At 42.1% G+C, this 65,665-nt stretch overlaps 1 protein-coding gene across 1 annotated transcript; it reads left to right on the top strand.

Moving 5' to 3' along the window:
• The first annotated feature begins 28,935 nt into the window (after positions 1 to 28,935).
• barhl1b (BarH-like homeobox 1b) lies at positions 28,936 to 37,585 on the top strand. Its single transcript, XM_004538430.3, has 4 exons — positions 28,936 to 30,332; positions 32,763 to 32,985; positions 33,979 to 34,278; positions 36,978 to 37,585. Exons 1-4 carry the CDS (start codon positions 29,882 to 29,884, stop codon positions 37,291 to 37,293), a joined length of 1,290 nt encoding a protein of 429 aa, XP_004538487.1. The 5' UTR covers positions 28,936 to 29,881; the 3' UTR covers positions 37,294 to 37,585.
• The last annotated feature ends 28,080 nt before the right edge of the window (positions 37,586 to 65,665 follow it).

The following is a 65,665-nucleotide window of genomic DNA, read 5'->3' as shown; positions in this document are numbered from 1 at the left end:
ATAATCCATACATCCACATATATTTTAGTTTTCCAACAAAAACAATCAGCACCTAATAACAATCAAATTGCCAAACAATATTAGATGGAGGTAATTAAATGCTTCAGCAACTGCTAAGCCACATTTTTCCTTATACTGTCTAAACTCATGACTGCTTCCTAAAGGTCACCTTGTTTCTTTTATCCAAAAGAAAGCAAAGACTGATGAAATGATGTGAAGCAACCTTGCAACATTCCCATTATAAGATTAAACCATGATGGAGTCATATATTCTTGTCATGACTTGGCAGGCCGCTTCATGTGTGATGAACATTTTTGACAATGAGTTAATACATCCGTTAAGAAAACTAACAAAGTATGATGTTTAATTTAGAAGCTTTTTAAATGCACTCTACATAAGCATCACACAGTCAGTGTTGGTGGGCTAAATGGGAACATAAAAGCAGAGATGGCTCAAGCCGAAGCAACGAGTAGCACACTGGACAAACTTCAGTGGACTTCAGCTCTTCCTGCCTTAGACCCGATAACACTGGGTGGCAGTGTGTACCTCTAAACAGGAAAGATTTCACCTCCTGCCTCCAGCAGAGGAGCTCAGTCTGTGAGAGGCACTGAGGTTTGACCACTCTGAAGCTTAACTGAGGCAAAAATATTCCACAAAAGACCTTACCACAGGGTCCGAGTCTCTATTAATTAGTTTTCCTCACCTTCAAAATACTGTTAAAAAAATAGAGATTTTTGTGACATATTATAATCGATATGCCGTACTCAGGGCTGGGCAACACATAATCGATATACAAATATACTCCACTGTACTGTTTAATCAATCTTTTAATCTAAATAATATTAGAAACCTCAAAACTTCTGCATTTCAGACTTATTTACATACAATGTTTGTCTCATTTTATTTTTTCTTTTGTTTACTGGGAGCAGATTGGCATTAGCGGCAAACAAAAATGTTAACATTTTGTACAGACAGCACAGAAACTAATTTCCAATGCAGCTTAATCTCTCAAAGACTTGTAGTGAGCTCTTCCATATAAGCAGTGCATTATTCTCTGAGCCGGAGGGGATTTATCAAGTCTGCATGGAAGAGCAAGTAGGGTCAATTATAAAATCACACTACCGTATATGTTTTTTCCTCTTCTTTTTTGGGGGGACGGGGGGAAGGGGTCTGTATATAGTTTCAAAGAATCAAATGCAATATGATAAAAAAGAAAAATCTATTTACTTTTGTATATGTAATACCAGATTATCCTGGAAAAGTCTGCAAATAAGCCTCGAACACACGAGTTTACTCCAAAAGTTGACAGCGAAGATGGAGGTCACAGAGGTCACGGTGAAGATAAGCTGAGAACTTGTAAATCCTGTCAATCTGTTTTCAAATTACTGCAGTAACAGCATGCGAGGTGTTGTTTCCGTGTATTATGGTAATGTAATAGTTGAGGCAGGCCTTGGTCTGCAGCTCCTGTTTGTTCGCAGGTACTGCGCTTGCTGCGTTTGGCATTCTGCTCCACTTCTCCCACTGAAATGAGTTCTCTCTCTCTCCCTCTAAACTTACAGAGGATGTGGCGCCCACACAGCTGTTCTCCCCTGAGCTGGCGTACATAAAACATAAAAGGCGAGCCTATATGAAAAATGCACAGAGCGCTGGAATATAATGTGCTTGATACCCTGCTGCTGTCGGGCAGGAGAGAGATAAAGAGAGAGGCCTGCCCTGGATAGATTCCTTTTCTGCAAAATTCGTTTGACTGCAGGCTTGGATGGATGCCTGTGCAAACATTTACTCACCACGCTCAATCCATGGATCACATTACAAAGATTGATTGTTCACTTGCCTCTCACCCTCCACTGTTTCATTGGACAATGTGAAATCAAATGGGATTTTTTTATTATTTTTTTGAAAGAGGAGTATCTGAGGGGTAGAGTTGTTATGCACAGAATAAGTGCTTCTCGGGGAGATGTGAAACGGGTGCGTGTGTTTTCGAGCAAATTCCTCCCATTGTTCTTGTGTATTCCAGATGAATTGAAATGCTGAGTGCCAGACAGTGAAAACAAATCAAAATGATTGTTCGAGTTGAAAGAGTTGCACGTGGCACCGTGTTTCTCTTCCTCATGTCATCTTGTAAATTAGCTGAGCTGCCGTGTGAACTTGTATGGCAATTAATTTGTGACACGCAGGTGATTCGCTACCTACCGCTGCATGATTGCAAAGTTCACTAAAAGTGAAATTATAGACGGGGAACACTGGAATTGCACGCACACTCTTTGGAGAATTTGTAGTCCAATTAAAGCTCAGCGCACAAACACTGCATCGGTGTGGTCGTGCCAAACCATAATCATCATTTCAAGCTATTGCCAAATATTGACTCAGTTGTTTTTAGGGGCCTCTGGGTACTGTATCAAGAAGCCTAACTAAGAAAACAATTGTCCAGGAGGCAGGGAGCAAGGAGTGGAAACTCATAACGACATAATCTGAAAATGACTCTGGTCCCTCGGTGCGCTACAGAGAACCAGATCGAAACAGACATTACTCAGTTCAAGGTGACCCGCAGCTTTTACCCCAGTGTTTTCCAACCAACTACACCAGCCAAAGCGAATCAGACACATATAAGATGTGATTCAGTGCGGCACGCACACGTGCTCCCCCGGTGTTTTAATCAATAGAAAAGTGAAAGCAGGTAAAAATGAGCACAGACACGGCGGGAGATTCTTAGTGTTGCTGTGTCAAAACTGCTCGAGTGAAAGTAAACAGCCGAGAACAGGTGGTTTGACCCCAGAGATGAAAGGTCAGGACACAGGACACTGGTCTCTCTCCTCAGCTAACCTGCTTTCAAAATAACCAAACTGATCCTGGAGACCCAGTACTACAGCAGATTAGCCCCCCTCTGCTGCGTCTTGTCCTCTCCTGCCAACACGTCCGCACTCTCGTTTCCATTTCCCCTCGGTGTCTTCCTCCTATCATCATTTTCCTACACTCCCTCCCTCCTCTCTCTCGCCCCCTCACATCGTTAGCATTTAGATAGTTGAGAGCAGAGGAGCTTGGGTAATAGGCTTTTCCCTTCCCTCCATCCCTCTTTCTCCTCTTGCTCAAATCAGCTGAAGTAAGAGGGATTAAATCAAAAGAACAACAATGATGATGAGAGCAACTGCGAGGGAGAGAAAGGGAGAATCAGGGGATGGTGGGGGCGGTGGTGCATAACGCTTGATCGGGTATGAGCTCATTAACCCGGGCCTTGACAGAACTGATGTTAGAGGTGATTGGAGATTATCACATTTAGGAGATACTTCATCCCCTTATCTCTCTCTGCTCCGCCCCGCTCGACTCCCCCCACCCCTCCTGCTCCTCCTCGCCCTTCTTTTTCCTTCCACCGCGGCTCTCTTTCTCTCAATTTCATCCAGGTCAGTTGTCCGTGGCTCGATTCTCCTGGGTGCAGGGAAGGCAGGTGGAGCTCGCAGATACCATCGACACTGGTTCCTGTGTCTGCTTGATCTCCTAATTCTGCTTCATTTAAACTTCATCAACTGTTCCACTGGACCGGAAGCAGAGAAGAATGAAAACAGGTTGTGTGGAAACAGCTTTCTCTCCCTAGCTCCTCTTTTGTTGTTCGATCTGATATGATATCCCCAAAGCTGCTGCAGCAGCCCCTACCACCACCCCCACCCCTACACACAAAAACACACACTTCACCTCTACTCCTGAAAGGCACGCTTTGCACTGCAAAAGATGTCAGTGAGTCTTAAAAGTTAAAAAGATACTTGATTTTCATTATTTCAGATTCGTATTATGTGTCATGAAGGCTCTTTCTAGCCTTAGATGTATTCTTTTTCTTTGGAATTAAAGACTAGATACTTAAAAATCTGACTGACATTTTTCAAAGACAAGATGCCGTTAGTTCTATTATCTCATTCGCATTAAGTTATCTGGTGAATTGAATTTGACCACAGGTGCAGATGATTTTTCCCTCTGGGTTAGGACTGTCAGCGGGGGTTAGCTCTAAACCCAAACCCACACAACCATAGTTGGAAACTGATTGATGGATTGATAATTAATGGTGTATGCAACTTTATCTGAGACGGCATCATATGAGGTGCTCAAAGTTAAAACAATGCACCTGTTTAGATGTTTAATTCTGAATTGATTAAATGACCCTTTAATTGGGGGGGAAAAGAAGCAAATTTTCTTATAGTGTAAATTAAATATTTTTGGACTTTTAAATTTTAGTCAGGGATCTAATCATAAATCTTTGCACTTTATTAGACTAGGAATTAATCAAACAAATTGCTAGTTTAGTTTTTTTTTTAATTCTTGAAACAAAAACATGTTTTAAAAGATAATTTGGACAAACTGAATCTCATTCTCATTAGTTTGTCCGCCACTAATAGAAGAAAATCCGACTTCATGTGTTTCTTGACCTGTGTAACATCTTTTTTGATTAAGTCATTCAATACAGTCTCATTTTTGTGGTGTCAAATAGTGCAATTTTTTTTTCAGTCAACTCACTGGCATCACACAGAACTTGGATCCATTGGCATTACTGGACAGACAGTCTTTATTAATGGTATACTGGGTCTTCGTGCAGTCTTCAAGTTCATCTGTTGGGAACTGGGGAACTCTTTTCTTATTTTTTATACTTCCACTTATACTTTTTTTATACTTACACATTTTTATACCAAATTCTGTGTTTTGCTTTCCCCCTGCAAACAGATGGGTGGGGCTTCTGTGTTCGTTAGAGATGTCCACTCTCTTTGAGATCACAGGGAGCCCAGATTAAAGAAACCTGTTAAAACAGAGTATTTCAAGTAGTTGAAGCCTGACTTTTTGACTCAACCACAAAACGGTGGTCTAAGTTCAAATACAGGAGAATCAGAGTTTAAGGGTTAGAAAACACTGTGTTTTTTTTGTTTTTTTGCAGTGTGTTTCTGCTACAAGCTCATAAACTCACACACACACACACACACACAAATTGGGAAAAGTCACTAATCCTGCTGGCCCTGAACACTGTGCATTCCCCTCCCTCCTCCTTTCACACTGGGAAATTTAGCATGCCCTCTCGGCTGAGGCAGAAAATGAGATTACTGTATTTAAATGACTATGGTAATGGTGAGCATGCTGCCAGGCCCCTGTAGGATAAGGGATTTCTACCACGCTCATTGTTAGCAGTTTTGCAAAGTGCCATCGTCCTGCTCCAGCTCACAATGGTAATGTCATTTAAAAGACATTTCTCTTTCTTTCTCGCACCCCCCCCACCCACACACACACCTTTGCTTCTTTTCATGCCCCGCTGTTCCACCATCAGTCCCATGTAGCAGTCCCCAGGAGGGCCGGTCTCTGAGCATGTGTGTGCGTGTCAGCGTTCCCGATCCACCAGTCCAGACATAAGGTGAATATTCTTCTTTCAAAGACGCAGTAGAGTGATTGGACACGGTCAGTCTGTTTTGGAAGACATAATCCAATCCATGTTTGTAATAAAGTGTGCTCTCTAAGGACCAACACCATGCGTCTGCTGTGGACGCAGACACCAGGTGGCCAGTAGGTCAAGTGTTTCATGTACCTGCGTGACTTTTAAAAGTGAGGATTTCTTCTGCTTCCTGAGGATGAAGGAGTTTGGTTTACACCTTTGAAAAAACACTAATGGATGTAAACCACAAAACTTTGTAACTAGATAAACGGATAGTAAACAATAAATTTGATGTATTTTACTTTTTACTTGGGATAATCAAAAACTCATAAAACTCACTGATCAAGAAAAATAATGATTATAGTCATATATTTAACTTTTATACCAGCTGTAATCACTGAAAAAATTAGCTTTTGTTAATGCTCTCGCTTTAGTTTGATAAAAAAAAAAATTGGATTTTTGATCAAATAAAATTGAAACAATTTAAGAGTCTGTGATGAGCACTACTTTACATAAATTTTACACCAACGATGTCAAACATACAACCATACATTTTCACATTTTTCATCAGTTATAATATATTTTTCACTTTGGTGAAATGAGAAGGATTTACAGCTAATAAAAATGTGATCAAATATCACAAAGATTGTGCATCCATCCATTCTCTTCCACTAGGACCATTTCCACGCTGCTATCTAAATTTTGAATAAATATTCTAGATTCATTTTATCTAGAACATTCTAGATAAAATTCATTTCTGTTACTACACAAGTAAAATGACATATGGCCTACCGAAAACAAGTGCATGACAGGATTAGGAAAGGATGAACACATAGACGTCTTGTAGATCTTTGGTGAGCTTGTGTCATATTCAGCGGTCACACACCACAATTGTGTGGTTTCATGTTAAACGGCTGCCATTGTGAACACTGAGGTCATGTCTTTTCTGATAACTTCAGGGGGTTTTCTTTGGCTATTTCACAGGCGGGCTGGGCTCGGGGAGAACATTTGCACTACAGTCTTGGCCATGGCCCTATTCCATATCAGTGATCACTGAGCACAGGCCGCTGATCCAAGCTAATTGTGGAAATTATCCATGTGCTCCTTATGGAGTAACAGCGAGGGCTCTAACAAGGAAGGGGGGCTATCCATAAAGAAAAAAAATGAGAATAACACCGACACAGAGGAGGACAGTGGAGAGAGGGCTGCACAGAGATGGAGTGAAGGAAAGAAAGAGAAATGTGCTCATAGGAACCAAAGGACGGCAACTGTGAGCTGTGATGTTCCTCGGCGTCACAGAGCACTTCATCTTAGGTGGGTTTTTCTCCAGGTCCCCTCCACTTCCATCCGGCCCCCCTGCCACCAACCATCCCCATCCCTTGTCCCTCTCTGCCTCCAGGGCTCCCTGCTGCAAGCCTGATCTATTGGTTCTCAGCAGCGTGCCGAGCGATAAATCATGGGAATGGGGGCCGGCGATGATTAGGTTGTGGAGTGCGGAGATGGAGGGAGAAGCGAAAAGAGAGGACGGATGGATTGGAGGAGGAGGAGGAAGAGGGGTGTAGGTGGGCCCAGCAGCCTTGTGTACAGCAGACAGGTTACTGATGGTGTTTGTTTCTCACAGGCCTGTACCTGTGCAGGGGGCAGATTCTCCTGGGTGTTACATAAAGGAACTATGGGTCTGCCGGGGCTCCGTCGCAGCTTCAAGAACACATAAACTGAGCTGGAATTACCCAGGCGATGAGATATATATGGGCACAGTAGCATTGCTTATTCTGGCCAAGCCCATTATATCAGCCCCGCTGGTGAGACGAAGAGGAGGTGGAGGAGGTAGACGCGGCAAGGGATTGAGATGAGCCCTTGGGAGCAGAAAATGTAGATTAATACTGTTGCATATTTTAGCACAATTAAAACTTCATTTGTCTAAATGTGTGGACTTTAGCCTCATTTAAGCTTTGGTGGCTTAGTAGTTTTTTAAAGGGAGAAATTAAGACATTGACCAGGAGGCATTTGCAGCTCATCAGAAATAAAAACAACACTTTCTTTTTTTTTGTTCTGTGACATTTTAAAAATGGATGGTTACACCTTATTTTGCCCAACTGCAGGAAACTGAGCTCCCTGTCAATTATTGATACCCCCGCCTGCAAATCTGATTATATAAACACTGAGAGGAATGTCGATGAGATTTGTCTGGAACTTGAGCAAAACTTGAGTTTATTGCCTCATTGACAGAGATTTGCCAGTCAAGCACCCTTTAGCCTGTCACCTTTTCCCAGGTATCAAATCCCCCTCATGCCGCCTTGTCTCAGGCAGAAGAGGAGTCGGAAAACACAAACACGAGCAGGGATAATAATGAACAAGATTGTGTGTGCATGTGTGTGCGAGTGACTGGGAGCGGGATGTGCCACAACAAGCCCCCCTCAAATTGTACAACCCGATTTTACTGCTCGCCCATTTAATGGCTGTTCTCTGTTACTGTATGTTTCATCAGCGGCGCAGGGTGGCAGGTGGGAGGGATCCTGCCTTTGGAGGAGCGGAGAGGGGCTTTGTTTGCTTTAGTTTACATGCTCACTCGTTGTTTGTTGCATGTTGGTGCGCCAGCTCTGTGCCGTCAGCCTCGCTATCATCACGTCTGACAGCTTCGCGGCCATGTTTTGAAGGGAGAGGAGGAATTAGAAAATAGGGATGGGTGGGAAAAAAAGGAAGAAAGGATCCAGGTGTTGTGGTTTAACCTTACCTGCCAAGATCTTACAAACTGTTTTTTCTTTTTGGATCGCTGGTTTGAGGTTCAGAATGAGGGTACAGAAGGCAGTTTCAGAGCCGATGTGGGTGATTCTCTTCTTTTTCCTGGGTGCATGAGGAGAGGAGGAGGAGTGGGGGGGTGGCCAGGATTACAGAGATGATCCTGCCATTCATCCTAGCTCTAAACAGAGCCCCGTCTTCCCTCCCCAAACCCTGCTAATTCCCTTTTGATGAGGCGTGCTAAATAAATCCTATTTCCACGCCTTTATTCCCCACCGACTCCTGGAGCGTAGATCAGGGACGCAGATTTTAGGGGCTTCTGCCGCCGTTTGGGACCCACAATGGAGCCCGTCTGCATGGCAGCCCACTTCGTCCAGTGAGCCTCATTATGATTTCACCCCAACACATGCCCAGTTGCCCACAAACACACACAAACACAGACACAAGCAGACTGACACATTTACACATATAGCTCCACAGAAATACGTCGTGATGGCTTTGTGCAATTGCTAGGACAAATGCCGGACATCATGTCATGTACTTCAAATTTGTTGTTGGAGTGTAAAAAGATACTCCAGGTGACTCTGTGTGTGTGTTTGTGTGTATATGTGTGTACTGTACATCTCCCTCCTGTCCTGTCGGCCCTTCCACTCTCACATGCTGAGCCTCTGCGCTCGGTTATGACGCTAACAAGCTCCTCCGTCTCTCCGGCTCTGTCTACACCGGGGCCCTGTTATTAATGGGGACCAGCTGGGAGTGGTGAAGGTACATGCACAGCCAGACAAAGCCCCATATATAATCATAAAGTCATAACAAACGACCTGATGTAAATGAGGATGGGGGTGTTCCGAGGGAGGCTCGGTTTGGAGAGAATAGGGCCACGGAAGCTGGGGTGCAGCAAATGAAGAGTGGAGGGTGTCATCTGACATCAAAATTGCCAGTACCCTCTTGGCTGGCTGGCAAAGACTGACCTACCTGACCTTTGACCTCAACCTGGACTTGGCAGACTGTGGGTCAAGCCTTAAGAGAAGCGTTGAGTACCTCTCCGACGGCTCATTTCTCTGTTGATGGGGCAGTTAGCCTGAGAAGAACACTGCCTCCGTTCATGTCCAGGCAAACAAAAGACAGCTTCCCGGACTGTCTAGCAATAGCTTGGCCTCCTTGACATATGGCACCACTAAGTGTGCACTTCACTGGCTTGTAGAGTCATGGAGAATTTCTTTATTTTGAGGTGTAGCAATCATTACTATTTTATGTTTCAGGCGATGAGAATCCTAGCCTGCTCATCTGCAGTGTGCCTCTTCAGTGGTGAGGCTTACGCAGACACATGCTTCCAATTAGCTGGGCTTCTTCATGTAAATGCTTCATAAATTATCCTCCCTGTCCCGGGATTACGTGCTCATAAAGAGAGTTAGCATCTCAATAAAAAGCAAAGATTGTGTATGGAGAGCAAATTAGTGGGATGGAGGAAGGAAAAGAAAGTCATATGAACTGGCACCAGGTGGGGTTAAACTATGATCTACCGAACTGTACCAAATTGCATGTGACTGTGGTCTATCAAGGCAATTTAAAGGGTGACATGGTAGCTCCTGACATGCAACCTCTTCATTCTGTCTTTTAGGGGTTGCACAGTGACCTGCTGGTCAAAGATACTGACTTAGAAAAATGACAGACTCCAGTATAGTCTCTATGCATTCCTAGTGTGGATCAAGACAACTGTTTTATTGATGTTACATTATAGGAGTAGATCTGTCCCCAAATATGCACACCATGCAGCACTAAATGTGTGTATCTATGGTGATAATACACCTAAAGATAAATGACATAATTCTTAATGTTTACATTTTGACAAGTTCATGTTTAATCACACAAATTATTAAAATAATACTTATATATTAGTGAAGCCAATGAAGGCTTAAAGCTGCAATCTTTCTAATAAACAGCAGGGGCACATGCTATGACATCATCATCTTGCCTAGCAACCACCTACCAACAGGTTAAAATGACTCATTTGTAATGTTTATACACCTGTAACACTTTATAAGACAATCATTTCATTTTAACGACAGCAATGCAATTTATGTCCCAAAAATTGTAATATTATGTTATTATCTTTATTTGATATTATGATCTCATCCTATTGATTAGCAACCACCTACCAACAGAATAAAGTGATATTCATATAGCAGAGCAGGGACTGAGTATGGGCCTGTACTACTATAATAAATTTCTTGGAGAAAATGACCCAAGACTGGACTTCAATCAGTGGGTGTCATTGCCGTGGCTATGTCTCTCTTTTATGCAGAGTCTATGTATATTAGGCAGAACGCAAAAAACAGATGTGTTTTTGCTTTCTGCCAGAAATCTGCCAGAGCTTGCAACTTTTGGGGGGAGTGTATTTTGTATAGATGATGAAAGCCAAGTGGTTAGAGTGCATACCAACTGGTTCCAGGTTCAGTTCCCAGGACCTTTACTTAATTTAAACATCATGGTCTCTCCGTTCAGATATTGTTTGTCTGATAGAGGACGAGGGCAATAAACAAATAATATAAGAAAAGCAGCTGTAAGGGGAACCGCCGGCTGCAAGAGTGAGTTATGCAACCATTTAATCATTGCCACTGGATACTGGTAAGAACATTCAACCAAGAGCTAATTCCTAAAATAATAATTTATTTTTCTTATGTATTGTGAAATATTAAATGGACTGTACCCAATTTATTTAGTGTGATTCAATTCAATTTTCTTTATATAGCGCCTAATCAGATGGACACTTGCCTGTTTTATTCTAACATGAAGACTTTACAGTAATGCAGAGAAAACCCCAACAATCAGATTACTCCCTATGATCAAGCACTTGGAGACAGAGAGAAGGAAAACCTCTCTTATAACAGGAAATAACCTCGGGCAAAAAACGTGATGTAGCCATTAAATTAATGTACTTTTCAAATAAAATAATATGAGCACAAAATCAAGTGTACATTTCTAGACTGCAAATACTCCATACAGTGTGAGAAAATTACATAAAATGCTGATTTTATTTTGCCAACTGTCTTTAAATTTACAGTGATGTCACACTGGGAGAAGCAAAAGCCACTTCTCACAGGCAGAAATGAGTGAGTGTTTGGCATTTTTTTTCAAATAATAATAAAAAATGACTGCTCTCAGGTGAGTAACACAATGAGACACTTTTAGGACTTTCCCTCCCTTAAAGTGCAAAACCAGAACTTCTCCTAAATGGCACCGGCTGGCTTGGACGTACGTGATAGGATGATTTGATAAAGCAACGTGCCTCTGCTCAGGCTAACAGATAATAGCAGGGGTATTATGGGAATTAGACCGTTTGGTTTGTGTAAAGGTGCGGGGTGTGCGAGGGGCTTTTGAATTCTGCCGGGCACATAAAGCGTCTGTAAACAGAAAGCACAAAGACGCCTTAACGTGCTAAATCTCAGGCCACACTGGCCATACATTGGACTGTCATATTGAATTGGCCCAGAGCTGTGGGAGAGAGGCTGGTTAAGAAGACGCAGGGTGGGAGTTAAGCTGAGAAAGAGAGCCCAGTGTGACAGACACTTGTCCATGTAACAGCACTGCAGAAACTCACACCGGGCTCTCAACAACACTCTGCTTTACTGTCGATCACCAAGACACTCAGCAACACCGCCTGTCACCTATGCATGTAATATAAATGCAACCTCACTTTTTCTCTGTGATATATATCAACCAGCTCAGAGGAGCAGACAGAGACTGGCACACATGCGCACACATGCGCACACACTCTCACACACGCTCACTTTTGAATACAGCACCACACAGACAGTCAATAACAGAATGGGGTGTGAGATTAAGCCTAAGCCCACCTTCTTTTCATGTGGCAGAGCAGCCGCTGCCCCGAGATCTGGCACCAGATGGCGCTGTGCCGGTTGGTGCCAGGAGATAATCGGGACAGATCGGGCTGCATTACTACCCATTATCTTCTAATTATTCTTGTGTGGAGCGCTGATCCTGCCGTTTGTGTAAGTGGATGGCACAGAGAGCCTGTCGCCCCCGGCAGCACGAAAATCCTCCCTACTTCCCTCACTCCCTCTGGGGAGGGAAGGCAAGATCAGCCAGGGGATGGGAAGGAAGTAGGAGCTGCTGGGTAAGGAAGCCAACTTGAGATAGGAGAGATGCGCCTTTATGAGATAAAACGCAGGCACCGGTTTTCATAAGGTCACACCAGTGATGTCAGAGTGAGGAGATCCTAGTGACCTTTGACCTTTGTGCCGGTCTTACATAAAGCATCATTGTATTCCTAGATGAGCATCTTTCGTCTGTGATGACTCTATAAAAGCACGATAAGGATACAGTTCATGTCTCCCATGCGCCGTTTGTACTGTGCCTTTGTGGAAACAGGCCCCAACCCCCTCTACCCCAAAGGATAGCGCTAACTGCGCAGAGGCATATGGCTTACCATGTGCTGGGTCCCACATGCACACTCTTAAGCGCGATTCTACCCAGAACATCTTCGCTTAATTATCAGCATTTTGTTCAGCATCCTCCTATTTTGCATATTAATATCTGTCAGCTCAGTATGCAATATGAGGAGATGAAAGCTTAGGCTACGCTAAAGTACAGCCGTAAACACAGGCTTCACCGAGCAAGAATATACATGTTCAGTTGCATCAACTCCCACAGGGTCCAAGATGATGTGTGTGTTTTCAATACCTTTTAACCAGGTCTCAAGTGTGCCTCGTGTGCGTATGCATACGTTTGTCACAATCTTGAAGTGACATACGAGCTATGTGCGTGTTTTTATTTGCAAGCATCACGACCGACACAACATGCTTACCCACCAAGATGCACGTTTGCATGCTCTCACGCGACGCACGGTACCCATCTTTCCGACTGACGTGTAATAAAACACGGTGTGGCATTGTTGATCAATCTCGCCAGCCCATGGGCCGCACAGCGAGGGCATGTACATGCAAATGAGAATAGCTAAATGCCACTGAGGGGGTGGAAGAGGGAGGCAATCACTTCAGCTGACAAACAGCACAGGAAGGGGGGAGATGCTAGAGAGACGGGGAGGAGGGAGGGGACGGGGGGGGGGGGACGGGGGACTTGATATCCAGGGGGAAATTTTTTATGCAAGGTGATCCAAGAGAAATAAAGACAGCAAGCTTAATTACAGGAGGTACTGCGAGAGATTAGTTCATCATCACCACAGTTTAAAAGTACAGGTTAAAGAGAAGGAGCACAGCAACTATCATGCTGATAATTTAACTGAGTAAAAAAAAAGAAAAAAAAAGTTCTCTATGTTTCTGCGTGTGTGGCAGTGGAAAAACCAGAGGGCTCTGATTAAAATGTAAGAGAGGCTTCGGCTAAGACCTGAACCATTCTCTGCCAAGCAGGGGTCAGGTCAACTGATCTGGGGGCCACTTGGGCAAATCCCAAACACAAACACAGCAGAAGAAAAGCACAGAAACCACGCAGAGGCTAGCGGTAAAAAGAATGATAGAATTCGTCCATGGGAAGATGAACAGCCAGGGAGATCATGAAGGGGGGAGCTGATTAACCAGCTTTTAGATCTCTGGGAAATAGCCGAAGGATTGTGCCTCCAACTCCACAAATCCTGACCCTTAACGTTGAATCTATCAACCCTGGGAGCCCCTGTGCAACAATGAGAAGTCTATAAGCTGGTCCAAGCTGCTCCATTGACGGTTCATTAAGTGACAATGAGGACAGATAACTACTTCATTGCTGCATTGATTCTCTTTACTCTTAGTGAGAGCTTTTATCTTACGTCAGCCCAGCTTTGAAGGAGAGGGCATTCCTCCTTAACGCTAAGCCTCATTCGAAAAAGCAAGCAGCAGAGACTGAAGCAGATGTTATTCTCCTCACACATGTGGATGCTTTAGCTGTCAAACATACATGAGCAATCTGTCTTTCATCTACCTATGACGATGAAATGACTGGGACTATACAAAGAGGAGAGAAATGGAGGGAAGTTCGATATTAAACCTCGAGCCCAGGGCATCATCCCACTTCAGAAGGCCTGTCCCTGATCAAAGATGGAGCAGTAGGTCATAGATCAGAGAGCAGCTGGGTGGAAGAGAAATAGACAGTCCTGTAAATGAAGCCTGCAGGTTTGATCCCCGTAGTAGCCAGCATGCCAGCACCTGTTAATGAATGCTTTTGGAGTGTCTCTGACATGCTGAGCCAACAGTCGCTTGCCTACTGTTGTCGAGCATCTGTAGTTTTTGTGGCTGACTCTGGTCATCAGCCTCACTGACTGATTACCATTTGTAGCTAAACTGCACAACAGTAAATATATATTTAGAGATCACTGAATATGAGAGTCATACTTATTTCAGCCTACCATTAAAGAAGTGTAATTGGCTAATTTCTGAACCACAAAAAAAGAGAAAAGCACAAGGTAGCTATATTTTTTTATAGCTCTAACAACAGTAAAATCCTCTGTCTTTCTCATGGTGAAAATTACTCTCACTTCCAGTGGGTGGCTAGTGATGACAAGTGATTTGTCTTGAAATACTGCAGCACAGGATGCCAGTGTCTAGACATTCAGTGCGAGAGTGTTCGTATTAGCGGTTCAGCTTATCAATTAAGCGATTTCCTCCTTGCTGTTCAGTTTTTCCCCTTTTCTGCCTCTGCTGAAAACCACAGTTTTCCATCACCAAGTAAAGTTGAGAAAAACCTGTGCCAGTGGCAACTTTTTTTCCCCCAAATGCAGATGTTCTGCAATTTGTAATTCAAATTTATGACAAGATTTTTTAATCAGAGAAAAGCTCAGTGTTTTTTTTCTTCTCTTTCCAATCTTTAGACCAGGGGTGGGCAATTCCAGGCCTCGAGGGCCAGTGTCCTGCAGGTTTTAGATCTCACCTTGGGTCAACACACCTGAATCACATGATTAGTTTGTTACCAGGCCTCTGGAGAACTTCAGGACATGTTGAGGAGCTAATTTAGCCATTTAAATCAGCTGGGGTGGTTCAAGGACACATCTAAAACCTGCAGGGACACCGGCCCTTGAGGCCTGGAGTTGCCCACCCCTGGTTTAGATGTTTGATGTATCCAGCAGCTTTAAGTGCAGAAGAGAAGAGCAAATTCATCAATTTGTCTTTTTTGGGAATAGCTGTTTAAGGGTATATCCACACTCACATGTTTTCATGCTTGGGCCAACCATGAGGTCGAATTATTACTGAAACTAACTGACCAGTGCCCATGGTCATGGCACTGGAAATCGTGTGAGTCATTGCAAAGCAAATATAGCAACATATTACAGCAGAGACAGAAGCATTATCCATCACCAGAGGAAGCTGTGGTAATTAGAAGAGTAACAATGCAAAAGGTGTGTAAGTCTACCTGAAATGTTTCAACTGAACTTTAGTAAATCAGTGATTCTATATCACTGTTTCCAGCAGATTGCATTTTTGGCCGTCCAGACTCAAACAAACCTGCAGCTTTTTTTTAAACAAAACGTGGTCAATAACATTTCCAGCAATCACAGTTTCTGGGCTTCTAAAAGTGGCAGAGTAGTGAGGTGTAAAAATAGTAAAAGTTACATGATTAAAAACCAAATGTGTCAGTTTGGCTGTACCCCATGGACAACTTGGTTTTCAATGGCTTAAGTGCTGCCCAAAAATATCTTCTAGCTATTCAATAACCTGGTTTGGGTACCTTTTTTTTGTTTGTTTTTTTAAAGATCATTTATCAGAACCAACATATGAATAGTTGCTTCTCCTGTTCCCTCTACCTATAATTGTTATATAATCATGTTTGAGTCAATGGTGCCTGCTAGTGAGCTGGTAATAAACCACATGTGTTGCAGCACCCAGTAAATGTACCAATAAAATATGCATATTAGTCTTCAAACTAAGTGATTATTATGGTTGTTCATTATCATCTAAACAGAGAGCTTTCCTAAATTTGCACGGAAGGGTTTCCATGAAAAATCCATGTTGTGGTGGTGGCAGTGGTGAGATTGGAGTTTGGGTCTCAAATTTTATTTTACTCAGTGTTTACTTCTGTTTTCACTCATAGTTTGGTTAGGTAGCAAAGCTACTTGGATAGAATTTGAGAAAGATGATGGTTTAGATTAAAATACATCAATTTAGAGCATAACCGGAACCGGCTGACGTTACTGTAGCGAGAGGTGCAGATCGGTGCGGATCCGTGGAAACTTCTTTCCAGTCACCATCAGACTGTTGAACAGCACAGAAACAGATCCTATTCTGTAGGTTATTACACATCACAAATCAGTCAACAAAAATTTCAGTGCAATCAGCATTTCTTATGTGCAACAATTAAATCTTTTTTTATTTGTGTTTTTAAATTTGTACCATTGCGTCTGTATTTATTTATATATTCCACATGCCTCTTTTTAATCTTTGTACTGAGATTTCTTTTATATGTTTTTATGCTCATGCTTGTGCAACATCATTTCATTCTGCATTGCATCCTTGAGGTAGTGCTGAATGACAATAAAATTAATCTTGAATCTTAACCACATGTCGAAAAGTTCATTTTCTAGGTCACTCAAAGATTCAAATGCTTTTTTGAATATTCTTAAAGGAATAAAGTTTCTGCATATCATTTTATTATAAAACTAAAGCATCACATTTTTTAAATATTTAAATATTTTTTTCATCCAAACTTCATATTCACAAGTCTCTCTAAATACCATTGGAGCCATTATCACATTGTTCTCAACCCCAGCTCGGCACCACACAAGGGTGTATTTGCTTTTAGTGGAGGTGGAAACTTCCTGCAAGGTTTTGTGTTCTCTCTCAAGATTGAGGTTCAAGAGAACAGTAGGGTCATTTTCACAACAAGAAGTCTCCCTTTTTTTTTTTCTTCTTCTTCTTTTTGTCTTTTTTAGGCTGTGAGTGTCACTCAGCAGTGAGTTATGACCCGTGTGACGGTAATCAAAGTGAATGGAAGAGTGAGCCAGGTGGTAATTGTGTATTATTCAACTTACCAGGAGAGCATGCCACGCCGCTTTAGCCTGTTGATCGCTTATGTATAATTTAACGCAATCTGTGCATGCATTATGAATGAACGGGGTTTGTGAAGTGGCAAACAGAGTGCAATTAATGCCTCGGAGCTCGGAGTGTGCACATTGACTGTCTTTAGCCTATTTTTGCTTTGCTCATTTCACTTCTTTGTTGCTTTTAACCCCACTCCTTCTCTTTTACTTCCTTCTCTCTTTCTCCTCTGTTCCCCAACCTCGGCTGTCTCCCTCTTTCTCTGGGAGTCAACTTTATAAAGGAGTGTGACTGAGAGTGAGTGAGTGAGTGAGCACTCTGGAGGCAGTCAATACCTTATCAACTCCTGCCGAACGCTGACACCTTGACGTCCTTGACAGCAAATTATTACTTTTTCATGACGCAACCAGGTGCAATTACAGCAACATCTTTGCGCTGTATCCTGCTGCTCCTGCAACTGTCAAAAGGCGTTCCTGGTGGGATCCTGGAGGAGCTGAGACATCAGTCTCTCAGTCCCTTCCAGATCTTGCAAAGACAGACTGACAGACAGCAATTGGGGGGACCAAGTGCAAAGTGAAAAGAGAGGGAGCCATTCAAGCATTCCCAAAGATTCAGTAAATAGTTGCATTCTACTCGAATTCCTTTTCTGGGAACACTCAGCGGTTTGTTTAGAGGGATGTTGACTGACAGTGAGAGTGTGGCAGAGTTTTGTTGTTGTTGTAGGTGCAGGTGAGCGAGCTAGCTGCAGCAGCTGCTAGCAGCCCAGTAAACAACTGTGTTTGTAATGTCATCACACGCTCCTCGCTTTCAGCGCTTCACACCGTAAACCCTGTAGGCTTGATTATAAAGTTTAACCACACTTTAACGCACAACAACACTGAGGAAAAAAACAGCAGGTAAACCTCAATTAAGACTTCAGAGTGTCACTTTCTCCCCGTAGCGCTGCAGCAGAAGAAGAGAACACAAAGAGCCCACAAGCCTGTGATGCCACCCCTGTGAATATGGGGATGCTGGGTGGTGGGGGAGAAACTTTGCTATCCTGGAGGTGGATGTTGCCTCATGTCTCTTTGTGTGTTTGGTGTGTCCCCCCGGTTGGGAGCGTAGTGGGTAGACATGAGGGCTGCGGTGGCAAGACTGTGAATGTGTGTGTTTGTCTACCTGTCTGTGTGAGCATGTGTCTGTGTGTGTGTGTGTGTGTGTGTGTGTGTGTGTGTGTGTGTGTGTGTGTGTGTGTGTGTGTGTGTGTGTTATTGAAAAGAAGGACAAGTAAGAGGAAGAGAAGAAACCATGAAGACAGAGACACCTGAGAGGCTCGTCTTTCATCCCAGACTCATCATCTACTGATCCTCACCCCTTTCTCCCTCCTTCCTCCCCCACTCAGCCAATTTCTTCAGTTTCCCTTTAACAGGCCATGAGCTTCAGACATTTTTTTTTTCATTTTTTTAAAAGCACACATACAGACCTGACTTATGTAGGTAATGACACCTCAGTGAGCTATTGGTTTTTCCTCGGCCTTCTGTGTGTTTTTTCTTTCCTCCTGTCACCCTCCCTCCCCCCACCTTTCTTCAAGCATTGCCTTCCCTCTCTTTCTCTCCTTTACTCCCGCAAGGCCTCTTGCCCCCCCATCCCCTCCTCCCTCTTTTTCTCTCTCTCTTTTTTCCTGTAGTGTCAGACACAGATTTATTCTGCTTGTGATGCGTGTAGAGTAGAGGAGTGTGAGTGAGCAGGGAAGGGGTGGAGTAGGGTCAGCAGAGGGGGAGGTGTGTGTGTACAATAAGAGATAAGATCATGGCTCCCTAGGGGCTTGTTTGGCCCTGTACCCGATCCATCAAACACTCGCTCCAAGTGCCAAGGTCAACTCTAATGAGCATTTTCTGGGGTCTTATTCTCAGCACCGAGCGGCCCCCAACTCACGCACGCACACACATTCGCCCGACCTGGATGTGCGCGCATGCTTTCTAAGCACACCTTGGACATACCTGCTTAGCTGTGGGATGGATGTTTGTGACAGGAAATATAGCATGCTTGCATGCATCCCAACAGGTATTTTACGCAGAAATCAGGCATCCCTGCAGGAGGGCAGGTGCACATGGGAGCGGGGAAGGGATGAGTGATCCATGTATGGTGTGAACTGTGGCAGGTGCATCCAACTTCAGTATTTTTTCCCAATACGTCTGTAGCATCAGCCATCAAACCTGTCAAGTATAGGAAGAGGACACTGGATGATTGGTTTCATTCTTGTTTACTCCTTTTACTTGTTTTACTCAGGTAAAGGTCTTCAATAGATGACTGCGCAAAGACATCATCCACCTTCCTTAACACTGTTCTTTTAATTTTATTAGTAGCTCTAAGATTATAAAAAAAACCATCTGATTCCACACTGACTTTCATTTGTTTGGTCGAATAGATGCTATATGATGACACAGAATTAAATATTCAAATTTAAAAAAATGTTCTCAGTCTGTGGCACTAAAACTTAGTCATTATATTGCCACAAGTACTGAAAAAACTTAAAATAAAGCCCATACCTCTAGTCCAATCATTTCATCTGCTATGACTTTTCAGATGTGATGCCTGGAAATAGCCTCACACTCATTTGCACAACTGTTTCCCTTACTTTCTGCATCCCCAGGTTGGCCGCGCGCTCAGAAAAAATAAAAAATGGTCCACTGCGCCAGGCAGGTGGGCTTTTAGTAGAAAGAGTCCCTCATCATCCCCTCATCACGTGCTGATGTGCCAAAAGTTGTTAGGGTTTGAAGGCTCGCGGAGTGTGGGTGTGCGGCGGAGCATGTGGAGCATACTAATGAAGCAATAAAAGTGACGGCGGGAGGGGTGAGGGTGGGGGTTGGAGGCATGTTGGAGGGGAAGGTAGTGGCGAGTGGAGAATTGGGAGTCGCTGACAGGAGGTGTGATAATTGAGATGTTGCGACCCCACATATTACCTGCATATTGGCCAAATTAGGAAGCAGGGAGTTTAAGGACAGGACAGAGAGCTGGAGACCCCCCACAGTGATCCACCTTGTGTGTGTGTGTGTGTGTGTGTGTGTGTGTGTGTGTGTGTGTGTGTGTGTGTGTGTGTGTGTGTGTGTGTGTGTGTGTGTGTGTGTGTGTGTGTGTGCAAAAGTAGAAGAGAGTCTGACATTTTTTTAGTAACTTCTGGTTAGTTATTATGAAAAAAGTATTTGAGTTTGAGTTTGTAGTCATGGAATTAAAATGTAAGCTAGGCTAATTAGATGTGCTGTCATGGTATAAGAGCATTGATGACAACTGTGATATTCAAAAAATGAAGTATTGACATAATGTTAATATTCCAGTGGGAACAGCTATCTGGTTGAATTTGCACAGTTAGAGATGCGCGCAAATTTTGTAAGTGTACGGTAATTAATTTGCCAGCAAAGTTAAAAGTGAATTTTTCATCATTTTTCATAAAACTAATTTTAAGTTGGAAAAACTGAGAAGTTCTTCTGTACTTCTGAGGGTTTTTCTCTTGGAAAATCTTCTAAAATACTTATATGTTTTCTCATTATGTATTAAATAATGTTTATTTAACATACTGGAAACAGCTTGTTGATTAAAGACTGAGCAATAGAAGATAACACAGTTTCTTTAGAGTATACAATTCGTCTTCCAATTTAAAGCTATATGACCACATCAAAGTGCTCCTCAGACCATCTACAAGACATGTTAATTAACTTACCAAAGATGTCCTAAAACTACTAATAAATATAAAACAATGTAAGGCCAAAAACAACAACATCTAATAAAACAGAATAAGAATACTTTTTGGTGGTTAGGACCTTTGTTGGGACAAAATGATTACGTAGGTCTCTGGAAAGCCATAATAGGAATGTTCGAACTTCTCTGACATTACAAGATAATGATGAAATAACTAAAATAGTTTGCAGGACCCAACGTAATCCATCTCCTGGTGAAGCACATCAGGTACTTTAACAGGTTTCTACAGCATCTTGTCAAGCACTGGGTTTTAATTACTTGTGCATATGCTCATTTGTGTGTGTCTCTCTGTGGAGGGGCTTGTCCTGAGTGACAATCATGATGTGATTCATGGATGAAGCACGGCCTCTTCAGCGCCCCCATTTCCCCACACGGAGGGAAAAGGCCAAGGGCCCGACCCGCCTGTGTGTTCCCTGGCGGGACAGGGGGTAGGGGTGTGAACCTGGACCTTCTGCCTCTCCTGAAGGTGCAGTAGCTGGAGCCGAATGTCTCCACCGGCTCTCCACCAGCTTGTGTGTGTCTCCCTGTGGCAGCTGCAGGAGACCCCCTGCTCAATGTGAACCCACCAATATACCATCACTCAGAAGGAGACTACACGACAGATTAACATTGAACTATGACACAAATACATGTGGAAAACCAGCCTCTCTGACTACTACTGGCACATGTTTGGCTGCTGGAATGCACTAATCCCTGGTTCCACTTGCACAGAAGTGAAACTTTCCTGCTTTTCTCTGCGTTAGATCAATGTAAATGTGCACTTTTTGAACAAAACAAGCTATTTGAAGACATCGCCTCAGGCTCCGGCAAATTTACATGAGCATTTTTAAAACTTTGTATGGAACTTCTTGAGCTTTGCACTTAATGGGCAAAAAATAGGGGGGATAATTATTATTGCACTAGTTTGGGAAGTGTTACAGGTGATTCTGTCAAAATAGAAAAGAAAGGTGTTTAAATAATATTTGTCATTGCTTAGTGAAAACCTATTTTCAATTAATTGTTTTAGGATGTACATTAAATAATACATTAGATTTGTTACTAATCTCTACTTTGAGTGACTTGATTGCATTTTTTTCTGCCAAGCACAGGAACAAAAAGTGTAGACCGGCTGTGTCTACACTTAGACGGTATTTGCTGTTTAAAAACAGCTACGGAGGCTTACAAATCAAATGTAGGCAGAACTGGCTGCATGTCGGCTAATAAGGAACAACATGAAATAGAGATAACATTAGATCCAAAGTTTGTGTATAAATGAGCACCATGAAGTGAATTACAAGAAATGACCATTTTAAGCAAGTAGGTGTAGTGCTAACGCAGATGTTAGCAAGCTTGGTTAGCAAGGGGCAGATGGTCTGGGTAAGTAACATAGAATTTTATTTTATTTTTAAAAGAGAGAGCGCAAGAGAGACTCTAATGACTAAAATTGGAGCACAGATTTCTTAGAAAGGTTTATTTTAATTTTTTTTGCAGTTTACTAACAACACAAAGTTGAAAATTCCAGTTTGGTGCCTGGAATTCGCATAACATTTTCACCCTCACTAACTCCTGAGTATTGCATAACAATAAGCCTTAATATAGCTTCAGAATTTGTAAGAATATTAAGACTTTTAAAAAAAAAATATCAGGCTGTAAACATGCTTATTTCTGCTATAAAGTTAGGCCTTTTCTTCTTATTTTGGACATGCCCCAAATTGTACAACTATTAGCTGGACATCTTTAAATATTTTTCTGATATGTACAATTGCACATTAGAGCCGGACCCAATAACTGCATTGTTTGGATCTTCCTCTTCCCTTTTACACCTCAGCCCTGCTGCACAAACTACAGTTTTGTTCGGAATGGTATTGCTAAGAAAATGATCTTGACTCTCTGGAAGTCTGACACTGTACCTCAATTCAAAATGTGGCAAACAGAACTGACTCCTCTACTGCACATGGAGAGGATTAGGTGTACATTAGAGGACAAACTTAGTAAGTTAGTAATGTGTGGCAACCTTTTTTAGATCATGTATTAAAACAAAGTTCTCTTTGATCAATCACAAATAACTCAGTCTACCACCCTAGTGTTTTACTTCTGTTTATTGCCAGTGTTGAAGTAGTGTTTTTGTTGCTGCTGTGTAACCTTTTACCTTATTTGTGTGTTTTTGCCCTTGCTGTTGTGTTGTCTGATTGTTTTTTCTCCCTTATATCAAAAATCTTAATAAACATAAAGTTAGGCATTTTAACATGCTATTGGAGCCAGCCACTTGAGGAACTACAGTTTTTGACACATCAGTGTTGGGTGTATTTTTCAGCCCATGCTCATTAAGTTGATTATCTTTGTTTCTTTTTCTCTGGCATATTGGACATTTTGGTCTAAAAAGATTTGTTTTGACAAGATTTTACATCCAATAAGATTGCTTAATACAAAGTCATTGCCTGCACTGTATTTGGTTTGCTACTGTCATGTTGTGTATCATCAAAAAGCCAACTCCTTCTACACATTCTCATCATTTACGCCACAAATTATTGAAAAGAAGTAATCAGATTACTGCTTTTGCACAAAAAATACCTAGTCTGGCTTAGTGGAAAATCTTTTTTTATGAGTTACAGTTATCACTTACAAGAATGCAGGATTGTGGTTGAAAGAAATTTAGAGAATCTGAAACTTACTGTTAAAAGATAACGTGAAACAAAGTGTGTTCAGATACACTTTGATGACCCAACCATCTGCCTGCATCTCCTCCTCCCAGTAACATTTTATGGTTCTGTAACAACATCCTCATAATTCTGCTTTTGCTGTTGTTGACGCTTAGAAATCTGTCTGCCCTGTTATTTATGACTCATCGCTATCAAACACAAACACCTGGGAGGATTAACAACCAACTAAAGTGGTGATTAAAACAAAATATCAACAAAAGCACTAAAGGACAGAGCTCCTTAAACTTATGCGTCATGGTTTAGGTCCTCTCTCTGGGTCAAAGGCTGGGGAAAGTTGGCCCTTGCCTGAAAGAGCTGGCATTGCTCATGAGGGACAGCTATGATGAATGGTCGTAGGCCCTCGTCCTCCACCTCCCCAAACCCCTCTTCATTGGCTCCTCACTCACCTCTCTGCCTCTTGGCAACATCCCTCCATCGCCTCTTATCCTCTGACCAGATGTGTTCATTGAACTCTGTCAGGAATAATAAAACACTGGCTGCAAGAGGCATGCACACCGAGCCTACGGAGCAGGACGGGAGGGTAAGCTGCATAGTCAGATGCATGAACATGCAATGATGAAAGCTAATAGATCCAAATGAGGCATCCTAATTATTATAACGATCAATAGTGTAATGGTGTGATGCTAATGAGAAACACAACATACTGAAATTGTATTAAATGGTCATGTAATCACATTTGGATGTACTTTAACTTAAACATACCACGAAGACAACATCTCCTTTTTTTTTACCACATTTCTCTGCTAAACAAACTTCTCCACTCAAAACTGCCAAGAAAGGAGTGCTTCACTTAGCCACTTTGATAATGAATTAGCAAAATTTGATGATTACCAACAAATTAAGGTCATTACTTTGCTTGAAGAAAAAAAGAAAAATGGCTAAAATTGTGCAAACAAGTAGACGCGTGACCTGGTGTTTGCTGAACATGCCACGTCAGCATCGTGGACATTAAGCTGTCACGGATGTCTGTGACATTTGCTTTCACGGGAGAAGGAAAGTTTATGATGGTTTCCTCTAGTTGTGTGAGTCTCATTCGACAGAGTATAGCAGAAGAAATGTCAAACACTGCTCATCCTGTATTGAACTCAAGTCTATTGATGGACGAAGAAGATGAAGAGAAACTGAGAAGGATGAAGGAGGAGGAGAAACTGTTTTTTTTTTTTTTTTGTGGCTCTGATTTCTGCTGCTCAGGAAGCCCTCCTGGGACAGAATCAAAACCCTTCCTCTTCTGATACCCTCTCACCACAGGCACCCGGTGACCACTCGCCCCCAGAGAGTGAGTCAGGATGAGAGGGAGGACGAGGAGAGGTGGCAAAGATGGAGGAAGGGCGAGCAGCACATTGATGGCTAGAGTGATGATTTCCTTCACACACAAATGCCCCCACTCATCCTTTCAACTCCACCCACCTCCCCATGGCCCCAGCCCTGCAGGCAACACATGCACACACACACACACACACACACACACACACACACCATGGTTAGGCCTCCAATTAAATCAAAAGTGGTTTGTTTTTATTGGTCTTTTGCGCTGACAAGTGGGCTATCATTCTGACGGCTCTACCTGTCAGTGAGCAGCTGAAAATCCTCCGTTGACAATGCCCAATGCTTCCAATTAGGGGAGAATCAGACTCCTGGCGCGCTAGCCATCTTTCCTCTCACCCCCCCCCCCCCCCCCCCCCCCGGCCCACCTTCCCTCCCTCTTTTCTTCTGCACTCGATCCCCTACCATTCCCCTCTTTCCCTCTCACTCTCCTCCGTAATATCTCCCTCCTCCTACCTTTCTCTTTCTCTCCAGGAGAAGGGGGTCTGTCTCCGCTGCAAATTACAGACACAAAACGAAGGTGGTGGCGGTGCAGGCGCTGGGAGCTGCCGGTCCAGGGCCCTGTCAGCATTAATGAGACGATGAAGGTTTATTTTGCCAGCATGCATGTGCTAAATTCTTTCTTGTGTGACAGCTGACTGGGAAATGTGAGTGTTAACCTTATAAAAGATTCAGCGGGTTCTCATTATTTTCTGTCAACTCCAGTACCTGATGCCGTTAAGGTGCATCATTTGCATCCCTGACTGGTCCGAGGTGCAGCACCAGCACCGGAGCAAGCTTTTTTTTGTTTCCTTTTTTCCCTCCTCCCCTCTTTTTTTAAACACTGTTTGTTTGTTTAAAGGAGTCATCTTTTTACATACATCCTCCTCGAAAGACGCGCTTTACTCGATGTTCCGAAACGATAGAGATGCCAAAGTTTATTCAAAGGCGACACACGTTTTTACAAAACATATCTAGATACATATTTAACACGTCTGCTCAATTGAGCGAGTAAATAAAATGTAGCACAATGTTTCCTCTTTTTCCTCCTCCTTGCAAAAGCATGGAAAGCTGAGAAGGCCCAGCAGGCATTATTAGTAGTAAAGCTTATGGACAGGAATCCAGTAATGCACAATGGGGGTGGGGGGTTAAAATAAAGCACATATCTGCAGATAGATTATTAACACTGACAAGTCAGTATGGACTATTATGATGAAACTGCACTTGGTGTCAGTTTATCATGTCTCAGGCTCTATGTAAACCCACTGAAGCTTCTGCACAAAAGACTGATCAGCATAAAATATTTACATCCATACTGGCCTTGAATAATCTGAATTAAATTGAACTGTACAGCTGTCATTCCAGCCAGAGAAAAAACAGTCTACACTTCAAAAAATAGCCCAAGGGTGCCAATTTTGTTTTCTAAGTGGAAGGCTGTTTAATGTGGGTCAATTATAAAGTATTATTAAACCAGGTGAGTGCTGCGGAGACAGGCAGCAACTGACCATTCAGTGTCCATTTCCTGAAAACATCCCCGTTTCCTTCCTTTAACATGGATCAATAACATCCTCCTACAAAGTCAGTGTATGTGTGTGTGCGTGTGTGCGTGTGTGTGTGTGTGCGTGTATGCGCGCGCGCGCGTGTGTCAGAAAAAGATCGTGAAAAAGGGAAAGTGTGTGTGTGTGTGTGTGTGTGTATCAACACCAGGTTAACAGTTGCACTGGCCCTCAAGTTCTGACCACTTCCTGAAGGGAAAAAAAAAACTCTACTTGACCACAGGGACACTTGCTCAAAACCAGCAGAAGCATGAGCCAAATCATTTCACTACACTACACACACAAGCACACACACACTTACAGTTACAGTCTATCTCCACTGTCTTCTGCCAAAAAACACATACTCCAGGATTTAGAAACTTAACCAACAGCCTAAAATGTTAAATTTAAACTCAAAAACACATTTAATTTTAAAACCAAGATGCTCATGTAGTCGATATTAGTGGTTTGTTTGATCCAAAAATGATTTAATGAGGGGAAAAAAGAGACATAAAATATCTTCTGTTTCCAGTGTTTTTCCAGTTTTATACTGATCTAAATGAATTAAGACACTCAAACATAAAATTTTGGCAAACTTGTAATTTTTTTAATGATTATTTTTAAAGTCACATTTAAAACAATTAAGAATTACAAACGGGTTATATATATATATATATATATATATATATATATATATATATATATATATATATATATATATATATATACTCATACATACATATATACATACATATACATACATATTATTTTTTACACGTATGGACTGATTTTTTTACCCCCAGTTTTTATTATTATCATTATTATTTTAACTAATTAATTAAATTGTTGATTCATTGATTACCTACAAATTTATTGTTGTTTTTTTTAAAGGAGCTTTGGTTCCATTTCTAAATATTAATTTTAAATGTAATTATTGTGTTTTTCCCGACATTATGGGTCAAAAAATAAAAACACAATAATGAGCAACTCAAATTAAATTAAACATAAGAGGACTTTGGGGTTTTTTAAAGAAACAAACAGGAATAATTAAAGCTTCTTTAAGTTTTAAAGGCCACATGATGATCCCAAGCAGGAAGAAGTCGGTTTAATCACCTTATGATTAATTCACAACAACATCGCTGGAGCCTGTGGATGCATGGCACGGTAAGAATAAAGAGGGGAAGTTAAAAAAAAATCGAGAAAGCACCAAACCACTGCTCCTTTCATGCACAAGCAGAGGAGAAAGAAACAGCTAAGTCAGGGTGGGTGTGTTGCCTTATATCTGTGTTGTCCCCGCCTCATATGTGACAGCTTGCAGCCGTGATGGGACCCCATGGGAGCGGGGAGCGGATTCACTAACCTGCCGGTGTCTGAGACCGACGCGCGCCTCCAATCTGGTGGTCACATGGGGTGGAAGATGAGGGGGGAGGGGGGGTGTAGGGTGTCGGTGATGATGGGAGGGGGGTTAGTTAGATTATTAGGGGCTGTCGAGGCCGTCGCACGGGGCAAACTGTTGTGCAGGATGGAGCCCAAGGCGCGCACACAATGGCATTTCACGCGTGTTAAGGTGAAAAGTGCGCACAATGGCACTTGAGGCGACTTGAAGTTTTGGCGTCACGCTGCTCGGAATATTGTGCATAATTACCAGCGACAATGAGATCATTATTATGCTCTAAATGATGACTGTTCACCCGCGAGACCAAGAAAAGAAAAGCAACTTTTAGTATGTTTATATATATATATATATATATATATATATATATATATATATATATATATATATATATATATATATGATGATTGTAAAGTTGCAACTTAAGGTAAATGAAAAAAATAAAATAAAATAAGATTTTAAAAACACAAAAAGGCCCACTTCAATTGATTTGAATTGAATTGAATAAATAAATAAATAGGGCTGTGTTTATAAAAATGCAAACAATAATTTTAATAACTATAATAATAACTTAATAATAATAATAATAATAATAATAATAATAATAATAATAATAATAATAATAATAATAATAATAATAATAATAATGTTGGCATTGCTCTAGACTAATAGTGCAATGTCAAAACCCACCAATCGTTGTAATCGAGGTTAAACCTGAAAATCCTACAAATAAAAAAAACTAACTAAAAGTAAAATTAGTGAGAGTAAAAAAAAACTAAATCGTTGAAGGGAAGAAAACTGTATAAATGGAATCTGTGGAGGTGGGAAACAAATCCAGTCAAAGAAAAGGAGTCGAGAAGAAAAACAGCGAGCCGCCCCACATAATAACCCCATTATAAGCCTCATCAATGATGTAATGAAAGCAAACAGTGTGAAAATTGCCTGTAAACAGTTGGATCTGAGTCTCCTGATGAATTCAGTGTCTCTTTTATCAAAGTGAGGATGAGCCAGGATGGGGGAGTCAGGGTGGGAGGCAGAGAGAGAGGGGGGGGGGGGGGGGGGGGGGGAGCGAGAGAGAGTGGGCGTGTGGGGAGGTCCACTTCCAGCTCCCCTCAACCAATGAAGGCTTGTCACAGGGGACTCACGTGGACGAGGCGCTCTTAAAACCTAGCTCCTGACTTTTCCTCAAGTTCAATTTTTTGGGATTCCCTCCCACCCCAACCACATCTCGTCAATTTACTTGCCAGATGTGACTGTTTAACCCAGTTTATCGTAGCTTTTTTTTATTTTTGCTTTTGCGTTGCGCATCTCATCGTCCTGCGTCCTCCGCTTCTTCCTCTTTTGCTGCTCTCTTTTCCTGCAGCAGCTCTCGGACGCTTCTCTCTCACACTCTACTGGGTTTCTTTTTTAAAAGATTTGTTTATTTATTAAAGGTTTGCCCGACCCCCTTGAAGGAATGCGAGCAGTTTGCCTCTGTCTTCCGCAAAGCCTCATGACCAGCTGCCCTGAAAACTGTCCCCCGGTCCCATCTCGGGGTTGACGCTGTCCCTGTCCATGGTGCTGAACAGCTTTTTCCCGAAGACGCCGTTGAGCTGCGGCTGCTGCTCCACAAATCCTCCGTATTTCTGGGTATTTTCGGGTACTGCAGGTGAGATGTCAGCAATGATCGCTTCATCTACCCGGAGAGGCTTCTGAACTCAAAACAGAAGGAGTTGATCCCGAAGGAAGCCAAACGAATCGATTGTGACTCCTACGGTTGATTTCAGAGAGACTCCTTCGACTCTCACGCGCTCTCTTTCTCTTTTATTTTTTTTAGACTTTTCCGAAAGACGAACATTGGAATCATGGACCATTCGTGTAACTCATCTTAGCGTGGAAATATCTGGCCTAAAAATAACGACAAGCCGGCTGGGGGCGGGGGGACTGGAAGTAGCGGGTGAATTATCTTCATTTGTAGCATATCCAAAAATATTTGTGTTGATGCCGGAAAGGGGTCACTTCTATTCTGGATCAGCTGAGACTAAAACAACCCCTTCTGCCCTAAAATAAAAACTTGTCCTGAATACCAAATGTCAGTTTGAGGAGGTCTCATCAAGACAATGGAGGCGTCCGCCAATGGGTCCAGTTTTGGCATCGACTCTCTGCTGTCCCACAGGCCTGGGAGTCCGGTGTCCAAAGGGGACAGTCTGGTGGGAGAGTGCCGCTCCCCTCTGGAGTTCAGCCCCAGATCAGACGTGGAGAGCGGCTGTTCGTCGCCTCCGTCGCCGAGGAGGGAGTGCGTGGATGAGGTAGCCCAGAGGCAAGGTCACGGCGTCGGCCTACCACCGCACCTGCAACACGCGCAGATATCTGCTGGGTCGCAGCAGAGGACCGTGACCTCGTCGTTTCTCATCAGAGATATTCTCGCGGACTGTAAGCCTCTGGCTGCCTGCGCTCCTTACTCCAGCAATGGACAGCCGACTCAGGAGGCGGGGAGGCTGGCCTCGAAGATCGCGGACGACTTTATGGAGAAAATCCACAGCAACTCATCGTCAGACAGTGAATATAAAGGTAAGGGTGCCACACTGACTGCCTACTCTACAGAGGAGAATGGAGGCAAGCCTGCTGTACGTCATAATACATATTTGGCTCAAAACAAACAAACAAACAAACAAACAAACAGACACACAAACAGACACACAAACAAGACAACATCAAAAAAAAAAAAAAAAAAAAAAACTTTTGGTAGTTAAAAATTCCACTGAATGAGTTTTTCAAATCTATATTTTAACACTTTAAAACCTTTACTTATTTCTTTATTCAGTTATTTATCTTGATTGATGTTTATGTTTGATTTATTGTTCTTCGCTTTTTATTTTGCATACGATAGTCATAAATAAAGTAAAAGGGTCATGTAAAGGTCTGGCACAAAATGTGTAAGCTAGTGTAATGTGGAAGAATATAGAGCATAAAGTTGGAACAACAACAGATCAGCTTTTCAAAATAAAGGCTAATTTGGATATTTTGGAGTGTTGACTGGTGATTAAAAATAAAATAAAAGTTCCGTTTTTAACGTCTTAAATTATTTCATGATAATCAATCTTTTTACTATAAAAACAAAAATCGAGGCATCTATTTTCTAATAAAATATGCAGACACAGGTGATCATACAAACATACTGCTCTTATGTGATTAGTAGCAGGTCACCGGAACGATGACCAACGATAAGCAAAATATCGACGTGGAAATGAGTCGCGATTGGTTACCTCTGGATGGTGACAGACCAGAGCCTTTTATCAAGTTATTATAAATAAAAAACAAGACAAAACAAAAACGGCTGCCTGCCTGTACACGCAAACACGCGGGGTCCGCTTCAAGCTCTGCGTTAAGCAGAATATCCGTAAAGCATCTGTTGATGTCAGTGAGGCACGAATGGTAGAGATGACAGGGTCGCCTCCAGATAAATGCCATCAAGGGCCTCTCTGTTTCCAATCATGTCAGCCATAACAGACGTGCCACCTCCACTGACAGTTTAATGAAGCAGTGCCTGGAAAGAACTCCACCGCTGTGGGCTACAACAGGAAATACAAACAAAATCACACTTAATACACCTACAAACTATTATTATTATTATTATTATTATTATTATTATTATTATTATTATTATTATTATTATTATTATTATGTTTTCTCGCAAGCTATTCATTTAAACGTAAAGTCACTGATTTCTTCAACATTTTCCGCCCGTGCGCTCACGTGCATCACAGAGTGGATGCGACGCGCTGATTGATTGAAGAAGCCGCGGGTCCCACGCGCGGCTCCCGCCACGGTAACTTTGATTTCCACGAATCCGCCTTCTGTAATATATCAGGGATTTGATGCAATTTGTCCCCGGCGCTAATCAGATTTGTAACCGCGCCCGGCCGCCCAGCTCTTGATTTCCACTCATGTCCACGGTGCTGTGAAGTTTCTCCGGTCGCGGTTGAAAGGCTCGTCCTTTCCCTTGTGGCTCAATTAGGCGGATTATTGTGCTTCTTGAGACGACTCAACTATTCAAGTACCAAGATCTCTCGCCTTACTCGCTTCTATTGTTTTCTTCTTCTTTCTCTTCTTCTTCTATTTTATTTTATATTTTTTTAACTATCAGAGAATTAACTATAAGGACTACATATCAATGCTCGTCCTGACACGACACCACGTGTACAAAGAACAAAGGCTGTGGATCTGCTAACAGGAAAATATCAAATTGGAAGGGTGAATATTGGAATAGCTTTTCATAACAATTTAAGGCCAAATCAAACAGCTCCATAAGCCTATAGGCGCAGTTTCCAGTGGCGCGATTTCACTCGAAAATGACAGCTCTTCTAAAACGTAGATACAACTCATCGCTGGTTAAAAAATAAATTATAAAATATTTTCACATTAGAAATGTTTTTAAAATTGATTTTTTTATATCTGCAGATTAAACGGTGCACTTTGGAGCCCGCAGAAAGTGATTTTGTGTTGTGTTCATTTAAAAATGAAACTTTAAAAACAAAACAAGGCCTTCTGGTCAAAAGTTCGGCTTAATACACACACACACACACACACACACACACACACACACACACACACACACACACACACACACACACACACATATGTATATATGTATATATCTGTATAGATATAGATATATATTTTATTTCCAATCAAAATTTTCCAAAATAAGTTTTTGCTTCTTTTACACACAAAAAACAGAAAAATGTTGACAAATCCTTAAAGTCAAATTAATTTTTCTGTATTTTTGTGGTTTTCGTCTTCAAATCCTACATTAGGTAAGCGCAACGTAACAGGGCAAACCATTTATTCTGTTTGTGTTTACTGATAGTTGTTTGCCCTGTAGGACAGTCGTGCACAGATTTATTAGCCCCCTCTTCTTGTGGAGGCTGCACGCAAAAAATTTCTACTGTGTGCCGTGGGAGAGGCCTTAACTGGTTTCACTCTGTTTCTGTCAACCAGTGAAAGAGGAGGGAGACAGAGAGATCTCAAGCAGCAGAGACAGCCCTCAGGTCCGGCTGAAGAAGCCCAGGAAGGCCCGGACAGCCTTCACAGACCACCAGCTGGCCCAACTGGAGCGCAGTTTCGAGCGGCAGAAGTACCTGAGCGTCCAGGACCGCATGGAGCTGGCGGCCTCCCTCAACCTCACCGACACGCAGGTCAAGACCTGGTACCAGAACCGGAGGTAAAGACGCTGCTGTTTTCTAAAAGGGAGGGGGGTGGGGGTTAATCTCGTTTCTCACGGCCGACTCATGACCCGGGACGCCATGTTTTCCAACTGAAGGTGGCAAGATTTCACCTCATATCTGAGTGAATGCGGGACGACAACGAACCATTAACTTCGATTAGTGATCAGCCTGCCTTTTTCTATTAATTGATTTATTGTGTGGTCCATAAAATGTTAGAATAACTAAATATATCTGACATCTGATCCCAAATCATAAAAACAGCATTCACGTTTGAAGTAAAGGGACAAATTGCTTTATTATTTTTTTTATTTTTTTGTTGTTGTTCTTCTTCTTATTAGATAAAAATTTCAGCTCTAACTTGTATACATCTACGGGAGCACTTACTGACTGGCAGCACTTCTGTGGATTAGTGCTGGATATTTGTATTTTATATACTCTTAAGAAACAATTAAAAGGGCATCACATAATGGAGACGTGTCACTTGACCTCAAAAATATATATTTTCTATATCAGCTTTTCAAATACATTAGCAAAGCTGCACAGGAAACAAATGTAAAATAAATGAAAATACTTTTGGGTTCAGATAACTTTATTTATCTGCAGTCTGTCTCTGAGGCAGCTAAATGACATAAATAAATATAAAAACAACACTTTGGACTATGAATAATGTATCATTGCATGTGTGCATATTAATAATTCAAACAAACTACTATATCTACTCAATTATCTTTAGTATGAATTATTCACCTGCATGGAGTGCACACTGGCAACCTAACAGACATCGCTGGGTGTGAATACATGTGGCAGGTTGGAGATTTTAGTGATTTTAGAAAGAAAAAAAACCTCACTTGAATGTTAATTGGATTCCAGGTAAACAGATGGGAGATATTTTGGTGTGTCAAACACGAGACACGTATTCAGATATACATATGCTCCACACTTAAAAAAAAAAGAAGCTAAAACCTAAAAACATCTTTTATCTCTTCCAGGACAAAGTGGAAGAGGCAGACGGCGGTAGGACTCGAGCTTCTGGCCGAAGCTGGAAACTACTCCGCCCTGCAGAGGATGTTCCCGTCCCCGTACTTCTACCCGCAGAGCCTGGTGTCCAACCTGGACCCCGGAGCTGCCCTCTATCTGTACAGAGGCCCATCGGCGCCCCCGCCGGCCCTGCAGAGACCCCTGGTTCCTCGGATCCTGCTCCACGGCCTGCAGGGGGCCAGCGAGCCGCCACCTCCTCCGCCTCCCCTGCCTCCTATGAGCGGCGTGCTTCCCAGGCCAGCTCAGCAGCGGTGAGCGGGCCCCTGCAGATATTATTTTTCCTTATTTTTATTATTATTATTTTTTTTTGGTTTTTCCTTCGCCGATCCTGGCAGCTTGGGACTCGTTAGAATAAACGAAACAAAGACAGAAAGAGTTTTAAAAAAACAAACCCCGAAGAAAACTAAGACTAAAACAAACTGTTCGGCCTTTAAATGGTGAAAACTGATCCACGATGAACCCAGACGGACGGACCTTTGTGACTGAGACCCCCGCTGCCTGTATGGAAGTTTTTTTTCTTTTTCTTTGTGTCTTTGGGGGCAGGAACTTTATTTATAACTTATTTATTTTTCAATATGAATCAAAGCATCTAAGTTATGTATTTATTTGAACCCAATTACAGTATTCAGTGTTTTTCTCAAAAAACAGATACACTGCATTTGTCGGTGGCACTTTGACCTTCATTCCAATGCTAATTAGACCTTTATTATTATTATTATTATTATTATTATTATTATTATTATTATTATTAAAAAGGTGGAAACGAACAACCACCCCTGTAATCTGAATAATAGCTTATTTGAAGAGCTAACGGAACAATGAAGGGATTTTCTTTCTATTTTCGTTGATTTTCTAGGTTGTCATTGATTTTTCTTTACACGTGAAGCCGTCATGAACCTGTAAATAAGAATATTTTGCATTTTAACCTAAAAAGACTGATTTTAAAAGAAAACTTTTCCCGTTTGTTTGATCTGTTACTGCGTCTCTTTCAGACCACGGTGATCCAGTATAACATAATCGGCTAGATTAGCCATCAGAAATTATACAGAAAAAAAAACACACAAAAAAAAAACAAAAACACATATTGTCTGAGAAAGGATGGACTACCTGCCCGGACCCACGTGTAGGCACATATACAGGAGAGATATGGAAAGAAAAGAAAGAAATCTATAAAAGTCTTTTTCTTGTTCTTAGTTGAAGTTTTTAGCTGAGTAAAGTTGTCAAGTAATTTATTTAAAAGCTGTTTGATCCCCGCAGAGGGGAAGGCAATCACCTCAGTGATTATTCATTTTGTATTTTTTTCGATAAATGATTGGACTCGGGTCCGCATACAGGTGTAACCGCCTGTTGATTTGCTATAGATGTATTTGAACATTGTGGATTACTTATGTTACTTCATATGAAACCCGTGATAACCCTTAATTGTTAATACTCTCCTTTGGTGAAAAAAATGTATATTGCAGATATCAAACTTGTGGAGTGGTTCTCGTATATCTCCTGGATCGTTTTTAATTATATATTTTTTAATTATTATTATTATTATTATTATTATTATTATTATTATTATTATTATTATTAATAATAATAATAATAAAAATTTCGTTCCTCTAGCTTTCCCCCAAATTATCTCCCCAATTTCGTGAAGTTCTTTTTTTCTTCTTTTTCTTTTTTCTGGTGAAATTCACAGCAAAAGTTGGACAGAAAAAAAGGGGGGATTTGATGTAAAAGAGAATTACTTTTATAAATGTGGAAATAAAAGTCTTTCATTTAATCAAGTGGCTGCTTGAGTGTGTGACGGGAGGGCTTTTCAGGTGGAATCAACACGTGGACGCGGGGCATCACGCAGAAGAAGCTACACGAGGTGGACAAAAACAGCAGCAACACTCGGTGCAGTCTGATGCAGCCATGAAGCTCTGATTTTTTGGGGGATCGTGTTGTGCTGAATTAGCTTCTTTTTTTTGGGGGGGGGGGGGGGGGGGGGGTACTCTTTATTTCGGATTGCGCTGTGTACACAGGCGCCGTTTTTTTGTTTGTTTGTTTTTTAAAAAAAACGTATTACCCGCTTACATAGCAAAAAGTATCTTTAAACAAATACAGCTTATTTAAACAGCAAAAAAATTATTTTGACTATTTTTTTTTAATTTGGCATTTTTAAAAAAACGAAAATAGAAATCTGGATATTAGCAAATTAAAATAATCATAGAAGAAGAAGAATTTTGTATGAGCAGTATGAAGGTATGAGCAGAGTCCTGTTTGATGTTTAGCGAAACGTCAGTGGGATTTATTAAAAAGACATTTTAAGGAATGTCAGTGTTATTGAGCAAAAGTTGGGGAGATGCATCCTGCTGCTTTAAATCACTTTACATGAAGAAGTTATAGGAAAAAACTGTCTATCCCTCCTCTGTTTGGTTTGGTGGTGTTGATTTTAATTAATGGAAAGGTGGACAGTTGTCACTTTTTCTAATCTTTAAAAAAAAAAAAGCAGACGTCTCTGGAAATGTTAGTGCGGTTTTTTCCACTTAATATTATTATTAGTTGCGCTCATCGGGTGTTTCGTTTCCTTTTTTGACAGCAAAGGGCTTTACAGATAATTAAACAAAAGGAACAAAAGCGCACGCGGACAGTGCACACACATACACACACACACACACACACATTCAAAAGTGCAATCAAAGATCAATTCCAGCTAATGTCTTTAAAGGAGGGCCAACAAAGCAGAAGGGTATTCTGTCCAAAATGGAGCCCCTGTCTCCTGCCATCCTCCCTCCCTTCCTCCCTCTCGCTTTCTCTCTCTCATTCCCACTTTTCTAAATTAACAGCAGCGACTCCAATTCGTTTTCCATAAACAATGCAGGAGATGAAATATTAATGTCATGTGCGCAATTGTTTAAGTGCCTTAAATGATCCCCATTTGGAAATTGATTGTTTCCATCCTTCTTTTTTCCTTGAGGGTGCTGGATGCGCGCTCCTCTGCCAAACGGCTCCAACAGCTGGTGACCGGGCTGGAGCTGACTGCAGACCGGGGATCAGCGTGGGGACAGCTGGTCAGCGGCTCCACCACAACTACCACCACAACCCCTCCCTTCATCCTTACAAATTTCAATCAGCCACCCATGCACCAACCCCACTCTCATCCTCCAAGTCTGTGTGGACCCAAGTTATTCGGCCATGGCGCTTTGGGGGTTAAAGGAGTTCAGGCTGACGGACACGACTTGGCATGTAGGATGTTAACGATTAGACAAAAGACTTTAATAGGTTTTAATTGAAAGTCGATAATGGGTTTGATAGCCAGCTCCCCCTGCTGTCCTCCACGCAAGGCACCTGTTATCTGGGGGCTCCACTTAGTGGCTGACCATGCTGTGAAATATCAGACTGACGGCCCGATAACGTGCGCTTTCATGATGCGTAAAATTGCATTAAAAATACAGTTAGCCGGCCCGGCGGGTTTTGACGACTAGGAAAGTGAAGAGAAGGAGAAAAAAATCACCTCCCAACTTGCCAAAAGATCATTATAGTCCCATCACAAGGATCCGTGACCGATTCAGTTAACAACGAGACATTTTTGGGGGGGAGGGAAAAAAAGGTGGTGGTGGGGGGGGGGGGGGGGGGGGGGGGGGGTGTGTATACTTGCAAAGTGCACAGCTGATTATATAAGCAAAAGCCCCCGTGTGTCCTGTTGGATGACTCGGAGATTTTTTGTTCTATTCTTTGCATGTGAAAGGCTGGTGGTAAATCCCCCGGCTCTTACCGTGGATTGTCCCGGGCTCAGGGTTAATGAAGTGCGGATGGAGTCTCGTTGAGCTCCCGACTGACATTAAAAAAAAAAAAAAAAAAAAAAAAAAAAAAGGCTTAAACCCAAAAGATCAGTGACTCTGCCTAATCCCACGGACCCCACTAATAATATTAATTCAAAAGAAAAAAAAGTAAAGAAAAGAAACCATCAACCTTTTGATGAAATTAAGAGACAATCAAAGCGTAATTTGCATTATGCTCGTAATGTGAAAGCTTTTATATTTCCTTTTATTTCTTTCAGTGGACCAATGAGGCACATGTGCAGCTTGCAGTAAGACTGTTGCGATGCACTGCCAGCGTTTTGTTTTTTTAAAAAAGAAAAAAAAATCCGCGAGGGAAGATGAAAAATAGATCAATTAAAATGTTCAAGAAACGCATGGCCTAATTTGCCGTGTTTCCCCCCCTCGAACAATAGCCATAAAAGAAAAGCTCTAATTTTACAGTTTCGTGCGCACAAGCGAAATGTGCTTTCATTTGGGCCATTATATCTGCGCTCAGTCAGATAAGAAATTATATCAATTTATCCCCACATCCCTAAAGTCTCCATCCCACATGCTATGTGCATTTGGGTCATTTTGGAATAACGTTTGAAGCCATCACACAAGTGTTTCAAAACAAAGCAAAATCGCTTTATTACACACAGATCCTCATGTGTGTAATAATCCAAACACAGTGTTTGACTTTGGTTGTTAAAAACAAAGAATGTTAAAGATTTTTCTGCCAGTTTTTCCACAAAGGGTGGTGTTTTAAACCTGTTCTTTGGAACATAAAAGAGAAATTAGAAATCTAAAAATATATATTTGTATCTCTCCAAAAACATGGCAAACTAGTCTATTATATAAAAATATAAAAGACTCATAATGCTTTAGTCTTCACAGCAAAAATATAAATGAACCAAAGCTTGACGCAGGGATCTTTTATGTGTGTTGCTTCAGTATAAAAAGCAAGCAAAACGAGGCACACTTTAGCCTGAGCTAGTCCTCGCTTCCATGCAGAGTCACCCACGACTTCATTCACTCCACTAAAATTTCCTTTGGCCCAATAGCTGAAGAGAAAGGAGAGGTTATCTTTAAAATAATCTGACACAGCAATGAACAGAGACGCTTAAAAAGATGAAGAACATGATGAAGTATCAGTAAGTGTAAAGAGGGAGTGAGAAAGAGTAAAAGGAGAGCAGCAGCCTCCCAGTTAGAGATCCGCTCCTTGCCTGGAGGTACAGAGGGCCGTGAGGAGGAATGAAAGCCTCGTGGAGTGGAGGGGAGATAACCCCACTAATCATTTCCCCAATATGACTGCGGAGAACTACAAACTTGGGTCAGGGGCGCGGGGATTGACATCCCAATCTCAGCAAATAATGAAAGCTTTCCTCTCGGATCACAAGGAGGGTTAGGGAGGAAGACAGGAGAGGAGAACTGGGGGATCGACTCAGTGAAGACGCACACACAGTCTACAGTTGAAACATCTAATTTCTGTATTTTCTTCCACTGGACTGCAGAGGGGAAAGAATATCTCACACATGCCAATATGTTGACTGAAACTGGCATATGTTGTAGTTTTAGGACGATACATTCTGGCATTGTTAAAACCACCAAGAACTTCAGTACCACTGATAAAAACTGACTGAAAGTGTATTTAAAAAACCTTCCTTCTCTATTTTTTTTTTCACTAAAATTGGATGAAGCTTAGAAAATAAGTTAAAGATACAGAAATTTATTGATCCAGCAATAGGCTAATATCAGCCAGTTAGCATACAGGATGATGTTTAATGTTGCGAAGCATCAATTTCGCAATCACTATACACCAGGAACTCCAAATCTTGTCTTCCAAATCTAGTATGAAAAAAGGGGGAGAGACTTTTTAGACGTCCTTGTTTCGTTGTCAAAAAAAAAAAGAGATAAATAGCAACAAAGCTGTATCCACATTAGGTATCAGCTAAATTGTCATTTTAAACATCGTCATTGGTATCAGCCAAAGATTTCAGTCGTTAAAGCAACAGTAATGCAAACATTTTGGATCGTGTTATTTGAGTTAGGTCAGCAAAAGTTTCTTATTAATTAGTCTGGTGAAGGCTACCTAGCTTGCTAGCCAGCTATTAGTCCTAAAGTATGGTAATCAAAACGCAAGCTAATGTTTTACTAAAGTACTGCTGGTAAGAGATCAATAAATTGCCTTGTTTCCAGCATTATTATAATAGCTAAATTACCATTATTTGATAGTGTTACATATCCTTCACTGGTTAGTCAGCAAAACAAACAAAAACAAAACAAAAAGGTCGCTAACACACAAAAAATGGTTTCGTGTGATGTACAAAAAAAATCACAATCCTGATATTTTCAACTACGGTAAGCTCATAACTAAAGAGCTTTTTTCGAAAAAGAACCAAAAAAAATGTTCTTTAGCCTTTTCAGGACAACTTCCCACAACCTCTGGATGTTCTTGTGTTAAACATCCTGACTCAACAAGAAACAAGAAAAAAATGTACACAAGACAAATTAACAATGGCATGGTGGCAGTTTGATGGACGCTGTAGTTTTTTTGTGTTCACAAAGTAATTTTAGCTAAAGTTTATGTAACTCGTAAAAGCTTTCAAATAGTTTTTGAAAAGTCGTCTTTTCTTTTTTAGATTATGGAAACACCCACAATAATGCGACTGTTTCATTCACAAAGACCAATGAAAGAAGCGCTAAATCAGAGCTCACTGGGTAACAAAGGCTAGCGGGACAAAGGCAAGCCCGGGCATGGAGTCAACTCTTTCTAGCAGCTTTTAAATAAGCAGGATTAAATGAATTAACGGTAATGTTGCGTTCTATTTATTTCTTCTTGTCAACGTCTGCCAATTGAAAATATTACAGGAAATTTCTCCCATATCTTCAACTCTGAACAGTTTTCACCATACAGAGCTTTGTCTGAGTCGACACCTGAATCTGAATCTTTTGTTTTTAATTGTACACAAATAATCAATGCAAACTAGTTTCGAAATATGTTAAGCCTGTTGTCCTCTTAAAAGACAGATTCATTAGTTCATGACACACCCCAATAATAATAATAGCTAGCATTAACTTTATAGAGCTAGCTGTTATTATTATTTATTTATTTATTTATTCTGATAAATGCAGGAAAATGTTTGTAAACTCCTGATGCCAATTATGTTTCAGTTTAATATGATGTAGATTACACCCCCCCCCCCCAAAAAAAGCAGGGTTTTTGTATTCTATCAGTGTGAGACATTTCTTAAATGACAGTTTTTTGTTTTATTTTATTTTTTAATGTTTAACAAACTGTCCTGAAACCAGGGCCAGTCAAGTTTTAGAATATATTTCCACTTTTCCCATACAGTGTTTAAAGCCGTGTTGTTCTCAGCAGGGGTTGGTGTAAGCCACACTACTATCAGATGACGCCGATTATCCAATCAATACCTTGTTATGTCAGGCTTTTTCACCTGCCACACTGCCCTCTCTGCAACCACTCCGGTCAAACAACATGGCAAAAGGAGAAAAAAAAAACAGCCCGAGGCCCTGACCCCCAACGGTCAGCAAGTGCTACAAATGCCTCTGGGACCAACAGTGAGTAAATCTTACACTGTTCAGTCTAGACAAAGACATTTGAGAAAATGGGAAATAAATAAATAAATAAAAAATAAATCAAAACAAATTATTGGTGGTCTTTCTATTTTTCAGCCTTGACATGTTACACGTCAGCAGGAAAACGCAAAATTAAAGAAAACGGATGCAGACAAATAAGAAATTCACTTGCCAGACAACAGGAGACATTTGCCATTTTCATATTTGTAAACTGGGAAGTTTCACGGTCCTGATTAGGTGGCAAAAATTTAATCACAACAGGTCAGACCTTTAAAAATATATTTTTTTCCTCTATCTAACAACCAAGGTCAGCAATCTCATAATAAAGCTGGTCCTTCAAATTCTGGAAAAGCAGCCTTTTTTTCCCCTCTTCAGCACAGCATAAATGTACTTATACATGTGGAAGAATGTGCACACTGTGGTTTGATTTGAAAGAGGGCTCAATCAGAGGGAACAGGCAGTTTCTTGCACACCCCAGTGGATCCTCTGGGTCACTGTCAGGGCCACAGGGAGGCCTCTCACCTCATAAACATAAAGGGAGGAGAGGCCATCAATAAGAGATGAGGAGTGGTATACATGTATTTTTCAGTGCTGCTTCTGTGTGATGTCTGGCAGTTCTCTCACATTCTGTCTCCTGGTGGAGGGCAGAGAGCAGAGCAAGACCACGCATTTTTTTTTTTTTTTTTGAATTAGGCCTTTCTCACTCCCTGTCTGCGTGTCGAGGTGAGGACAAAGAAGTGGGTAAGTGAAGGGTGGAGGCAAAAAAAAGCCCCTCCAAAAAGTAGTATGTCGCTGGATAACAGGTACCCACCTTTGCCAGCGGGCTGATTGCTTCATTAGTGAAATGAGAGAGTTTGGAAACAGGGTAAATAGGAGAAATTCAGTCATCATGATCAAGTGTCTCACCTACAGGGTTTCTGTCATTAAGTCTTTAAAGATGCATTATAAAAATCACTGATCTGATACTGTTCGACCATCCAAATATATATAATGATGATGTGCGCCTAAAGCTAAAACAGAGAAAAGCAACAAAATGAAATCTACATCTAAGAGAACTAAATATGCCAAGCATGACGGTTTACAGGCTGGTATAGATCAGCTGATTTTTCTTCTTAGGATTTAGTCAGATTGACTCGAGTCGTGGCTGTGGATAAATTATGGGAAAGTTGCAGATGCGTCAAGGGAGCAACGGCGTGGTTTCAGTCAGGAATGGAAGTAATTGATGTCGCTTGCAGCCTACAGGGGAGTGAGCGAGCGAGCGAGCACACAACAATCGATTCGATCAGCGATGGCAGGCAAGGCTACTAGCACAGCCTTAGTTTGATTTGCATGTAAAAAGATCCCACTGATTTATTGTCATTATCAAAAGGCAGGCAGCTGTTAGGCTACTAATACAAGACTACCAGCACTGTCCCATTAGTGTTCAGCTCTATTCAACTGAGAGTAAACAAATTAACATCCATTTTATATCAGAGTTCAATAAACTTGAAAATACCCGGATGCTGTTTAAAAAAAACGCTGAACAAAAGAACACAGAAAACATACCAAATGTATCATTTTAAGAAAAATAATATTGAATTTGATGGCAGTAAAGTTGGGACCATCCGTGTTTAACATTGTATACATGGTAATAGATGCAGTCTAGCATTGTCTTGCTGAAATATGCAAATCCTTCCCTGTAAAAGACTCCAGCTGGATAAAATAGCCTCTATGCACCTTTCAGCAATGTTTGTGCCTTTCCAGATGTGCAAGGTGCCAGTTTCATAGGCACTACTGTACCCGCATGCCATCAGAGATGCAGGTTTTTTGAATAAGCGCTGATCAACCTGGATTGTCTCTCTCATTTTTTAGTCCAGAGAATCCAGTGCTCATGTTTTCCAAAAAGATATTCACATTTTGATTTGTCTGACCACAGAACAGTTTTCTTGATTGTCTGTTTTAAATGAGCTTTGGCACAGAGAACACGGTAGCCTTTCTTGATCATATTCACATATGTCTTCGTCTTTGTATGATCGAGCTTCAACCTGCATTTGTGGATGTCACAGGAACAATGCAGTGCTGACTAAAGGCCCTTGGGTCACAGGGATCCTTGTTCTTTGCGCACAGAGATTTCTTCAGATTCTTGGACTCTTTGATGCTATTATGTAGTGTCGATTATGAGATATTAAAGTTTTCGCAATTTTAAACTGTACCACAAATGCCTAAAATGCTCTTTTTATAGCCAATCATGTTATTGATCTGTTGCCAATGAACTTAATTAGTTGCTAAATCTTTGTCTAATTGTTTCATTGTAGTACTTACTTTTCCAGCCTTTTGTTCCTCCCGTCCCAGCAGCGTGCTTCTGCCAATAAATTGAATACAAGCTAATATTATCCATGAAATACTAATATGTGTCAGTTTAAACATTTGATGTGTTTTCTGTCTTCTATTGTGAAAAATTCTGGGTTTATGAGATTTGCAAATCACTGCATTCTGTTTTTACGCAGCAATGACATAAAATGACTTTCTAAGTAGTTGGAATCAGTGAGGATTTGAAACCCACATGCTATTTTTCTTGGGTTAATTTAGTAGTATTTATGTATGCGTAATGTGAGCTGTCCATAAACAACATATTCGTGTGTATATGTACCCACACACACATAAATCAGAATCAGAATCAGAATCAGAATACTTTATTGATCCCTGGGGGAAATTATTTTTTGTTACAGTGCTCCATTTTAAACCAACAAACAAAAATAAAAACAAGAGGTCAATATTTTACTGTGTTTGTTTCCACTTGTCTGCACACACACAGAATTTATGTGTATCTCACACACTCATGGAGAGTGTCAGGTGTGTCCGTCTTGGGGTCACTGATGTTGGAGAATCAGTCAAGAGTGGACGGGTCAGGGACTTAAAGGGGAGCCAAAAAGCCCCTAATTGGACAAGTGAGACCGGTGGCGCTGATGTTGATGACGGGGAAGACAATCTACCTCAGTGACCACTTCTTGACATGCCATTTGCCTCTGAGGACCCCTAGGGCTGGCCAAGCACCTGCCCGACAGAGCCATAACTCCAGGCCACAGCGAGGACCTCGGGCTAACAAGCCAATAAGGCAAGAGTGGTGGAGTGAGAGATAGAGAGTCGAGAAAGACAGCCGAGAGGAGTAAAGCAAAAGTAGGAATAGGCCGAGAAGTCAAGAGGAGACACTTTTCTGCTGCAGAAACTTTATTCTCTGAATCACGCAGAAGCCGGAGATCTCACACTGCCGAGAGGATGGCTTTAATCGCAAAAGAAGCGCCGTGGTTTCCCTGCCTTGCTCACGATCGTAATGCGCATTTCATCATCAGACAAACTGACACCGATATATTTACATGGAGAAGGAACAGCAGAGGAATTTGGAGGCATCTTGCCTGGGAGATCAGAGGCCCGGTTTAGAGCACGGAGGCAGCACAAACAAACAACAGCAAAGGCCCCTAGCTCTGCACACACACTCATAAACACAGACACCCACAGACACCCACACCTGTATACACCTGAGTGGGGGGAAAACACACTCTCCTATTTTGAAGTTTGTCTGGAGTGGCAAGCTGAATAAAGCATGTGAAGCGTGATGCCAGGTAGGAGAGAAAACTAGCTTCAAACGGTTATCAATACAATTGGCTGTGCCAGGCGCAGCAGTTTAACCTCTTTAGCAAGCTGGGTGTCTGCTAACTGGATGTGACGCTTTCACTGGAAGGCGCCTTCTGTGGTGTCGTCTTCAGAAAGACTCACAGGGGCCTGATGGGTACTGAGAGTCCCAGTTTAACTGCGCAGCGCCGTGTCCCTTTGACAGTCCCCGAACTCAACCATAATAACATCCCAAGAAAACACAACAAATTCTCCCACTTGGCTGAGAATAAACAATATAAAAAACACCCCAACAAGTTATGATGTGCAGCGGAAATTTGCAAAACAGTAAATAGTGATTCAAGTGCTTCTCACAACAGATGTCTCAAGTTAGCCTGTTTATGGGAATCAACTTTTCCTGACAGCTCTCATAACACTTTTTTTTTAACCTAAGAATATCAGCATCCTCTTACACGCAGTAAAGGACAAATACTGTGAGCCATACAAAATAATTCCAACATATTTGTAAACACTGACATGAGTACAAAGATAAACAGGCTCCCCATAAAAATCCATCACATCAAACATTTTTCTCCACAGCTCTGCAGCATAATTTATACCCGTGCTCCATCGTGCTTGTTGGAGATTTTTTTAATAGATGATGGGACTATTTACAGTGAAACTACTCAGAAATATGTGATTTAAGCACATTTAAAGGTTGAGCAATTATCAACTGCCCGCTGATCAAGCCCCCTCATCTAATAGCCTCAATGTATGTCACCTATCCTGAGGTGTGAAGACGAGGAAGCAGGAATAAAATAAATTCACAAGAAGCTCGGAGGTTGCCAGAGCGGGGAGGAAAAAGGGCAGGGGAGCAGCCTGCCAAGGATGTGGCGGAGGCGTTGGGGATTGCAGCTGGCGTGCAGTCAGGCTGGCTGGGTGCGGCAGCAGCCCCTGCACCCCTTGATCCTGCGCAGAGGCAGGTTTCAGCAGACCCGAGGGTGCCAAGACGCCGCCATCCAAACCTGGAGCTATCATTCTCCACATGGACTCACAAAAAAAAAAAAAACAGGAAAAAATGCACAGAGAGCACACATGTCTGCAATATGTGTATGCATGCCACCACACACGCACACACACCTCTGACAGGCCGTACACAGATGTTCCAGTGATAACTATGACAATGTCAACACATACTGCTGCCTAACTCACATCCTGAGTCATAATGAACTAGGGGCATCGAGCCTCCATTTCTTCTTCTGGGCTTCGCTGACAATTTGTAGACTGCTTCTGGCTCCAGGTTGCTTCCTGACCCCCAGGAGCAGAAAGAGGAGACGAGGCAGAAACGGGGAAGAGGCTCAGACAATAATAGCAACAGAGCGTATATACACACACACACACACACATATATATATATATACATAGGAGAAGCTGATCGTGATGAAGAGATGTGTCACTCTGTAACCAGGCTCTCCGTTTTAACAGCACATTGGCGTGTGACCTCAAAGAGCTGCTGTCCCCTTCAGTTAGGACGGAGAGAGGATTAGCAGCCAGGGGAGGCAAGGAGTGGGGAGATGGCTCGCGCAGATAGAGTAATTGGCGCAGCTAACGGAGTATTAAAGAAAGGGGAGGTTGAGTTATAAGATGCGGCGAAGGAAAGGCGAGGAGTCAGCAGGGGGTGGGAAAGATAGACCCGCTGATATGAAGACCCAGGCAAAGCCAGCACAGTGTGGCAAGGAGGCCGATACACAAACACCACAGAGGAGTAACTATAGCTTACCTACACCAACCTGCTGAGGCTCCTATGGGAAAGTGAGATGCATGTTAGATGCACCTGTTCTCAAAAATTAGGAATTTTCTTAAGAAGTGACCTTGTGAAAAGAGAGTGATTCTGGCACTTCTAAGCTCTTTGGTTAACAAAAACTATCAAAGAAAACCAAACAGAAATCTGATCTGGATTTGCAATCCAGGCCTTAAATATTTTCCAGATGCACAGTATCCAAGGATACAGAAATCTTGATTTCTTTGTTTATTAATGATCTTGATTTCAGCTCTGAATCTGCAGTCTTGAATTTTTATCAATTTGAAAAATATATATGTATATGAGAGAATTTGAGCCCTTTAAAGCCTGAACCATGAAGTAATTGCCAGAAAATTCTAATTTAAAAAAATAAATTGAGTGTTTAGTGAGTCTTCTGATGAAGTTAAAAACGAATCAGTTAAATTATAATATGCATATATAAGTTTTGATTTGCATCACATTTGCTGGAGCAGGCAAATATGATTCCCTAGTTTTGAAGATATGACATTTCTCTTGGATGTAATGATACCAAACTACTTGGAGTTTTCAATACACTTAATAAACACGAGGTCATGATTTCTGGATAGGGGTGAATTTTTCCAACAGATTTTTTGGCATTCTGATTGCTTACTGTGGACTCTTGAGCCGATATCTCCAAAACTGGGCAACTCAAACTAAAGCCAATGTGTGTTTTGACATTGGTGTCAACTGTCCCTTTGAACATTTACAGCGAAAACCAGTGCTGGAGGCTATTGAAGCATGACCCGAGAAAAAAGACAAAGAACTGAACTCTGATGTTACTTTAGATCTGGAGCTACGGGGTGAAATGCTGTGAAATGGCGTCTTAAAAACCAGGCTAAACAACAAAACTGTGTGTTGCTTTGCTGCTGCTCATCTCCATTACAGCGGGCCTCAACCACAATTACTAACAGGGGAGCGCTGCGAGCCCTCGACGCTGAGAAAAAACGTTTTGACAGCTCTACTAAATGAGATGGAAGGGATGACAAGAAGAGGGAAAGCCACGAACTGTGCGGGTCCTAGTGTCTGCGTACACACAGTTAAATCAACTGCTGGCTTTTATTTTGGATGCTTTTATCACTTTGGATTGCTCACCTGAGCTCCCCTCAAAGCTATTAATTCTAAGCCACAAAGTTTACTGCCAGTGCCTGGCCTCACATTTCTGCCTCCGCTAAAAGAGGAGAGGGTAGAGGAAAGGAAAAAAGAAAAGGCAAAGAGTAACTTATTGTTTTTATATGAGATCTATTCCCCTGGTGTTCTGGTCAATAATGACTTGATATATCAGTGACTACCTTGCTATTTGCACTGTTTTCGGTGTGTTTTCTCTGCCTGTGATTGAGCGAAGCTATTTTCACGCGTGGAGAGAGGTGGTTGAGGACCAGGGAGGCTAACGTCTGTTTGATCAAAGTTTATGTGAAATTTCCCGGGGCCACCGGGGAGCCGCTGTTTATGAACTGTAATAAAAAGAGTCATTTTGACGGTGTGACCCCGGTGCACAGGCGAATGGGGGAGGAGGTGGGGCGGTAGGGGGTGTCGGCGGGATGGGTGGAGAGAAGAATTTGGTTATGTCTCTGTTTGCAAGGAGGAGGTGCTCTCACAGGTCTTGATGAAACAGAGGAAAAGGAGGTAGGGGAAATGGAAAGAGGAGCACGCGGTGAGGAAGGAAAGTACAAGAGGGTTGCGGTGTTTTTTTACGAAGCAAGGGTTGAAATGACAAAATGAGTTCCTGCAGAGGACGTGAGAGAGAGTGATGAAAAAGGACGGAGAGCGGGAAGAAAAGGTGGAAAAGAAAAGAAGGATAGAGGGAAGGAAGGATGTGCCCTCCCATGTTGTCCTAGCAGCCAGCCAGCAGCTCTTAATGAAACACTTTGGTTCAGTTCCTGATTCAACTCACGCAGCACGATCAGCTTTGTCCCCACCAATCCTCCCCTCATCTGAATTTAATACATCGTAAATGAGAAGTTAGGATGCACACACTTTTGCTGACGACTCTCAAACAAGAGGACAAAAGAGAGGGAAACGAGTTATGCGTGATGTTCTCGCGTAGCGCTCAAACATGTTACAGGAAGATGGCAGTCGATAAATGGGTATAAATAGTAACCTTTAAGAAAATCAAATAGCGTTGACCTTTTGCTAAATCAATAGAGTAATCCTCTGTGCTTTCTGTGCTGCCTGCGGAGACGCTTGAACAGTATCACACTTTTTAATGAAGAGCTGATCAGCCTCCGGGTTGAAAAGCTTACATCTGGACTCAGACAGATGCTCTCCAAAAGCATACTAAATGATAGGTTAACGTCACATCAGCTATTCCTCACCCAGGATGAAAGCAAATCTTAATTTATCCCCCTCCCGTGTGACTGCTCATAAAAATCAAGAGCAACTGCATGGCTGCCATTTACCTTAACTGTTGCAAAACACGCATGAAGATTCAGCGAAAGAAATTAGATCAATCGATACCCCCTACCATCTTACCATTTATGTTCAGCAGATTTAAAATATTTAGCAGCGGATTCAATAAAACACTACCAGATAGCACCTTATAGTGCCACTCTGCACCGATTCTCTAAATAAACCTTCCTGGGTCAGTGGAACTGCAGGAGAAATCACTGGATGATCCAGGGAAGCTTTGCTGTGACAACAACTCCTGTCTAGTTTCTGTCTGAGATTTATCAGAGGTTTCACAAAATCAATGCAGCGCACTGTAAGAAAGATCACAGCAAACACTAGAGACCCATCAGCGGTAATAGCCATCTCGACACGTAACAGGGAGAGAAAAAATACATCTGTCAGAAGCGGTGAATTACAGAAAACACACGAGACAATGAGTTGAAATGTACAACATGTCATATTACAAGGCTTCTCTCCATTATTAAGGTCTTAAATGTGTGTGTGTCTGTGTCCTAGTGTGAGTGTATGTGTGTGTGTGTGTGTGTGTGTGGGGGGGGGGGGGGGGGGGGGGGGGATCCTGGATGTAAGTCCTTGTATAAAATTGTGTATTTCCATCTATATGTTGCGAATCCATGATTCAAATTTGTGTCCTGGACTTCCTGCCAGCCCAAACACAAGCACACACATCCATCACGCAGCACACCTATGGGTCTGTGGCTGCATGCCACACTCACCCACACACACTCCCACACACACACGCACGCACACACGCACGCACAGAAAGGCAGAGGATTATTGAGGTAGTATCAAACAGGAATAATAAAGCAGGTTCTTAAGATTTTAATAAGAATAAAATGAAACAGTAACCACCAAGGGGGCAGCAGGGTTAATCCCTTCTATATTACTGAAAATAAAAAAAGGATAAAAACAGACAGGAGGGCAGAGCTGGTGCCGGAGGAGAGAGAGAGAGAGAGAAGAGCGAGAGAGGCGGTGAGAGACGAAGAAGAAGAAGAAGAGGAGGAACAGATGATATGAATAGTGGTCGTCTGCTATCCAAAGTAGAGCCCGTTAAAAGGGATTGAAATTAACAAGAGGGCTATATTCTCTATTATTCTCTGACACGCCCTCACACACACACACACACACACACACACACACACACACACACACACACACACACACACACACACACACACACACACACACACACACACACACACACAGAGCAAAAATGACACTGTTTGACTGTGTTTAGACTTGATGAAAGCTCGGTTCATTCCCTATGCGTTGTAACATCCGTGTCAGTTCAGCAGCATATTTCCAATGTCAAAGCACGTGCGCCGGCAGCAGATGGCATGAAACAGTTGGCAAGAGTGAGCGAGCGTGAATATCTGTTTACTAATAACCCTTTAATTACTTCAGATGGGCAATGGGATCAAACATCCAGACCCACACAGGAATTAGCCTTAAATGAGACTGGACTGGAAATCTAGGCTAACCCCTTATGTTGCCATAAAGACCTTTGCTGTGAAAACCGGCGCTTAGAAAAACCTTTATAGACGGAAAGTAGATGATGATTGAAAATTCTCTTTTCCACTTACTGGGCTTTATTTATAATCAAACACAGCAGATGCTGAAATATAAATTTAAGTGGCGGGTAGAGTAGAAACTGATAAATCATTTAATTTATAAAACGTCAGAAAATGGTGAAAATTTGCCATCACAACTTTTCAGAACCCAAGGTGGTGTCATTCTTTCTTTTCCCTTCCTTTCAGCTAAACTAACAATGAAAAATCCAAATAAAGTTCATCATCATTTTTCTAATCAACCGAGTAAATGTTTGTAACCTTCTAAAAATGCGTAGCAAACTCCCGAAGGCCAAGCTGGCATCTTAAAAACAAGTAAATGTTTTGCATTTTCTCTTTACGGGGACGTAACCATGTTTTCATTTGTCAGTGAAAGTTATGTTCATTATATTTCTGTCACAAATTTGGGAGCTATTGCTTTGTCTCACTCGCTGGTTATGGCTACCTGTTTGGCTTTAGAATAAAATTGTGGTTTGTGCTAAAATCCACTTCTTCACAAAGTTAACCCTGCATTCTATAAAAATTACACTTATCTCTGAGCTTAAGTGAGCTTCCAAGACGTCCTTTAAGCCTCCATATGTGCTGAGTAGGGAGCGGGACACCAAAGGACAACTTTTGCGAATCTGTGAGACGACAGCAGCTTTGACAAAACGGCAGTATTCAACACCCTGGGAACTGAAACAGGCTGGTACATCAGCTGTTTATTGTTAAATATAAACAATGATAAAGAATCCTTATTGTGCACTAGAGCGATGGAACACATCCTAACTGGAAACATCACAAACACCAAAACAGCTCTGTAGCGGGTAATCAAAGCTTCCTAGGACAGTTTTGTTCCTCGGGCTATGAGACTAACACATTTATTTCCTAACATTCACAGCTAATAGTTTTCTATGACTAAATTATTGAAACATTTTATTTTCATCTATATTTTGGTTAATAGCATAGAAGATGGATAGATCTGCATTGGCAACTACATCTGCCTCATGTTGCATAATTAAAATGAATCCTAAATATTTACTTATTGTGACATACGTAATGAATAGTGCAGGAAAAAGTACATTTTCGGTAAGGATCGCCCAGTTTTGGAGATATCAGCTGTAGAGATGTTTGCAGTTTGCTAAATATTATGGAAATTGATGGCTCTCATCTTGTTTTGCAACAAGAAAAAACTTTGCAGTTTCATGTTTTCTTTCTACTGTCTAACCACCCGTCAAAAGAAGTTGTGTAGCTAGCCAACATTACTAGCTCAGCCCAGGAATGAGGCCATTAATCTTTACATCCTGTTATGCTATCATGAGCACAAGCCTCAAAGAAAGTGTGCAGCTGCTTTCTTTTGCACAGCTATTTAGCAGAAGTAAAACAATTCATATCACTAGAGGTTTGTGGATATTTTGGGTCCAAATGCATGAAAAGCTTTTTTTAAACATATTTTTTGGGGGGACATTGTGAACAAACAAAGCAAAAGAGCATTTGGTTTTAAGCAAAAGAAGCAGATATTGCTAGTTATTATCTCCAGAACTGACAGGTGATTTAGACTTCTATGTTAAATCTACTCCTCTAAAACCCTACACCATGATCCAACATGCACCTGTCTGGAAATGTAACTGCACATGACATCAGCACCGCTTATTGGCTCATTTAGTATTACTGATTCCTCTTATGCATTTCCAGTAACTCTATCACCAATGTTTTTGAACATATCAGAGGGAGAATAACAATCATTGCCTCAAAATAAAGAATAATAATCATAGCTTCCACATGAGGAGTCACATAGAAATTGTTGAAGCTACCAGAATCGATGTTAGTGAAGGCATATCATGGAAGAAGTTGAAGGACACATACATTTACCGCTGAAAAAAAGCAAACAATCAAAGCATGTGAATCTAGGAAGGGAAAACCGCCCCACAATTATATTAGTTTCTGTCTTTACTTGCTTTACTGGCACCCCAAATAACATTCAGACATGACTCCAAGGTAATCAAAACCATGCTTAAGCATGATTGTTTGCAACATCATTAGCCAATGATGTAGAAAATATCCATGTGGATATTTTTGTGTACATTTTGTGCACTTATCAGTTGAAAAATAAACCTGTCCCTCCTCTCTGAGGGTCAGGCGTTGTAATGACACCACCGTTTCCAAACTACAAAGTTGCAAATTTGCCTAACCAAATTTCTCTAACCTCGGCAGAGAGGTGGTGCATGGAAAAAGGCAGAAATTATTAAATTTGGTGCACATCTGAATCTCTTTCATTATGTTGCAAAATAGAGCACTGGCCTTGGCTGGGGTGTGCTATCTGAGCGCCTTTACTGATTGCCAACTTGTATGCAAGTCTGAATATGTTAACTATTTCCTACAAACATCTCTACAGTATAATTGGCACAAAGTAGCACATTAAAAAGTGTTTATAGTTTCGTCTGAAAACGGGCTCCGTCTGGAACACGGAGGCACTTTTAATATTTTGTACACTTAATGCATATGCCACAGCTCATATGCTGCGTACAGAGTGTTATGAGGGTGCACCCACGGAGAAAATCCCTGCTATGTGTAAATGTCATGAAAAATTCCTTCATCTGCCAGAATAACCTTCATCATTTTGTTCCACTGAACCCACCTCACAGGCAAATGTGTTACAAAGATGCGAGGCGTCTCCGTTGCCTGCAGCTCGTTCTTCCGTTACGCCTTTCATTATGTGAACGGGGAGGTGAATACTGTTCACCGGCTGCCCTTTTCTGGTGCCAGTGCACTGAGAAAGCATACATTTTAATGACGGGACCTTTACTTTTAAATAACAGTGAAGAGAATAAATTGCTGTTCAAAAGGAGATAAAACTCTTGGCATTGTGGGATTGCAGAGGAATGGGCAGCTGTGTGGCAGGCACCCCTATGCTGAGACCATCCTGTATAAATTAGGATATAAATAGCCTCATCTAGTGCAGTATTACCATGGGTGTGCTTGAGTGTTCAAGCACATGCTTAATATATGCATGTAGGTGTGTGTTTGTGTGCGTCTGCAACAACATGAGGAAAGCAAAGAGAAAAAGAGCATGCATATGTCCATAGAGCAATCTGGTTGCATGACGATTGAGTGTTCGGGCGCGTGTGCTCGCACACACTCTCGGCAGTGTGCTGGGGAAGCCTAAATCCTGCTCAAGTGAAAGGCAAACAGTGGTGGCAGTGCGTGGTTATTGTATTTTCTTTGCTTGGATCCCAGTAAAGACCCCCAGGCCTGCGCTGCCTGCCTGTCACTGCGGCCATCCTGACATCGGCGGCCAGCTTCGCTCTGCAGCCAGAGCCCTGGCGCAGGCCCCACAAGGAAATTAAAAGGGGATTAGGGCTGGCTGACACTTTGTGGCCGATTACTCATTTATTTTTTGTGTGTGAGAAGCGCGGGGTGGGGTTGAGTCTTGACTTGGCTGGGAAGAGCTGGGTGGGGCCTGGGGATGGGATACTCAAAGGTAACGCTGCTAGCCAAGTGTTATAATTTACAAATGCACTGACTTCAGCATCCTTTATCAGGGTAGAGCAGTTGGGCATTTTCAGATTTTCTATACTATTCCCAAAAATATCCCAGAGTTTTGGAATCAAATTTTCACTGCCTAACAAAACAAAACAATAAGCATCAGTTACAGAAGAAAAACAATGAAAAGGCTGATGCCATGTCTTCAAAGAATACGTGAAAAATATTTTTAAAAAATCTAAAAAGAATTGATAATAGATTGAGTGTTAAGGGAAATGCATTTCTGTTACTGTGACTCCAATCATCAGTTAAGTGAAAGTAGCTCCAGCAAAGCACTGTTAATAAAAATGTTACTTGAGTTAAACAATTAACAGCAAAAGAGTTATTGATCATTTTAGGAGCATCTTTTTATTTCAGAATCCTTCCAGACATCATCAAAACTGTCCCGGGATTTAAATATAACAAATATGTTATAGAAAGCAGCTAAAGCCTAACTACTGGCATGGGGAATTAAGTAAAAGCTATAAAAAAAAATCTTACCCCTATTTATTAATAATCAAATAAAAAGGGCACTTTGAACAGTGAGGTAACAGTATTACAGAGAAACCAAACAGAAAACATAGTGTGAGAAAATTGCATTCAGTCGTTCACTCTATTTAAATATTTTGTTACCTCGCAACTATGAACTTAGCTGATCTTACAAGTCATGAATCATCTCACTGTTATGAAATTTGGCTTTGTCCTTTATTTGACCACTCTGGTGCCTGATCCTGGCATTAAGTATGTTTAGCAGAAAGTCCCCCTTTGATTCTGATGTGCATCCGGCAGCTCAGGTTTACTGCCTCTTTGTGTTAGAACTCAATATCACCGCTGCAGGGAAAAACAAACTGTACAGATGCCAGTGTTTGGTCTGCTAATTAGCAGTTTGTATTAGTAGTTAATAGGCATTACCAGTCAACCGGGCTCCTGCTCGGCAGCCTGTGAAGAAGATCCAGGCAGCGCAATCCCCCTGCAGCGCCACGGCTTCATGGCCCAAGGAGAAATTTCAACAGTGTAGTCGCTCTTAAGTCTGACTGCAGACGGAAGAATGTAGCACGAAGCCTAAACAGCCTTCAAGCTGAAGCCGGGTTTTTAACCTCAGTGCTTACTGTGGTCTGTTTACTATAGCGCCAGTTATTGAAAACTGTAATAGTTGAATAGCAATATTTTCTTTGATCTGGAAATCAAAACGTTGCTTCTTCTGTGTTGATGTTACTGTGTTCTTTTGTTAAAAAGAAAAGGCATATTTTTAAAAAAAGCAAAAAACATTCAGATTATTAAGCTAAGGTTAAAAAAGTCAGGACAGAATTTGTGTTTTTGCTCTATATTGCTATTTCTAATTATACTCAGTCCCAAACGAAGCTCGGAAATAAGGTTGCATTGCAGACACATTTTTCAGTTTGCGACCATGCTTTTGTAATATAAGTGCGTGTCTTTATCAAAACAGAAGAAGCTTTTAAGCTCTATAGTAATCTGTCCACTAGTGATTTGGATCATTGACGACCTGCGAGGTGAAGCAAGGTGTGGAGGGGTGGCAGAGTTATCAATTATCCAGAGCGCAGTGGCACTCTGGCTTCCTCCAGATCTGGTGTTAAATTAAGTTGTCAGCGCTGTCTCTCTGATTTCCCCCATCACATAAGCAGACGGTGATAGCGCGTGACGGCCGCTTGCCGGAGCTCCTCTTCGGCTGCCGCTCCGCATCTCGCCTGCAATTCATCAGTTTCTGAGCACACTGGCCCAGCCCGAAGCCTCCACGCCAGCACACGCCGCGTTGCATCAGAGCCAGCCAGCCCACTAAGCACCATGGCAGAGGAAAAAGGATCGGATCACCTTCCAAAAACCCACCGTAGAGGACGGGGTGCAGTGGACTTTTGCCCCCGTGTCTGAAACTGGAGTGGACTTGGTGCAGTGTTTGAACTTGAGATGTGTTTGTGTGGGTGTGCTGTTGTGTTTGTGCAGCAACACAAGAAAAAGAGCATGGAGGGAAAAAGTGCTGTAAACAGACAAAGGCATCATCTTGGGAAGTGCAGCATACAATACAGCCTCTGGCCCTGCTGTCCTGTTGGGGCAAGGCCTCAGGTGAGGGCAGAGAATATGGGACACCAAGCAGGGAGGCTTGGCACATGGGCACTAGCCACCAGCTCCCTCCCAGCACACTACAGAGTTGAAGGGCACCGGAACATCCAGTCACAAAAGGGAATGAGAGGCAAAGAGAGGAGGAGACAGAAGAAGGACAACCAGGTGACAGAAATAATGGATAACTGTAAAGCAGCAGGGTGCTAAGCTGTCACTGCTTAAGTATTTATTTCCGATGAATAGTAATGACGGCACACTTACAAAGCACTTGTTTAGTATGGAGAGGGCCCGAGAGGGGCGAGGATAGCTCCTGCGCTTCTTTTACAGGGCCGGCATGCTCTGAGGCGACCGCGGAGAGTTGCCAAACCCTGCCCAGCCTTCCACCTCCCATCTGCATTCAAAAACACTTGCCTTCCCTTTACACTGTCTCTGCCTCAGCGCTGAATAAAACATTAAACACCATTCTGAGATATTAACCTACTTATTAAAAAAAAGTCAGTGATTTATGTCGATTTGGTTGGCTTTCAATGCTGCCCAGCTGTCACCGCCGAGCCTGTAACCTAAATTATACAGTGATGCTCTTTCACTCCAGTTAAGGGAATAAGCAGTCCTTTAACACTTCAAAAGGCCTGACTGTGCTAACTCTGAGTTGTTGTTTTATTTTTTTCTGCACTTCTTAAGTTCAGTAATTATTCAATCTGGGTGATAATGAGCGCCCATTTGACCTTGTGGATAAAGAATATCTTCTTTTATCTCTATGCTTCATGTTTTCCAGGCTAATTTAAGAAAACAGTGCTTAATCTTTCACCAAAAGCAGCAAAACACTGGGCTTCAGCGCCGCAGCGGGAGGACCCCTCCGGTTAATAAGCAGCATCCAGGCCCCGGTGTATAACTGGCAACGGGTTCGGCGGCCATGGATCAAACAGTCATAACCTCCTGTTCCAAAGATAAGCTGCAATCAGATCTGTGGGGGATCTTTAACCAGAGAGGAGAGTGTGTTTGTGTGAAAAAGAGGCAGAACAGACGGGGGAAGTGAGCATGAAAAAGAACGAGAGGGTGGGAGGAGTGTGTTTATATGCGAGTGTGTGTGGGGTTCACAGGGAATATGGCAGCGTGCTCATCGGTGACGTGCCTGAACGGAACCCGGAGGGGGGTGCGGACTGAGCCCCTGCGCTTAATTGGGCACTCAAATGTTATCAGGTCCCTTCCCAAACGACTTGGAGGTGACACATGGCCAAGAGTAGGAGTGGAGCGGAGCTTGTGGAGAGAGGAAATGGAGCAGAGGGTTTAGCACCTCCCGCCGCCAAGTATTTTTTCTCTCCCTTTGGGTTTTTTGCTCAGGATGGTGGACTGCGGGACTGATAGTGCATTTGGCCTCTCGCTGTGCCAAAGATGACAGAGCAAAATTAACCCCTCAGTGGTGGGGACAGGATAGAAATTCAGAGAGTTTTACATTCAGTTTTGCAGTCTTCTTAAATTGAATGTGTTGCAGGGATGCGTGGATTTGATCTTGTGATTGCTTCTGCAAACAACCAATGGCCACCCTAAAACAGAAATAGCCTCTTTGAGAATGGTTTATTTTATCACATGCAAAAGCAAAACGCACGCTGTAGCGTTCATCTAAAAAAAAAAAAGACTTCAAACACGTACTACAGCAATATGGGAGCAAATTCATCCTTTTTTTCACTTCATCAAAGCCTCTACCAGCTAATCCCTTTCTTATATAAATAGCTCTTTTGGTGGAGAGGGTAGCTGCCGCATAGAGCTCTAACCCTTCTGTCCCTGAAGCTACAGCCAGGATAAGCTGTGTGTTGGATTGGCACATCGGGCTGCCTGGGGCCTGCTGCTGCGCTGGCCGCCAGTACAGATGGAGGGCAGGGCTGGGCAATGCCAGCTTGTCAGTCGGATTAAAACGACTCATTTATTCACTGAAGTATCGTGCAAAGCGACCGGGCCAAAGCAGGGTGAGGCGAAAGGGGGAGAGGAGGGTCGAACAGTGGCAAGATGAGGGCAGCTTGAATATGAGGAAGGGTCCTAGACTCTCCTGCCCTCAGTCCTCCTGCCCCGCCTCACCCCTATCTCCTGCCATTTTGCCCGTTACTTATCTTTCTGGAGCTGCCAGAAGCCATTACCGCAGTGTACGGAAGGTGGACGGCAGGGTGGCATCTCCTAGTGCCCGGGTGACAGATTGCCGCTCGGCATCGGTGGCGAAAAAGGAGTGGGGTGGAAAGTGATTGGCTCTGATGGTCAGGAAGTGGGCACCGAGGACTGGAGAAGGAGGTGTAGAAGGAGTGCAGAGCGTTAAGGAAGAGGATGACAAGACCTGGCTGCGCGACCTTTCGTATCGCACGAGTTATCTAAAGGGGCAGAGGCCCTGCTTTTAAGAGCATGCTTGGCAGTGGTGGCCGCCGTGGTGGTTGCGGGCCGAACACGGATGCCAGGGCAAGAAGAGGTGGCCCTGATGCTGACTTCTCTGGTTGTGCCCAAGACCCTGCTGTCCCTGAAAAACCTCAGCGAGGATAAGTAGAGGACGAATGGCAATGCCTGCAGATCCATCCAAGATAGTTCACTGTCGACGGGCTCACCTCTGCAACTTCAGGGTTGCTGCCAACATCGATCTTAGAGTCCTCAAAGTCATGAAGTATACTGGGGGAAGGATGTCAGACTTTGACCCAAAAGAGAGATAACACCCTTAAACCAGGAAAGAGTGGTGAAGAATTTAGGGCCATAATAGAATTTTAAAAGAATAATAGTGACGATAAAACTTTAGAAGTTACAAAAGCAAAACAATAACACAGCAGTTAAGACCTGAACCTTTATATCTTCAGATGACACACTTAGGTCACTGACAGGCCAGTGCTGTGTGTGTGTGTGTGTGTGTGTGTGTGTGTGTGTGTGTGTGTGTGTGTGTGTGTGTGTGTGTGTGTGTCAAGGGGGGGTTGAGGCTTGGAAGGGTTTTATCGGGTCTAATTACTCCCGATAGCTGTAATTTACAGGTTGACAGCAGGGAGAAATCGCCAAGATTCACACTTCTGTGGGTCAGCATCTGTCGCCATTACTGCGTGGTGCACGCAGCCGGCCAGTCGGCGAGCAGGAAGAAACAGTAAACAACAAACGCCGTGTGACAGATTAGCAGCGCGGGCTAAAGGACCTTCCACTGACACATCATTTCTCTCGCTCCGAGAGTCTGTTTCGCAGCAGCTGTCACCAATAAAATGGAAAAGGAGGAGATGGGGAGGGGAGGGGAGGCGGCGGCAGCGGAGGTGGCTTTTGTTCCAGATCCAGAGAGGTGGGAGGTGGAAGGAGAAGAAGGAGGATGAAGAAGGGGTGTAGGAGGGGAAGAAAATGGAGTTGGGAGGGAGTGTTAGCAAAACTGACCCGTTTTAAAAGTCAGGCCTTACTTTTTAATGGAGTATTAGCAGGAAAACCAGGCCAGGGCAACGTCAAGCTGCATTTTTCCGCTGACTGTAATTACCCCAGCTATTTCTCTCTTTTTAGGTCTGCAGTACAAATTGCCAGTGTCACCCTGAAGAGGTAATTTTAGTTCAGTTTGCATCAGTTTGTGAGGTACAGTCAGCAAGGAGCACAGAGCTGTTCCAGAGGGTAAGCATTATCTCAGAACATCTTGTTGTGAACACTTTTGTAGAAAGTGCAGCACTGCAGTCCAGTCCGACTCACTTTCCTCCAACCTCCCATCCCACGTGGCTCTCCTTCCCCTGGTCCCATGCAGTTCAGAGAGGAGCCAGGTCAGTCCAGTGCCAGAGAGGGCTGGTGGACTACATTGCTCTCCCCCTGTCTACCTCATTGCCTACACACAGCCCTATCTGGCCAGCTCCTGATCACAGAGCTAGCACTGTGCATATCCTGGCAAACCAATTTTTCCTTGACCTCCAACTAGAGGACATTCTCCAAGAGTCTGGCTTGTTAACTGGAAATGTTTTGTTGATCATCTCTTCAGCAAAATCATGAGGACTTCTCAAAGTAGTTAGAAAGCAGAAAGTCTGGCTGAAAGCTGTATAAATATAAGCCTGTGCCCACATGTATGTGCTCTTCCCTTGCAAGTATTCTTTTTTTCAAATGAATGCCTCAGCCCTCTGAAGCAGTTGTGACTCCATCCCCATCAGCTAACACATCCATAATCCTTGATGGTTGTGCACTGATCACACAGGTCTGGCCCTGTCCTGTTTAATATCTAACGGCAGACTGCCTGGTGACTACGCGTGCCAACCTCCAGAGCCCCCAGTTCTCCTCACAAGTGCCATATGGGCGCCCCAGCCTTGTTCCATTAGCGGGGCCCAAGCAGAGGCAAGAGCAGGCCTGGACCCCAGCCTTACTGGCCTTCCCCTGGCACTGCCACAGGGCATGTCATCCCACTGCCAGCTGCCCACAATAGGTCAGAGAATGCAACAGCCACTGCCTACCTGAGTCTGGCAGAAGCCAGCTGCTGGCCGAGTCACACGATGCATCAATGTGGAGCAAAGGTCATCAAAGCCTGTCCTCCACACTGTGGGGCCTGGGGATAAATAACAAAAACAAAATAAATTTAGAATCAGCTAATGGTCAAATTGCAATTCCAAACACTGGTGTCACATTGGCTGAGAAATTTACAATCAGTGTATTTTACTTCATCTGCACAAGTTACAAATTTGAAATCTAATGAACTGTAATGAAAGCCATGAAAATGGTTACTTGACCCTCTCTGTACTTTTACATGATTACCAGGCACTTTCACCTCATGTATTTGTGAAATTGGTTAAAATGTTGGGTGCACAGACGTAAGAGGCATGAGAGGTTCTTCTGTGTAGACGTGCGAAGGAAAGCAGGAAGGAGGGCAGATGGAGGGTGCGACATCCAGTGCATCACATGGGAATGTCAGTGTGTGCCTCAGCAGCCTGTACCTGCCACAGGACCCGGGGCCTTTTTTTAATTAATCATCATACAGGATGAATAATTTAGCCATTATCACTGGGAATAAATAGTAAGGCTGGTTTTCCTCTTGAGTTCCATCCATTCTGTTATCATCTTTTCCTTAATAGCCTATAGTTAGGGCTTGGTCCCAGGTTAATACACCCTATAACTAATAGAGACTGAAATACGTCGTGATATTCAGCAGTTTAAGAAAGTGTGTTCTTAGACATTGCAGTCTTGTCGATAAAAGGTAATTTACTTCTACACTACAATGCAAATAATGTGAAACTGGTCAGTGGAAACACACTTTGATAGGATTTTAGTTTTAAGTGCTATATTACGTCCCGCCTACAAAACAAAGCATGCGATGTCCTGCTAGCTCTAGGTCTCGTCCTATGAAAAGATGCACATGATCAGCTAACATTAAAACCCTCTAAACAGCTCAGGCCTCTCCAGAGGTTGCCCCATCTTGGATTGAGTGTCGTCGTTTACAACCCTTGCCCTATTTGACTGGATTGAGATCTGGGAATTTTAGAGGTCCTATCCAATGCCTTAGGCTTATTATCGTAATCCTCACATTGTTCTGAACAGATTTTGTTGTGTGGTGGTGTGCGCTTTCACTGCTGGCACAGGCAGTTCCAGTAGCAGGGTGCTTTGCCCTGGGGGGTGTCTACAAGGCCTACAGTGGCTTTTAGATGGGTGGTGTGTGTCAGCAAACTGCAGGGCACAGTGGTTCCCACAAGATCATTGCATTGGAAAGGAATCAATGCTCATCACTGTGTGTGGTCAGTGTTTCCTGTTGATGCAAAATGGGAAATGAAGTTCATTTTCCATGTGCGGTGGTGTTAAAATATAAAGGCTGTATTTTTCTGCAGTTACTGAAAATACAATCACAGTGAGCTTACAAAACTAACAACACTCACAGTCAAGCATTATTTTCTTCTTCTTCTTCCTTCTTCAGCTGCTCCCTTCAGGGGTTGCAACAGGGGATTATCTGCCTCCATCTCAGCCTATTGCTAGCTTCCTCTTTTGTCACATGAAGCCTCTGCATGTCCTCCTTCACTACATCCATGCACCTCCTCTGAGGCCTTCTTCTTTTCCTCTTGTATGGCAGCTCCATCTTCTGTCCACTATCGCTCCTCTGAACATGCCAAAACCATCTCAGCCTTGCAGCTGTCTATCTTTTTTACAAACTGGAGCAGTCAGTATGATATACTCATTTCTAATCTTGTCAGTTCTGGCCACAATGAAAAACTTAGCATCTTCAGCTCCGTATCCTATCTTTTTGTTAGTGCCACCATCTCCAAACTATATATCAAAGCAGGTCTCACTACCATCTTATAGACCTTCCCTTTCACTCTTGCTGCTATCTTTCTCTTGCAAATCACCCCTGAAAATCATCTCCACCCACTCCACCCTGTCTGCACTCTCTTCTTCATATCTCTTGTGCACTGCTGTTGCTCTGGATGGTTAACCCTATTTAATTAAAGTTATCCACCACCTCTGCTCCTTGCAGCTTCACTGTTACACCTCTCTCTCTCTCTCTCTCTCTCTCTCTCACACACACACACACACACACACACACACACACACACACACACACAAACACACGTAGTCTGTCTTTCTTCTGCTGACTTTCATTCCTCTTCTCTCTATAGCATACCTCCACCTCTTCAGGGTCTCTTCCACTCCACCTAGTCTCACTACAGATCACAATGCCATCTGCAAACATCACAGTCCACAGAGACTAGGCTTGTTTTACAGCCACAGGACCTTGTCACTTTGAGTCAAACATGAACTCCTCTGTATACCAAGTCATTTGAAAGTCGAATGTGAGCCTGTCTGTCTTAATCAAATCTACATCAGACTGACTAAAAAAACTAAAAGAGTCTAGGTGTTGCAATGGCTCAGTCTGGCAAGTCCAGAAATCATGTGTTGGGACCTTAAATGAGCTGTGCATAAATGAATACCCACAGATCTCAAAGAACTGAGGCAATGTTGTAAAGTAAAGTGAGCTAAAATTCCTCTGTGATGATGTGAGAGAAGTCATAAAGAAAACAGTCGGTCCGTGTTATTTCTGTTAAAGTTGGTTCTACAAGCTGTTGAATCATGGGTTGTGTTTAGATGTTTTTTACAGGACTGTTTCAATGTTTTTCACATTACTGTAAGTGATCATTTCTAAATTACTCCTTGCTTTCCTCCTCTGCACAAAGTCAAAACATGCCAATAAAGATATATCTGTGGACAATATAAAGCCAATAAAACATTGTTTGGGTTTAATAGAAAACACAGAAGGCATTGTTCTGCATGTGTTCAATAGAGTCTTCACAGTATAATAAGATGAAAGCCTAAGGCCAAAGCCTCAGAATTAAATCAGCTATCATGGAGTTTGTAATATTGACACGTGTAATTTTTCTTCAGAAAAAAAAAGTTCAAGAAAAAGCAAGTCTGATCAGATGCTTAGCATAGGCAGCAATTAAGCTAGCTAGGTAGCTACTTACCCACCGAGTTGAGCCATAGCCTTTAGCTTTACCCCTTCTTCTTCAAACCTTTGGCTAGAAGACAGCATGTAGAATACCTAGGTAACAAAAACCTGCATATGCATTATTTTTTCTAAATGCTTTCAGCCAGTCGAAAAAGTGCATCGTCTACTGACTGTCCAAAGCATTTTACTTATTGTGGGAATGCTACATAATAAGTAAATAAGTACATTTCAATCCAATCCAATCAAGTATGAAGTCACAGAAAAGAAAAACTTTAGAACCAAATAAATATTAAAATGTGGTTTAACTGACAAAAGTGACTTCAGACCAAACCTCCCCCTATATAACCTAATAATTCTTATATGAGGACTTCTCAGGGAGGTTTTTTCAGAACAAATGGCTTAGCAATGTCAGAGGCTATCACAAGACATTAACAGATGATTCTCAAATCTAACCTGCAAATTTGGCCCACATCTCATTTCTTCTTATTGAAATGATGGCAACTCTTGCTAGGTACTGCTTTAAGGTAGTGCTTGGATCAATACGTCCTCTCATAATTTAGTCAGGAAAGTCTGAGCCATGCATCATTTACACAGCGTGCAGCAATGCACAGAAGGCATACTACAAAACCTGCAGTACTTTATATACATATGTGTGCAGCATTTTATATGTTCACCAGCAAATAAAATGTTAGTTCAAAGTATAACTGCAACATTTTTTCTTTTAAATAGCTTGGGTTTCTCTCTAATATCAGTTAATAGATTAAAAACTAGTGAAAACTACAATTCAAAATTACTCAAAATTAGACAACAACTTACATTATCCTGAATTTGATCTTAATTTGATGTTAGGATAATTTAAAATTATCCTAACATCAACTGGGGGGTCAAGCTGAGGGGAATATCAAAACTGCAAATATTGCACATCACAATTATTTTTTTAACCCTCAAATTAGAAGCTTTTAAATGAACTCTTTGGGACACTTCACAGATGGAAGCCTTGCACTTGGTCGTAATTTCCTTTTTGCCCTAAAACTAATATCAATCACTTTGAAAGATGGCGAGCTCGTGGTTGTTTTAAAGGTAAAGACTGACAGAATGACCCTTGAAGCAATTGTAAGAGAGTGTAGTTTTTCCAGTTCTTAAACGATTCAAATTTTAAAATGACAGTCCTCTCAATATTTAGCCAGGAGCCACCTAGCATCCAGTGTCATGCATGCAGTCGCCTTGTGTTAATTTGATTTTTATTATATTATATATGTTAAGAAAATTAGAGAAATGTGTCCAAAGTGTGAGAAGTCCATTTGGAGGAGGCAGAGTCGTGGTTTGGGGTATCTTTTCTGCATCAGCAGTTAGGGCCTCTTCTACAGTTACACTGCAAGCTAAACAGTGATACTTATCATAAGCTCCTTTACGTATCTCTGCTTTGAAAATGATAATCTTAAAAATAATGAAATTAATTAAGAATACTTTTAAGTAAAAAAAACCACTTGAATTACACCCCTACAGGCATCATTTTAAACTGGACTAAGTAAGAGATTCAAAAGACACCAAATTCTTATTTCATGCATTCACAACCTTTATATGTTTGGTTTGCCAGAGACCTACATATCATTTCTTTACTTTAAAGAAGAAAGAATTTGGCCATCTGGTATTATTATTACTATCATCACTGTTTTGTTCGGGGTTGGTTAAAACAGTTCACAGCCTGTACAATTGCTCATGCACTGAAACCTCTGATGCTGAAATCCTATCGCCTTGACCTTTAACAAAAGACTGAGCATCCCTGAGGGGAGCTAAATAAAAGGGCACCACTGTGTTTTCTACTGATGCCACTGATATGATATCAATGGTTTTTCAGTAAGGGGGGGATTTGCTCTTGCTTTTTTTGGTATATGAAGGCCCACATTGCTAAAA

The sequence above is a fragment of the Maylandia zebra genome, linkage group LG7 (assembly GCF_041146795.1).
Source record: "Maylandia zebra isolate NMK-2024a linkage group LG7, Mzebra_GT3a, whole genome shotgun sequence".
In the NCBI taxonomy this organism is placed as follows: Eukaryota; Metazoa; Chordata; class Actinopteri; order Cichliformes; family Cichlidae; genus Maylandia; species Maylandia zebra.
Note: the sequence above shows the minus strand (reverse complement) of the source record. Positions and strands in the feature narration are given on the sequence as shown.

What these genes read in the sequence shown, in the direction of transcription:
- barhl1b (XM_004538430.3), top strand. Translation starts at nt 29,882, where the DNA reads ATGGAGGCGTCCGCCAATGGGTCCAGTTTTGGCATCGACTCTCTGCTG. An exon ending in GTCAGACAGTGAATATAAAG is followed by an intron (nt 30,333 to 32,762) that starts GTAAGGGTGCCA and finishes TCTGTCAACCAG; the next exon opens with TGAAAGAGGAGGGAGACAGA. An exon ending in CCCAGGCCAGCTCAGCAGCG is followed by an intron (nt 34,279 to 36,977) that starts GTGAGCGGGCCC and finishes TTTTTCCTTGAG; the next exon opens with GGTGCTGGATGCGCGCTCCT.